The following is a 72,089-nucleotide window of genomic DNA, read 5'->3' on the forward strand; positions in this document are numbered from 1 at the left end:
TCAAACTAATAACAAATTAGAAATACATTATTGTACATTGATACCAGATAGATAATATATAACTTATTAGATTAGACTTAAGAACATGCGTATATATTGCATAAAATAGAAAGACTAAATTTCTTCGTAATCTTATACCCAATTTATCTTTAGTTCAGTAACTGATTTGGTAACTTATTAAAATTAAACAAATATACATGAAGAATTAATAATAGTATTTTGATTCTTAGTACAAAATAGATTCGAAAGAGAACAAATTTGTATATTAATAGGATATATTACATTAACAGAAAAATCTGAGGACTATTAGGATATATTAAACTCTCATACTAACTCAAATGTAGGTTATATCAAATTCCTTAGGCGTAAGGATCAGCAAGAAGAGGGGGAGTCCAATCCATTGACTGAAGGAGAGGGAGGTTTATGATACAATTAAGAGTGCAGATATTCGAGCTAAATTTTTGAAGGACTTAGCATACAGAAAAGAGTACTTCAAATTTCTTCGTTTTCTGTATCAAATTTTTGGTCTTCTACTTCATTAATTCAGGTATTCTAAGGATTTCAACTATTAATTTCAATGATTGGTGGTGATTTTAACTATAGTACTTGTCTGAATACGGTTTTCTGTTGATTTTTTTTTGTCTATTTTGGGTCGATTTCGAGATTATCTATGGAATCTGGATCTGAGATGAACACCAATAATTTTAGTTACTTTTCTTCTAAATCAAATCCGAAGAGAATTGAGAGTGAAATTCCATCCAGTGTACCATCGTGTTATATTCCAGATGAAGATATAGATGACAGTTTGAATGAATGGAAGTTTAGTTTAATTGGGAGACTTGATTTCTTCAGGATGAAATTTTTTTTTGCTAAGAATCTTTGAGGAAACAATGGAAAACTTCAGGTAATTATCAACTGATACCTCTTGGAAAAGGCTTTTTCATCATTAAGTTAGCTAATGAAGTTGATATGAAATATATTTGAAATGGGTTTTGGAAGGTAGAATATCAAATTCTCAAACTGAGGTTTTGGGAACCAAATTTTAACCCAGCTGCTCAAAAGACAACCACTGCTTTTGTTTGGATTAATTTTCCTGGCTTAGGTATTGAATACTGGAAAGAAAAAATTCTTATGTCTTTGGGTGATACATTTGGTAGAGCTATAAATGTGGATGAAACAACTCTTAAAAGATATGTAGGATATTATGCTAGTGTTCTTGTTGACGTTGACTTGACAAATAATATACCTAATCATGTTTTAGTAATATCCAAGTATGGTAGTTTTGAGGAAGAGGTACAGGTACCAAAAACACCAAGTTTTTGTAGTCATTGCAAGGTGGTTGGGCACTTGGTAACTGAATGCAGACTGCAGAGAAAACATAATTCACAAGGTGAGAGGAGAGAGACATACGGGAATGGATGTTATCGCGATCATGCATTAAATTTTTTATTTTCTGTTTTTATTGAACTTCTCTTTTGTAGTTAGCTAAAGACATTTCTTTCTATCTAACTTTATCAATTTCAGAAGATCATTGAACCTGGGGACATATGAAAATTAGTGAATGATCGAGGGTTGATGTTAGGGTGGAAATATTCTAATAGATTTTGTAATAAATTTCTTCAAATTGTAAGAAACTATTTCCTTGGCAAAAAATTGTTTTAAGATGTTTATTCATTAGGATGCTCGAGAGATCTTTAAGGCCCAGTAAAGGAGAAGATAATGCAAAATGGGGCACTCACACTTAGAGGTAAATTGATGATTCTTTATAACTTTCTCCTTTTCTTAGTGATTCTGTTTTCAAGTAGTTATATATTTACAACATCTGCTCTCAGTTTCATACATTGAGCGAGTCAAGTTCTTAACCTGCACTATTTTCATGGTCTTGCAAGTACAAGAAGACACATATAGACTGATGCATTGTTTATCCTAGATTTTGAGCTTCTGGTATCAAATGAAGTTGAGTAAGTTGCATTAGCTTTTAACTGTGACTTATGTTAAAGGAGAATAAGAACCTCTTTTAAGTGTAGCCAGTACATAGTAGGATCAAAGCCTCTTTTTGGTCGAACATGCTCATTGATAATTTTGGCAACTACTTCGTTTGTACTGTGTCTACCTACCTATATGATTTATATTGGTTGTTTAAATCTAACTAGCTGAGATATTCTACCACACCACCATTGTGACATGTTCTTTAAGATATAGCAGCACAATGAAGTGGTCTGAGTCCTGAAACATGACTTTTAACGAAAATGCTCTGAATCCATTTCTTATCTCATCTTTGTTTCCCATTAAATATGTATAATATGCTTTATCAACACAAGGTTGAGCATAGCTAATTCGGTAGCTGAGTGATTGGATTTAGGCATGGGATGTGACCAACATTTAAAAATGTTGGTGATTTTCATTTGATCTATGATTCTATGCTAATGTCAATTACAGTGTCATCGTTGTAGGTAGTTTTTGTGCTTAATCAACTGCAGTCTATGCAAATGAATCCATATACATTTCCTAGGGCCTCCATGTTGGGGATTCATATCTAAAAATGTCTTCCAGGGAAATACTAACTCATTATAAAAACTGTAAGCGTTGACAAGTAACGGGTGGACTGCTGATAACTCCAAGGATATGAAAATAATGTAAGCAATAACTCAGATTTATAGCATCAGTTATGGAAGAAGAATCCGCCACAACCGGTAATACTGTAGGCGGCACTGACTTTACTGGTGCATCTGATCATGGCGCTTCAGTTATGGAATCAACAACTCTATAAAATGGTGATGCGAATCCACAAAATATATTTGAGGAAGGTCCATTGGTATATTGGTTAGGTAAAACTGGTACCGAGGATCACAGATCCGCTACATTTTCACATTGATAACGAAGATATTAGGTATTTTTTTCTCTAAAAGGAAGGTCCACTTGAAACTCTCAACTCGTATTCCATTGTTTTTCATATCATAAAGCACGAATATGTAGTTGGTCGCATCATACTGGACTTCTGATTCATTTCTGCTTTATAAGGTAAAAATGATTATCATGGTTCATTACTGATGGTATGGTAAATATCTGGTAAGGTGCACAGTACACTACCGTTTTCATCACTATGTACGTACACTATAGACTCGGAATTATACTGTTGGGTTGATATGTGTGCCTCAAGCTGTCTTAGCTCAAATTGAAAAGCACATGGTTCTAGACCATGAAGATGGCATAGTTATTTTACTAGGATAAAACTTATATGCTTCGGATAGCAATATTAGCCATGCATTACGTAGACTTAAAAGTGACATGATTTGTGGCTCCAATTAACTGAAGAGCATATCTTTTGTCCAGATTTAGAGTACCAGGGGGTTAAAAGGAAGTCAACTGAAGGACAGTGGGAAGAAGTCTTAAGCTCTCGAAATCATTGACAATTCAACGGGTGTCGTGTTGGGTGACTCATCTAAGACACTCTTCTTTGTTGGTTCTAGCACATGGTGCGCATAAATAAAATACATTTTTTCTACATAAACATAATTATGTTGGTTTCTTATATTTATAGTTTGTTGTTCATGATTGAGTAGATTTTCATAATACCTTAAGGCTTAACTATGAAGTTGTTAATGGTTTAGCTGCTAAGAGTAGCAGACGCTTCGTTCATGACTTCCTGCCAACGTTTCCATGACATGTTGTTCATGGTTTAACTTACTAAGTTTTGGTGTTTGCATATTCATTTTAGATTCAAGGTACTGATCAAAGGTTTCTCGATGTGACTTCCTTTTACCAGTATGGTGTTTTTATACTATTTCTTCTGTTTGGAGAATATTAACCGACAAGTATGTTGCTCACTTCACCAAACATACAAATTAATCCATCGATTAGCATGGAAGACGTGAGAAAATGATTTTATTGATTAAATATCCATAATTTATGTAGCATTAAGGCTCTTTAATATTCAATCCTACTTTAGTTTGCGTTATCTATGGTGCAATACTGTAATTTCTAAACCCTCTTATTATTCAATGCTATTTAAATATCTTGGCTTACGTTTGATGCAGGCTTTCTTCTTCTTCAAATGAATCATGCTACATTCAAAATAAAAGTACACCTAAACGAACAGATAACCCAGATTTCACACGTAAAGAGACGGGTGATCAAGCTGGAAACGATCATTTCTAAGTCAATAAATAATCAAGAAAAAAAGAGAAAACAGTCTACATGTCTTTTAAGAGTATCAAGTCCAAACATGACCTAAACATGTGTTTACTATTAAGTTGTTTATTATCTTCTGCCAAGGGTTGTATTTTCGTTTATGTACGATTAACCAACTCAAGAAATCAATCTGCATGAGTATATATAGGTTAAGTAATTTGATCCCGTGCAACGCACGGGCAAGACACTAGTATCTCTTATAACAACAAGAATACTAGCTGGGAAAAATTTAGTTAAAAATAAAGGTATGAGAGGTCCCGAATCTTCTCACAATTCTTATACCCAATGTGAGTGTTATTCTGGAATATCAGAGGCCTTAAAAGAATTAGGGGCAAAGATAAACTCAGATCTTTAATAAACCAATTTAGTCTTTCTTTGATTTGGATAGCTGAGCCTAAAGTAAGAGTAAGAAGTAATTTTGTTAAGAATTTGAGGTTACCTGGAATGAGTCACATGTTAATTCATAATTCTAGTGACACTGAGAAAGGAAATATCTGGTTATTATCACGTTCATCTTTATCAACTCCATCAGTAATTTCATGTATCAAGCAAGCTACAACTGTTAGAATTGGGGATGTTCTTGTTACTGGTATTCATGCTGCATGCATAACAGTGGATAGGAGAGAACTTTGGGAAGAATTAAGGAGAATTAGTTAATTGAACTGTCCATGGTTGATAATTGGATATTTTAATACAATTTTGAATTGTAATGAGAAAGTAGGAGGTAGAATATTTTGTAAATCCGGTATTAATTGTGTGACTATTTTGTAGATTTTTCTTTATATTTTATGATAATTTTTCTTGGCATAAACATAAGGTGGTTGTTAAAAGTTATGAGAAAGTTTTGTACGTGGCTGGTATTTGTGGTATACAAATATTCTGTTAGATTTATGTAGGATTCTCTTATTGACATTTAGGTGTCTGATTCCGAGTTTGAGAGAGTTTCAGAGACTCAAAAGTTTAGCTGTCTACTGGCCGTGTTTGATATCCCCAAGTAATTTTAGTCTCATTCTTATATTTTATTTTTTAAATTACTTCAATGAGTGGTTAACGATCGTTACGAGGTCATAGATGATATTTTTTTTGATGGGTAGTACAGTGGTTAGTTGTGGTCCCTAAATACTACTATTTCCAATTACAAGGTCCAGGGTTCGAATCCTTACCTCCTCCAAAGGAGGGAGCATGAGAACCATCAGACCACTTGATGGTTCTCCATAGATGGATTCAATAATAATAAAAAAAATAAAAATTATGAACCCACATTTGGGAATACCACCACAAATTAGGTGATACTCCAAGTTTAATAGGGTTGAATTTTGGCTAAACTGGTAGTTTTTAGGAATGAAAAGACCGTACTATCCTTCAATATAGTAAAAATAAAAAAGAACTAAAATCTAAATCATTTTGTATCCTCCGTACTCTCTTCTTCTCCATAGTGTGGACTATTCCCATTCTTAATTTTTTCCATTAATCGTTGATTCCAAAATTTATTCGTTAGTTAATACTTTCGATTAAAAATGAAACCGAGAAGAAAATCTTGGAGTTCGAATTTCAGCTTCAGGGTCTCTATCAGGATGTCCTCATGATGAATTCAATGCGGACCGTTGCTCGGTCAAGTTTGAAATCAATGATGACAAAATTCGGTTATGGAACGCCTTAAAAGTGTTTCTTGCCTCCATTTTCGCATTGTCCCTATACCTACATAAATTCTCCATCTGGTATGCTAACCGCATAATCGTTAAGCTCCTGTTAGAGTAGGTTTTTGATCTCTTATTAGACCGATAAAAAACAAGAAAAAGAAAAAAAAGTCTTAATAAAGATATAAATAACAAAGATGAGGTAGCGAATTGAGTTTGGCTGCCAATTGTTTCTTCTGTAACCATAAACTCCAGTTTACTAGAAAAAATAAACCAGTCTTGAATTGAATTCGTGCTTCATTAGACATTGGACTAGTCCCCAAGGTATAAATTCGAGGTTCGGTTTTACATAGTTCACAAACCTAGTTTAGTAATAGGCCTCTTCCAAACTCCATTAAAGGTGCGTTTGACACAAATGGAATTGAGGGTGGAGTTCAGTCAACGGATGGAGTTGAACTCATGGAGTGAGTTCCAATTCTAGGTAGTTGAAACTCCATTATAGGGTTGGTTTTCAACTCCACCATGGAATTTCAAACTTCACCCTTTCAACTCCATTGGTTGACCATATTGACATTTGATTTTCTTATTTCTTTTTATTTTTTTAATTTCAATAGTCATTGATTTCTTACAATTATATTATTTTTATAATTAATATATTTTATTTTTTAGTATTACCTTAATAATACTCCCTCCGTCCCTAATTAGATGACATATACCATAAATAAGTGGAGTGATAAATTAGTATTATTATAAGAAATATGTAAAATTTGATAGCCATATTTATGTTCATTAGATAAGTGTTTTAAAATGTTTCCCGACGATATAAAGTTTACGAAAATCCGTTGTATAGTTTGAGAGATAAATCATTTTTAAATTTACTAGTAAATTTTAACTAGGTCATCTAATTAGGGACGGAAGTAGTATTATTTTAAATAAAATTAACATTATTATTACTAATATATCATTTTATAATTAAAAAGTACTGTTTTATTTTTATATTAAAATATATCAAATAATGAGAGTCATTACATGGAGGTGGTAGGCAACCGAGCGACAAGCTGGGCGCGGACATCTTTTTGAATAATGATTCCTAGTCTATGAAATAAAGAGCCCCTAGTTTGTGATTGGCATCTTGGCTAATAAAGCAGTTCGTTAATCTCTTCAGAAATGCGATTTTGTTTTTTTTTGGTACAGAGAAATGAAAAAAGGACCATTAGAAGGTCACAATACCGACACTGGAAACAACATTTCCAGGAATTTGATTTGAAGGCCACTTAGATTGGATGTTATTAGATAGCGCATAGGCAGCAAGAGAGTGAGCCGTGTTGTTTGCGCCCTTTTAGGTACGAAATTGAACTCCACCTTGTTATTGACCTGCCTCGTGCCTTGATGCTATCAATGAATCTCCAAATTGTCCAGGGGGAAGAGTACATTTCTCCTCGCAAGACTTTCGTCACCACTTGACAGTCCCCTTCTATGATAATTAAATATCAATTATTTCTTTTCATTAAAATTGTATTAAATTAAAATATAATTAAATATATTACAATATATAAATTATATTTTGTCTCATATTTAAAAGGAAAAGGAATATTTTTAATTAATAAATACAATTATTATTAGTTAATTATTATTTCATATTAAAATATCAAATAAAAATCTTTATAATTACTTATTTAATTTTAAATAAGTAATTATATTGTACAATATTATTTTATATTATTAATTATAATTCAATTTTTTACTTTCCTGAAATATCAAATTGACAAATTAATATTATTATTTGAATATTTTATTATCAAATCTATTTTTAAAATATATAAGTTTTATAATAAAATCTATTCTTAAATCTATTTGGATATAAATTATATTTTGTCTCATATTTAAAAGGAAAGGAATATTTTTAATTAATAAATATAATTAGTATTAATTAACTATTATCTAAAATATCAAATAAAAATCCTTTATAATTACTTATTTAAAATTAAATGAGTAATTATATTATGATATATTATAAATTATTATTCAATTTTATACTTACTTAAAATTTCAAGTAGACAAATATTATTATTTGAATATTTTATTATAAAACCTATTTTTAAAATATATAAATTTAACTTTAAATCATTTAAAAATAAAAATAACTTTTTACTAATGAATACTAGTGTCAATAATACAAAATATGTATTTTCATTGACATTATCCAATTAAAAATATTAATTTAATCATAAAAATTAAATTATTTTAATATTATTTTGATTTTTTGAATCATTACTTTAGTTTAATAGTATTTTATATCATTTTTGGTAAGTACTTTTATTTTACTAATATAAAGGACACCACCGAAGGCTTATATTAGAAAAAACAAGAATATTTACACATCAATGGTTGGAAGTCGGGCAACAATTTACGCTCCAACACCTTTTTGAATAATAATACCTAATCTATGGAAAAGGTATTAAAATTTATTAATACCTTTTTACTAATTAAAATTTATTTTATTAATTACTTAAAGTTAATAAATTTTGGAGTAAGAATGAGAAAGAGAGAAAAGAGAGAGAGTAACTTTTCATTAACTAGAGAAGGGAAAGAACCCCATTACGTAGGTAAGTATTCTATTTATACAAGAGTAGAGGATTAAACCCTAGTCTACCAATGGACCGCACATCCATGGGCCATAGGCCCTATAACACTCCCCCTTGTGCGGTTCAAAAGCGGAACTTCAAATGTATTGCCTCATTAAAACCTTGACGAAGGGAAAAGAGTACAACGTGTTGATAAAGCTGGCCACTTCTCTTCAGAAAAACCTAAAATATAAAAACCCTGTGGGAAAAAGATAATTTCAATCGGAGAGTCATAAACCTAGTTTTGTTGTCTCATTATAATGTCGACATCATATCATTAGATACTCCCCCTGATGTCGCCGTCTCCCCTGATTGCAATCAAGGGAGTTCAGACAATTTCCTTAGTCCAATACTCTTTACGTGCTTTTCAAATAAGGACATAGGAAGTGACTTAGTAAATAAGTCTGCCACATTCTCATCAGACGGTACTTTGCTGACTTGAATGTTTAAGAGGCACTGTTGTTGCTGATTGTAAAAGAACTTTGGTGAAATATGTTTCGTATTATCACCCTTGATATATCCTTGCTTCATCTGTTCGATACAAGCTGCATTATCTTCATAAATGCATGTTGGCTCTTCAGTGGTGGAATTTAAACCACTCGTCCCTCGAATATGTGTAATGATAGACCTTAACCATATACACTCACGAACCGCTTCATGTAGGGCAATGATCTCTGAGTGGTTCGTGGAGGTATCTACAAGAGTTTGCTTGGTCGATCTCCAGGATATCGATGTGTTCCATATGGTGAATACATAACCAGTTTGGGATAGAGCTTTATGTGGGTCAGAGAGGTACCCAGCATCAGCAAAACCAACCAAAACATTATTTGGGGTTTCAGTGTAGGGGGTTGATTTAGCAATCCTCCTTTCGTCCTTATAGGGATAAAATAGACCCATGTCAATGGTTCCTTTAAGGTATCTGAATACATTCTTTATACCATTCCAATGACGCTGCGTTGGCGCTGAGCTATATCTAGATAACAAGTTTACTGAGAATGATATATCAGGTCGAGTACCTTGTGCTAAGTACAATAATGCGCCTATTGCACTTAGGTAGGGAATTTCAGCTCTCAATACCTCTTCGCCATCTTCCTTTGGACGAAATGTATCCTTTTGTACATCTAAACTTCGACCAATCATGGGAGTTCTAGCAGGATGCACCTTGTCCATATTGAATTGCCTGAGTATCTTATGGACATATGCAGACTGGTGGATTAGTATTCCACAGGTTCGGTGTTCTAGCTCAAGTCTTAGACAAAACCGAGTTTTCCCAAGATCTTTCATCTTGAATTCAGATTTCAAGTAGCTTGCGGTTTCTCTTATTTCATCAAGAGTACCTATTATGTTCATATGATCAACATAAACCGCTATAATTGCAAATCCGGAACTCGTTTTCTTTATAAATACGCAGGGGCATAACTCATTATTTGTATATCCCTTCCCAATCAAATAATCACTTAGACGGGTATACCACATCCGCCCGGATTGCTTTAATCCGTAAAGTGAGCGTCTCAACTTAATCGAAAACGCACTCCGTGGTTTAGAGTTACTTGATTCAGGCAATGGAAGGCCATCAAGCACTTTCATGTATATCTCTGAATCTAGATCCCCATATATGCTGTAACCACATCCATAAGCTGCATTTCAAGTCCTTCTGAAACTACCAAGCTAACTAAGTAGCGGAACGTTATGACGTCCATTACGGGAGAGTATGTTTCCTCATAATCAATTCCAGGGCGTTGTGAGAAACCTTCCGCCACAAGGCGAGCCTTATACCTCAAGACTTCATTCTTCTCATTACGCTTTCTGACAAATACCCACTTATGTCCTAGGGGCTTTACACCTAGTGGGGTTAGCACTACCGCACAAAATACCCGTCTCTTTGCCCGGTGAATTTAATTCTTCCTGGATTGCAACTTCCCAGTTAGGCCAGTCTGCTCTTTTTTGACATTCTGCAATAGAGCGTGGTTCGATGTCATCGTGCTCAATGATCTCTTGAGCAACGGTGTATGAAAATGCATCATTAATCTGCGTGGAGGATCTTTCCATCAACACACATGCACTCTCATAATCCATAGAGATTTCTTTATTCTCTGGAATCATTTGAAACATCGATCGGAGCGTCCTACAGTATTGATTCATGGACATAACTGTAATCAGAGACAATTTCATGAGAGGGATTATCTGTATTGATGATAAATGGATTGGATTGTGCCTTACTCTCTCTTTTCTTCCTTGGGTGAGTATCCATCGAACCAGGTGGTCTTCCCCTCTTCCTTTGGGGGGCCACGGCCTCAGCCACACTTCCACCAAGTGTAGGTTTGACATCTCTATATAAGGTGCATTTTCCCGTATTAGGGATTTCTAACCTTGCAGGCACGTTTGCAGCTGGTATGTGTGATCTCGTCACTTTAGCAATATCAGTGAATGCATCAGGCATCGAGTTTGCCACATTCTTAAGATCAATAATTCTTTGCACTTCACTTTCATATTGTGAGGTGCGGGCATCAAGATGAGACAAAGTGGGGACACACCATGACAATTCCTGTCGTTCCCTTATGAAATCCCTTTCCATACCTCCCCCTAACGACGGGAAGGTTGTCTCATCAAAATGACAGTCCGCAAATCTAGCGGTAAAGAGATCGCCTGTCAAAGGTTCCAAATAGCGGATAATTGTTGGGGATTCATATCCAACATAAGTACTTAATCGTCTTTGGGGACCCATCTTAGTACGTTGTGGGGGCGTAATAGGCACGTATACAGCACAATCAAAAATGCGTAAATGTGAAATATCATGCTCATATCCAGTTACCAACTGGTACGCAGAAAATGGTTGGCTAATAGTGGGTCTAAAGCGAATAAGTAATGATGCATGCAATATGGCGTACCCCCAGGAAGTAATAGGTAGGTTGGAACGCATAACCAATGCCCTAGCTATCATCTGTATCCTTTTGATAGTATCTTCTGCGAGACCATTTTGAGTGTTTACGTGGGGTACAGGGTTCTCTACGTCAATTCCGATAGACATACAAAAATCATCAAATCCTTTAGAAGTAAATTCTCCAGCATTATCAAGTCTGATAGACTTGATTGGATAATCGGGGTGGTGAGCCCTCAAACGTATAATTTGTGATAGGAGCTTTGCAAAGGCAGCATATCTTGTGGACAATAATGCAACATGTGACCAACGGGTTGAAGCATCTACCAGAACCATAAAATACATGAATGGTCCGCACTCTGGATGTATAGATCCACAAATATCACCTTGTATTCTTTGTAAAAATGGAATGTTTTTTTTGTATCTTTAGTATAGGATGGTCTCGCTCCTGTCTTTGCTAAAAAAAGATTTGCAAAATGAGTGGTGTGCTTTTGACAAAGTCCACGAAGTAGAATGAGAGAGATGTTGCACATCAGTTTCTTTAGATGGCAGTGACTGGCAGACGTTGTTACTTTGCATTGTAACTGTCTTTTTCTCATTTTACTTTTCTCTCGAAAGAAAGGATGTCAGTGTGAGTTCTTTAAAACACAGATCATCATATCACGACCTGGGTGCCCCAAGCGGTCATGCCAAAGCTTGTATAAGTCACTGTTCAACAGTTCATCGTTGGTAACAACATGTGATTCGATAATCCGAATAGTAGTAGTGTACAAACCACTAAAGTGACTCATTAATTTCTCTAAAATGTGTGTTCTTCTACATGTATTAGAGATAATATTTATATATTCAATTCCATTTTCACAGTGAGTTTCCAAGTGATAACCATTTGCACAGATATCTTTGAATCTCAACAAGGTACGGTTAGCTCTTGGTGCATATAGAGCTTCTGTGACTTTAATCATTGTGCCATTTGGCAACAAAAATTGAGCATTACCTCGCCCAATGATCACTTGTGATGATCCAATCATCGTAGTCACCGAGGATTTATAAGGAATTAAGTCAACAAATAATTGCCTATTTCTTAAAATAGTGTGTGTGGTGCTACTATTAGCTAGGCACTCAATCTCTTCTGAGGATGACATTCCTACAAGTAAATGGTACTTCAGAGAATTCGGTCACATAATTCAATCATGCAATAGATTATTACAGTAAAAATTAAATCCAAAGCATAATATGTACCCATAAATATTAGATCCATCAACAAAAAAACTACAATTTAAGGCTACCTAACATAGTTTAAGTCATCAAAAGAAATATTTAAACCAAAGTCTGCTAAACCACAAAGTAAGAAAATAAACAAGTTTTTAGGTTCAAAGGATAACTAAAACCAAATAAATAAAAATAACAATCAATCAAAGTCAGGTGTTTCCATAAGGGCATGGTTCTTGTTTCCCTGGAAGTCTGAAATGGTGAAGTTGACATCTGAGGCATGATCATGTTCTTCCACACAATTAGCTTCTTGATCTATAGATTCCCGGTACTTTTTATAGCTGGCTGCTACTTTGGCACTAGCTTTGCATTGCTGGTACCAATGTCCGGAGATTCCACACCTGTAACAAGGTGCATTCTCATTCTCGACCTTCTTAGACATGGAGTTCTTATGTGTTTTTTCAACAGTATTGCCCCTACCACTAGGTCCAGAAGTAACATCTTTAGACCAGGTATTTGAATGGCCTCCACGTCCATGGCCTCCACACCCATGGCCCTCATGCCCATGGCCCCTTCCACGATGACCCCTTTGTCCTCTTCCACGTGGGTTATTATCCCCACATGAGTATGGAACATGAGAATATGAATCAACATTTTTAACCCTCTTTTCTTTGGGGTATTTTCCCTTGTTATCCTTTTCATAGTTAGTCTCGGGAATTTTCTTCTTCCCGGGGGCTCTAGCATTGTTGTTTCCTAGAACTTCATTATGCATTTCGGCCACCCGCAATGAGTTGATCAACTTGTTGAAAGTTTTTATTCTCTTGTTATCAACTTCTATGCGCTATTGGTTGGCTAGAATAACAAATGACAAAGGGAATGTAGACAATGTCTTTTGAATCATATCTTTATCTGTAAGTTTTATCCCACAGAAATTGAGGTGTGCCTGTAGCTTAAGCATATCTCTTTGGAAATCACCTACCTTCACATAATCAAGAAACCGAATGTCATTCCACTGTTCATTCAACCGTGGGAGAAGGAAATCCTCAATGCTCCCAAAACGGCTTGCTAGTGCATCCCATAGTTCTTTAAGACACATTATGTGTTGGTATCCCCAAAGGAGATTAGGGTCAATATGTGCCTTCAAATATCGGAGGGCTTCAGCCTTTTGTTTTTCAGTTGTTGGGGAAGAATCTTTCTCAGTAGAGGGTGTGATGGTGTGGGTGCATTCTTTTGCTACAAAAGCGATCTTCACATCATCCATCCATAGGTGATACTCAAGTCCATCTATATCCAACAGTCCAAACTCTGGTCGGATATATTCCGTCTTGCTCATCTTTTCGATTGATTGAAAGAGGAAGAAGATAAAATAGAAGTACTAAAATCCCTGATTATAATGGAGCTTTCTTAAACAGAGATTTTTCTTCTTTTTAGTGGGTTAGCTTCGATTGAGAAGTATAAGACCGATCGTAGGTTTGTTCGATTGTTCAATGAAATTTAGAAAAAAATCTTGACTCAGGGAAGAGCTCGTTACTGATGACGTTTTGGAGTAAGAATGAGAAAGAGAGAAAAAAGAGAGAGAGGAACTTTTGATTAACCAGAGAAGGGAAATAACCCCATTACATAGGTAAGTATTCTATTTATACAAGAGTAAAGAATTAAACCCTAGTCTACCAATGGACCGCACAACCATGGGCCATAGGTCCTATAACAATAAAAGATTATTTAAAAAAAAACTCAACGATTTTCGAAATAAACTTACTATGAATCAAATTGAAACAAATAAATATCAAAATAATAGAAATATAATCAATTTCATTCGTAAACACGCCAAACACAAAACTTTAAAAGGATAGAATTTATTTTGTAGGTATTTGGAACTTCCTAGAATTCAAACTCCATCCATGCCAAACAGACCCTAATAAAGTTGACAGTGTCGGCACTGTCGTGTGGCATTTCATATATACCGACTGTAAAAATTGTGAATTTCTATTTTCATCGCAAGTATTTAACCAAATTTTACACTAGTCATTCAGTCGTAAAATTATGGATACCAACTTATAGTCGTTCTTATTTTTGTTCGGTGCAGCATATTTTTTTTTTTTCTTTTTTCTTTTGTTGGATAAGCTAAAGTCGGATCCATGCTCCTACCCAAATCCGGATAGCTGGACTAGCCCCAAAATATTTGATTAGGTGAAAAAATTAAGGAGAGTGAGGGAACACACTTGTGCATGGTTGATTATCAATACTAGGATGGTTGAGATGTTGGAGAAAACTTTTAGCTCCAAAATCTATGTAACTGCATGATACATTGATATTTTCTAAATTTCTTGTCACAAGCACAAGAGTTTTGTTACAAGTTACGAGAAAGCTTATTACGCGGTTACTAGTTGTGGTATACAACTATGCTGTTAGTTTTAAGTACGATTTTCTTATTTGACATTGAAGTGTTTGATTTTGGCACTGACAAACTAATCAAAAGTTTAGCTGTCTACTGGCTGTGTTTGATTTCTCGAAGTAATTTTAACCCAACCCTCATATTTATTTTTTAATTTACTTTAGTGAATGGTTAATCATCCTTGAGAGATTATGGATGCATTCAATAGTAATCTTATTATTATCTTTGTTTCGAAAAATTAGGCTAGTTTCATGTACAAACAAGCAATGTTTTTTTTTAATAGAAAAAGGTAAAATTTTATTGATGATACTGAAAAGAAAAAAAAGAAAACAACTATTAAAAATTAACGTAATTGTTGAATGGTCACTAGAGTTATTGGAGACACTTAGGAAAATGTCTTTAACATGGTCATCGAACCATGCAATTTCTCGTGCAAATACTTTTTTGATTCATCTCAATTGTGATTGCGTTGGTTTTGTTTTAAAAAGTATATGTAGTGCGAAGTTTTAATGACTCACTGTTGTCGTACTCATTGATTGTACCACAAGTATTTCACCTTTCTAGCTCCCGTGCTACATATATAAATCAAACATCTTCCTCCTCGTGGAGTTACTATTTTCATTAAGCAAATTACAATACATTTATCTCACAGCGTACCACTTGCCTATCTGTATTCATTTTCTTGAGAGGTTGGAGAAAACTGAGACATTAGGCATAAACTTTAGTAAACCAAATTAACCCCAAAAGAAATGTCGAGTTAATGGTCTTGTCAAGATTATACGGATAACTTGGAAACATTTCGGGGCACACTACACAACAGGGGAAATTTGAAGGATAAAACATACAAACGTAAGATGCAGCTAACAAAAATAAAAGGCTAGAATAATAGATATACTATTATAGGAACATGAAGCTGCATCTCTATACTCTTATTTAAAATTAAATTTCTGTAATCTAATTTTTTTTTAAGAAAATTCAAATAATATTTTTCTATATACCTTATAGGTCCATACACTCCTATTCCAATTCCAAATCCAAAAACGGAAATGATGAATGTACCGGAATTATCCATACTCATATATGACTGTGAGATCCACCGCCAAACCATGTTAATCCTTATGGGCGGCGGGGTCCAAAATCTATGTGTCGGGAAAATTTTCGGAATATTTCTATCGGTATGTGTATCAGTATCCAATCCAAAAAAAAAAGACTTGGACTTTTTAATATGAAATAAACGAAATAACAACGTAAACTAATACAAGCGACGCTCAGTCGAACCATAAAATTTCAGCATAGTTCTTATTTCCAAGGTTCATTTAGCTGAGCTAATCTCTCAATATAGACCTATTGATCTTTGTATCTTCATTTATAAAATTTTATCTAAGACGTTTATCTAATAGACTTAAACCTTTTATGAACAACCTTATTTCCCAAAATCAAAGTGATGTTGTCCGTAAGAGAAGCATCTCTGATAACATCCTTCTTGCTAATGAGGCAATTTATGCGGTAAATCATTATAAGAGTATTGATGGTATTGCAGCTATTAAACTTGACATATCTAAAGTTTGTGATAAACATGAGTGGTCTTTTCTTGAATAAGTTTTACAAAAAATGGGTTTATCTGACCATTGGGTTAAGCTTATAAATCAATGCTTGTCGTCTGTTTCCTATTCTGTCCTTCTGAATGGTAATCCTACTAGTCTTATAAAACCTGAGAGAGGTCTGAGACAAGGAGACCCCACATCCCCTTACATGTATATCATATACTCTGACGCATTGTCTGCCTATATTGATGCTCTTTCTAGAAGAGGTCTAGTTGAAGGCATTAAATTGCGTAAAGACGCCCCCTCCTATTTGCTGATGATTCTTTGCTTTTCTCTAAAGCCACTATAAAAGATTTTGAAACCATTAAGGATTATCTTCAAAAATATTGCTTAGCCTCTGATCAGGAGATTAATTTCGACAAGTCAGCTATTCTATTTAGTAAAAAAATCATGAATCTGTAAAATGTCGCATGTCTAACATTCTTGATATTCATAATAGAGACTTAGGTGAAAAGTACTTGGGTACCCCTACTATTTTTCAATCTTCTAAAATTCAAACTCATATGAGTATTTTACATGTTGTTGATGCTAGAATTTCTATTTGGTTTTTTAAACTTTTATCTCAGGCTTTGATTTTTTTTTCATTTTACATTTTATTCTTGCATTTAATCTTTATTTAGTACATTAATTAAGAAATAATAATAAACTTTTGTAAACGCAATTTAGATTCAAGCTAAAAAAGAAGGAAATTAAGTTTTTAAGATTTTTTTCATAGTTTTCTTAATATCCAATGGGTACCCAAAACCGACGGGTACCCGGGTCTTTAAATGGGTCAGGTTCTGGGTCCACAAATTTAGGAACCGGACCCGGACCCATTGACAACCCTATTCAATACTAGAAAGCATATGAACGTTGTTAACTGTACTGGATGATGTCACCCAAATGAATTTGTTATGCATGATTTGGTTTTATGTCTTTTTCTAGTCTTGTTTGGTTATTCTCTTCTCTGTGTGTTAATACTCATGCCTTTAGTAATAAAATTTTCACTGATTGGTTGATGTTCTGGTTAATTGACCTCGGTTCTAAGTTTCCTGATGAATCTCAATGTTTGTTTGTTACTATTCTTTGGTCTCTATGAAGTAGCAGAAACAATTTAGTCTTTCAAAACACTAAGGAATCCCATATAGCAGTACTGAATAGAGCCAGAGCCATGCTTTTGACTAGGAAACCAAAACTGCACACTCTTGGTTGGATAAAATGCAGTACTGATGGTGCCTTTGATGATTCTTCCTTGGACAATGGAGCAGGCTACGTGATGAGAGACTTTACAAATAAAGCTTCTTTTTGTGCTGTAATGGTTTTTGAAGTTCAGACTATTGTTGAAGCTGAAGCTAGAGTAATTTGGGCGGTGTTAAAGAAAGCAGTACTGGAGAATAAACTTACTCACATCATTAAAGAAAGTGATCCACCTGATCTTATCAAATTTTTTTCCTCTGACAATTTGGTGGTGATACTAGAACGAATGCTATTTTTAAAGATATTCAATTATTTTCTTCCAAGTTATAAGCTTGTATGTTTACTTTTTAACCAAGATTATGTATTTGTGTTGCTCATGAGCTTGCTCAATGGGCTAAAAAACATAAGTTTAATATGTACTGATCCGTGCCTCCAATTTGGCTCATGCCAGTTATTGAGGGATCATTAGCCTTGTTGAAGGCCTTCGTTTATAAAATAAATAAATAATAATAATCTCATGAGCGGCAAAAACTGTAGGTAAGATTCATCTTAAAATCTTTATTGAATTTATATTTGTTATTTTTGATTTGAAGTTATGTTGTATTATTATTTTCCTTATCGATAAAAAGAAAACGGTTCTCATAAAGAAACTCAAATAACAAATCTACGAGCAGGCTAGGAATTTAAGAGAGAACCCATCCTTGTTGTTTTAGCCTTCCTAGTATAGGTGTAAAACGTGTCGGCCCAGGACAGTCCAACCCACAAAATCACGTGTTTAGTGTGCTGTGTGCCGTATTGTGATGTGCCGGAGATTAAGGCGTATTGTGCGGTGTCGTGCTAGATGACGTGTTGAGTTGTGCCGGAAAAATAAACGTGTTGTGCCATGCCGCGCTGGGTCGGGCACATTTATTTCATGTTTTTCAAAGTAAATATTTTCCAGATCTGTAGGTATTCTATGAGTTTTCATAAAAATAAGTTAATATAACGACGATCAAATGTCAAAAATTGGCTAAAATAAAGAGTATTTTATGAAATATCCGCAAAATGTGATGTATTTTGTAGCAATTTATACATATTTTGACGTATTTTCTTAACGTGTCGTGTTGTGCTGTGCCACGTGCTTCTCCATGCTGCGTGCTGTGCCGTATTGTGTCAATGTGCCAATTAGACTAACCCAGCATAGCCCATGAAATTAATGTACTGGACCGTGCCGGGCTAAGTCACGTGATGGGCTGAGCTGTGCTCAAATTTTAACGTGCTGGGATGGACTGTGGTCGTGCTGGCACTGCCCAATTTACACCTCCACTTCCTAGGATTTGATTCGTGCTTCCCTAGCTAATGCTAACCAAGCTTGCGTCCTGTGCGGCAAAAGTCTTTTGTCCCATATATTGCTACAAAACCGTATATGATGCACAAACGAAGAAAAGGAGAGACTCGCAACTAACATCATTCTAGCTCTATGACTCTCCACGTCCTTACTCTATCTGCTTAAGCTCCTTACACGTAACTGCATGCACCACCCTATCCATTTAAAAGATCAAACATAACAAATCTTCTCATTCTCATTTATATTATCAAAAGAATCAAAACAGGGATAACGGCCATTTAGAGATGGATTCATCAAAAGAAGAAGATTATAGAAAAAGAATTCGAGTTCTAATGTTTCCATGGTTAGCTCATGGACATATATCTCCATTCTTAGAACTAGCTAAAAGACTTTCTTCAAAGAACTTCTACATTTATTTTTGTTCTACACCCATAAATCTATCTTCCATAGAACACCAACTCATCGATCGTGACCGCAATCAAACAAGGTCGATCGAAATAGTAGAACTTAGTCTTCCTTCACTTCCAAATTTTCCACCTCATTACCATACAACAAAATCACTCCCACACCATCTGATGTCAACTTTGAAAAAAGCCTTAGATTTATCATCACCATCTTTCAATAACCTTCTTTGTACCATCCAACCGGACATACTTATATACGACTTCATACAACCATGGGCTCCAACTCAAGCTTCTCACTTAAACATCCCGGCAATTCAGTTGTTAACAACTGGTGCAGCTTTTACTTCTTTCTTTGCTCACCTCGTTAAGAAACACCCAGACACCAAGTTCCCATTTCCTTCGATTTTTCTCTATGATCACGAAGAACGTAAAGTTACCAAGGAAAGTTCTTTTTCCGACGACAGTGAAGATAGAGAACGCGTCTTTCAATGTATCGACAGATCAACTGACATAGTTTTGATCAATACTTTTAAAGAGATTGAAGAAAAATATTTGGATTATCTCTCGTCTACAATAGGAAAAGAGTTGGTACCAGTAGGACCTCTTCTTCAAAACCCTACTAATAGTACTGGTTGCGATCATGAGCAAGAAAACAAGTATAGAGAATTGCTTGTTAACAAAGAGAATTCTTCAGTGGTATTTGTTTCATTTGGTACGGAGTATTTCATGTCAAAAGCAGAGATACAAGAAGTTGCTTATGGGTTAGAGCTCAGCGAAGTGAACTTCATATGGGTTATCAGGTTTCCTGGTGATCATAAGGAACGGGATGGTATAGGTCAAGCCTTGCCAAAAGGATTTATGGAGAGGATTGCTGAGAAAGGATTAGTTGTAGAAAATTGGGCGCCTCAAGAAAAATTATTAGGGAGTGGTAAAATTGGTGGATTTGTCAGTCATTGTGGATGGAATTCGGTGTTGGAGAGTATGAAATATGGTGTTCCAATAATAGCCATGCCACTGCATCTTGATCAACCAATAAATGCAAGATTGGTGGTGGAGATTGGCTTAGGAGTTGAGGTTAAGAGGGATGCAGATGGGAAGTTGGATAGAAGAGAGATTGGAGAAGTGATTAGAAAGGTAGTGATGGGAAAAGAAGGACAGGAAGTACAAGGGAAAGCCAAAGAAATGAGTCACAAAATGAGATGCAAGGGAGATGAAGATATTGATGTGTTGGCGGAGAAATTAAGGCTTTGTAACAAAGAAAGAATACCAAAACAACAGTGAAGTACGAATTACGAATGTAAAAAAAAATTCGTGTACGTAATCATTTAATTTGATATAAATGGTCAAGCTGAGTAATGTACCTGTGATTCAAATGGCAAAGCAAAAACTCGGCAGGCTGCCTATATGTAACTACTGGAAATCCAGTAGTACACTAAAAGGAAAGTAATCGAGATCTAGGACATATAAAGCAATATAAACTAGAAAATCTTTATCGATGAATCAAAGAAACAAATATAAGTTCTTGAATACAAGGAAACCCTAATCTCACTCTCTAAGCTAAGTTCTTCCCTCTCACCAAAATATCGCTCCCCTATGCCTTGTCCAAAGACCTCTATTTATAGGCCAATCAACCCTAATGGAGTACAACTCATTTTACTTCGCCAAGTATTATCGGGAGCGCTTTATACTTCGCTCAGGCCATTTTCCATAAAGTTTTTCCCCTTCTTTAGCTATCTTCACATGGGTTTGTCGGGTCACCTGTCTCTTTTCTTGCTCCCCAATATATTTACTTCGCGATCTATCTTTTTAACCAAGTTACCGTACTTCGTCCTTTCGGTTTCGTTGTTGATATCTTGTTGGGTACTCTAGCTTGGTCTTTCGTAACTTAGATCCTTCGTGTAAGTCTCTTCGCTCCTGTACGATACTTTGCGGGGTTGATCGGTGACGAGGTAATTCTGACATTCGAATTGACAAGTCCCTGACTGAGATCTTTAAGTGATATTTCTATTCATATGCCTTCCTTTTATGTTCGACACGTGGCAAGTCTATTTCGTATACCCACATTTTGCCCTTTCTTATTCTATTCGAGCCACACGAGAATGGAATAAGAACCGCTTTGGATTCCCTGTCCGCCGCGTTCTCCACTTTCGTGCCTCCACGTGACCACGTTCTTTGAGTAACCACCTATTGTCAGTTAATATACCTCGGACGTGTCGTCAACCCACTAAGCCAGTCATCTTTTATGCGTTATTTATATCCGACTTGACTTAGGTCTGAGGTTTGTTTTCCTCTTCTTCCTCTATTTGCTATGTGTTTATCTGGTTTCTGCGCTTTCTTTCTTCTGCCATCGTTGCTACCCTTTTCAACCCTCGATTTTTCTTTTGTTATCATGGCTCCCAAGAAGGTGTCCGAAAATGCCTCACTGAAATCCTTTGAGGAATTCCAAGCTGATTTTCAAAAAATGGGTTTAACCCTAACTTATGTTGTTGATTCTTATGTGAGTCCGCCTGTTATCGCTACTCAAGACATGGAACTGAACTATAGGTGGATTCAGTCGGACGCTTGGACTGCCGACAAGATGATCGTCACTATGGGCCAATTGAGGGCTGGATTATCTTTCCCGCTTTACGACCCTTCTAACCCCATCTTTCTCGAGATTTTGGGTAAGCTGTAGTGTGGGGTTTTTCAGCTTTGTGGTAACGCAATCCAAATTTCCAACGAGTTTATGATTCGTTCAGGTAATGGTACTTCGCAAGTCCCATCAGCAGCTGAAGAATTTGATTCTCGCGACTTCAATGTGGACTCTTTCGTGGCCAACTACTCAGTCAAATTCACCAGCATGAGAGAGTATCAGGAGTGGGGCATTGTCCTTGTTCGAAATGTTATCGTGGATCCGATCAAAGCTCTTCTATTGGATGTGTATTCCCAAGTCGCCTCTCTTGCAATGATGATTGGGAGAAGTTTCCCCTGATAGTTGGCGCCCCTTTCGTTTGGGGTTTTGACGAAAAGGGCGTTCCTCGCCAAGGCCCTCTTCCTAAACATTGCTACCTCGCTGGTTGTGATCCCTGGAGATTTCGGTGGTCTGTTCCAGCCGAGGTATGACTTCCTTCCTTATGATTCACCTTGTCTCGGGGTCCGATTTGTTCTCATGTTCCTCTTTTCTTTCAGTTCGTGATGCCTGCCGCTGGTTTTCTCAAGACGTGCAAGGAAAAGGTTGTTACTACCAAGTCTTCAACTCCTAAACAGGTATTCACCTCTCCTATTATTTTCCTCTCGTGATATCCTTAAAATCTAACCTTTTATTCTTCATAGGATGACACTCTCCTCGCTAAGCAGCCTGCTTTTGAGTCAACTAAGGGGCGAAAAAGGCGTGATCCTCCTGTTCCACCTCCTCCTTCTTCACGGGTATCTTTACTTCGTCATTATTGTCACCTCGCATATTCTAACCTTTTAGCCATATTTTGTGCTGAACTTGCTATTTCGCAGACTGGTGTCCCCCCTTCTGGCGGGTCCAAAAGGCAACGAAAGGTCTTGGATCTGGCTGCTTTGACCGCAGTTCTGAGTTCTGTCATTCTTACAAGTGTCTCTACTCCTCCCAAGCTTCAACCTTCTCAGTCTCGCACAACTACTTCTCCCAAAGTAGCGGATCATCTTGTTCATCCCAAGGATGAGTTCCCGAAGAAGTTCACAGAAGCTTCCTCTGCCGGCGAGAAGGAGAAACAGGAAGCTCCGTCGGTGCTGTCTAATCCTCTCTATGACCCGGACATGAAGTTTCTCCAAGAGTCTACGACAAAGATCGCGAAGACCCAGCCATGAGGTCTCGTGCCTTAGACTCTCTGGTGACTTTTAGTGCTGATGACTTCCTTTCTCAAGAATCATCCGTACTGCTAAATGCCTCCATGAACTTGTATCTTCAACAACATTCAGCTTGTATGAACCAGGTGAGACTTTTATGCTTTTCCCGTTATGCCTTCTTCCTGTCCCGAGATTTATTTCTTGAATTTCAATTCTACAACCCGCAGGAGGTCAACCGTCACATGGCCAGCCTCGTGGAAATTAGACTTGTTCGCGAGAAAGCAAAAAAGGACGAGGCTCAAATAAAATTTTTGACGAATGAGCTTCAAGAGGAAAAGGAGCATTCCATCAAGCAGAGTCAGAAGATGGAGAATCTTCTAAGTAAGTTCTCTCCCCTCCTAGATTCGTTCTTTGTCTTTACTTCTATTTTTGTTATTTTCTTATTTCATATCTCGTCAAGCTCGATGCATGCAACGCCAAGCAAATGCCTCCGAAGCATCCGCCTCGCTAGAAGATATTCGTGCTGAGAATCTGAACTTCGTGACCCAGAATGATTGTTATGTTTCTGAGAACCAGATTTTGAATGAGAAGGTCGAGACTCTCTTTTCGCAAGTGGACCGCCTGTCTATCGATTGCTCTCGTAACGAGGAACTAAATTATCATCTTCACGACGAGAATGGGCGCCTTAAGCTTGAATTTCAACGGGTCAGCAATTCCCTCACTAATTCGAGGAATCTTCATTCCTCGTCATTAGTTGCCTATAGGAGACTGAAAGAAGATAACGAGCGCGTGATCAATAGTAAAGATAAAATTGTGGCTGATCTTCGCAAATCTCGTAACAAGGTAACTGGTTTAAACGAAGAGATTCACTATCTGAAGAAGAAAGTGGAACTTCTTCAAGCTCAGCTAGATAACTCATCTCGTCCGAGGTCTATCAAATCTTCCTCTCAAGCCCAATCCGCAGATTCTCGCAAAAACAAGGGTGCTCTTGTCATTCATCCTGACAAAGATACCTCGAATTCCGATCATGGTAAAGGTTGGGACAATGCATGCCACGATTTATGTGTCTAACTTCAAGAGTCGGATCTAACGATCTCCCGGCTGGATGATTTGCATACTCACATCCAAGAAACCTTAAATACCACTATCTTGCAAATGGAAGGTAACTTTAGGTGCAGTGTGAAATATTATTGATTATGTCATACTTCTAGTTTCTGATGAAGTTTTGTTTGGTTTTTGCATAATCCGAAGAGCGCCATAAGAGCCAAGTCCTTCGCCTTTCCCAGGAAAGAGATGAGTTTCGCACAGAGGTTTCTCGCCTCAAAAATGAAGTCAGTGATTTGAACACTGATATGGATGAGATGATTGAAACTTCTGCGAAGGTAGCGAAGTTAGCTCGCAAGAACACTCACAACTATCTGGTTTCCCTTTTTCGTAATTTATGCGATGAGCATGGCCTTCCTCATCCTTGTTTTCCTCTAGAGGTGTTCTCTGATGACGAGCAAACCAAAGGATGATAGGATCATCTCTTGCGAAGAAGAGGGGATCAACGAAGATGAAGAGGAGCGGAAGATCGACGAAGCGAAGGTCGAGGAGGAGGATTCCAAGGGTGCCTCTGCTAGTAATGGTGTTGGCCTTAGTGGAGCGGGTGATGTTATTTCTGAAGACGTACCTCTTCAGCAACAACCTTAGTTTTTCTTCTTTCATGTTTCAGTTTCATGCTCAACTAATTTGGAAACAGTTTATCTTCTGGGCGCTCCAAAGCTTGGGGGCAAAACATCTTAATTTTTTTTGGTAATATTTCGATCGAATTTTATGTCAATATTATGATTTTCTATCTCGTAAAGTATATACTTACTGAGGAAATACTCAAAAGAATAATGAAATTTAAAGTATATACTTGTCTCTTATTCTTTTGTGTATTTCCTAGGTAGGGCGTAAAGTTAATCAATACCTCCCCAGCTGTGCCTCTATAAGCTTTGAACCTTGCGAGATTTTTCCTTCCCTTAGGGTTCACGAGGCATCTCGCCGCATCTTATATTGAATTTCAACTGCGCTTCTCACGTTGTCCCCCTCCTCAACTTTCTTATTTCACTTGCTCTTGCCTTTGCCTTTCTCGACGGGGTGTCTTATTTTGGTGGAACGCTGAGTCTTGTGAGGATAATGCTAAAGAAGAACATAAAATGTAAAAGTATATACTTGCCTCTTGTTCTTCTTGAGCATTAGCCGATCAAGGCGAGGTCGTACAAGTCAAGATATCACTTTCCCTTGGTTGCTTTACCTTTATTGCGGCTTCACAAACTTTGAATCTCGCTAGATTTTTATTTGCTTTCTTTTCTTTTTGGAATCCATCAGGCGTCTCGCTGTAGTTACTCACTTTCTGATTGTTATATGTTACTTTATACAAGGTCTTACTGCGCCTCCTAATTAAGGTCTTATTGTGCCCAATCCTTCCTTAAGGATTTTAATTCGGCGAAGTCTTAGGCACTTATTACTCTTTAGAATAATAATCCATAAACCTCGCCTTAACATTTATTTTTCCCCATCTCGCGACAATGTGACAAGTCTAGCCATTCCCATGAATGTTAGTCCCATGACATTGCCGTCTTTTTTGGTCACACAACTCCCTAATATGGATGGTGACATCCCTTTATATTCCCCCTGATTGCCCCTTCAAGGAGGTTAACCCTAACATGCATGTTGGTCTCCTCCCATCCAGTTAATACGACATTCAGTTGTTTACATGACTCCTTATTACCTTCGCTGATGTGTCTTGGGGTTAGAAGTCACAACCTAAGTGAGGTTTCTTTGGGATCGAGTGCATCGTATCCAAGACTTTCCATACAGACATGGACTGTAACGCTCCAAACATCCCAGGCACCCGCAGCTCAACCGAATACGTCGACGTCTTGGTCATATTTTTGCACCCCTTACCGAAGGCCATCATAAAAGGGACCCTCGGCGGATAGGTCTTATCATTGCCCCTAGCTTTCTCTCTGAGAGTTGTTCACGACATGTGTTACGTCTTGCCTCTTGCATTTTCATGTGAACTAGGGTGCATGTCGTGGATTCTCAGCCTTCCTAGGCGAAGGTTTTAAGTTTCCCTAGATACTGTTTACTTCGTGAATTTTATTTTCCTCCTAATGCGAGGTCTTATTTTTCTTTAGTTATCTTGTAAGTTTGAAAATTAATATTCATGATACTATTCATCAAAACTTTGTTGCTATCCTTTTGAAAATTTTGATACATTATCAATTGATGGATTAAAATAAGTACACTCATCTTGTTCCTACGACCTTTCCTCGTTTATCAGTGTTCTTCTTCCATGCGAATGTGCTCAGATTGATATCTTTTCAACTCATTCATCTTCACTTCGTTCCTGATCTTGAACAGAGTCGCGAATAAAGGTTGTCTAGTTGACAACACATAGATGAACGAGCGCACTAAATCTAGTTCCCCACAAATCGCATCTCATCTCGCTACCAGACTTCGCAAGCTTTCATTTTCCCTTTGCTTTAACGAGAACAGTGCTTCTATTTCTGGCTTGCATGGTTCATTTTTTGCGCATTTGTTCATCATTTCAGGCTGCAATCCGGTTGTCTTTTTTGTCACTGGGATACTGCTCCTTTTCCCACCGGACATCATCGACTGTTGCATTAGATACTCTCTTTATCTGAATTCCCCCTGTTATTCTTTATGGCTCTTTTTAGGTCTTCCCGTTCATTTTGTTCCCCTCGCCCCTTGTTTCCTCGCCGGTATTCGTGACGTCCTTCAGCTGCTAATGCCCTTTCCGGGGCATATTTTCCTCTTTGTGAATTGCTCTCCACTTGCTTTCTTTTCAGATGATTGTTCTTGATTACAAGCTTCTAATTTTGTTCTTCCAACCTTATGCGCTCCCTCACCAAGTCTCCCTTTCTTCGTCTTTCTTGGTAGAGTTCCTTATTCAATCGTTCCATCTCTTCTTCTTCGCAAGCCTTTCTTATTTTATCTAGAGAATCATGTAATTCAACGCTTTCCTCAACCTCTTGTATCGATACTTTCTTGCGCTTAGAGGTATTTGTCTTTGCCCCTCCTCGCGGGGTTCGTTTTTCCTTGATCGCAGGGGTTTCTTTCTCATTTCTCATTGCCTCACTTCCTTCAGCCGTTTTTCCCTTCTTCGCCTTTCCGCTTTGTTTTGTTTCAGCTTGGCTTCCCTTTTCCGGAGTCATCTCGCGTTCTTTCTCACCATCAATCGTCGTTTTTTTCGACTCTTCTATATCTTTCTTTGTTGCAATTAGCTCTTCACTTATCCCGATCGTGAATACCATCAACTGCTCTTCTCTTCTTCGCATGCCTTATTTCTTTGTTCTATTTTCTTCCTAATTTTCTCCTCACAATTATGGACATCCTTTTTAATACAATCTTGCGCGTCTTTGAGATCTCCCTTTATCTCGCCAATTGCACCTGGCATAGAAAACCGTATGGCCTGATGATATATAGATGCAATCCCTTTTATCCCGTGTATCCATGGTCTCCCTATAAGAGCATTGTAAGGTGAATCTATGTCTATCACGCAGACTGTGACTTTCGTTTCCAGCTCTCCTGCGAAAACCTTTACAACTAATTCTCCCTTTGGCTTAGATGCAACCACGTTGAACCCATATATGTTGTACTTCGACGGTACGAGATCCGAGTCCTTGTATCCCATGGTTCTAAAGGTATGATAGAATAGTATATCAACCGAGCTCCCTGTATCCACTAAGATCCTGTCAATTTTCCAGATTTTTCCTTTCTCGACTTAATCTCCTTCCCACCTTGATTATTTCCCAAAATTCAGGGTTATAACCAAAGGGTTGGTATGCGAATTTCCTCCCTCGGGTGCATCCTTCGCCGAGAACGTTATTTCTCTTTTATGCCATTCCTCTAATGGTTCCTTCGTATTGACGATGAATATTTCGTTTCCTTCGAAGTCCCTCTTATGTACTCTCTTGAGTATTTTGTCATGGAAATTTTGGATGCTCTTCACTGCATGTACTGTCGTATTACAATTTGGTATTTAAGTTCCCCGATCTATCTCAATTCAGTATATCGGTTGATTGTCACGAGGTGGCGGTGGCGGCATATAATCTTCTAGGAAATGTGCAAGTTTTCCCTGCTCTATCAGACGAAGTATAATTTGTCGAATGTTTAGACAATCATTTGTGTGATGCCCATGCAAGCGATGATATCTGCAGAACTCGTGACTCCTTGTCCCCGGAGGTGACTCTCTTCCAAAATTGGGTGGTGGTGGGATCTTCTCTGTTAATACTATTGCCTCCCATACCTTTTCCACAGTTGTGTTAAGTCTAGGGAGCTTCACTTCTTCGAAGGCTGGTGCATTTGGTCTCCGCTCTCCAAATCTGGGCCCTTGATTGTTTCTTTGTTGATACCCAGTTTTATAGTTGTGTGGCTCATAATTCATTCATCTTGACTCTTCATACCTTTGTTGATCGATCCATTCTCGATCCCCACTTGACACAGCTACAAGTTTCGCTGGAGTTGATGGCTCTCCTTTTTCATATTTTGGATCATTTTCCACGACATGTACTGCCCTTGGTAATAGTCTTGAATTCCTTTCCTTTGTTGGAATCGGTGCTGCTTCGCTGACTTGCCTCTGCTTTTCCTCCAACGCTATGTACTCCTCTTGGTACTCTCTTAATTCATTCATTGTCAAAGAGTTTCGAATAATGAATATTTGAGTGTATAGCAGGTCAGTTGGGATTAACGCGTTTACGAAAGCTAAGATGAAATTTTTCTCGTCAACCCTCCCCGCAAGATTGCTGCATACCGTCCTCCACCTCGTTACCAATCCTCGCAGGCTTTCCGTAGGTCTCCTTCTTAAATTAAATAGAGTCTCAATTCCCGGCCTCAGCATGTTGTTAGTTATGTAAGTGGTCAGGAATATTCTTTGTAAGTCTTTGAATGACGAAATCGATCTTTCTGGTAGCCCGTCAAACCAAGCCAATGCTTCCCCGGCTAAGCTCGTGGGGAAATATCGACAAAGTACCGCATCATTTCGTCCCAATTGCATCAACTAAAGAGTGTATTGTTTCAAGTGTTGCACAACACTTTCATATCCGCCGAATATGCTCGGGAGCGTCGGGAGCACACATTTCTCTGGGATGTACGCGTACATTATCTCATAGGTAAATGGAGATTTATCGGCCTCTTCTATTGCCTCCTCCAGCTGCACTCTGCCTCCTCTTCGCGAATTGTTTATTAGAGTCCTCATATCTCGCAGCTCAGCCAAGACTTCTTGGTTCAGGTTCTCTCCGTTTTCTTCCTGACGGCCACCTCTCGTCACGCTGAGCCTTCCTTCATCATGTTTCCTTTCTTCCTAATTCCTTAAGTTGAACTCGCGTTGTCTTTCATCTTCTTTCCTCCTCTCATTTTCCTCATATCTCTGCTCTTCTTCGTACCTTCATCTTCGATATTCCCAACTTGATATTTCCGATGCCCTTCTCAGTCTCTTTCTTCACTACTTTCTCTTTGTCGCCTCCTTCTTCGCTCTCATCCGTCGTCCTCGCGGGTGTATCTTCTTCGTCGTAGCTCTTCTTCTCCTAATGATATCATGTCCATCTCTGAATCCGTGGCGTCAGCTGCAGCTTCCTCGTTCAATTGGCGATTTTGCAGCACCAACCTGGCGTTTCGCCTCGTCAATCGGGCATGCTTCTCCGCTAGGTGCCTGTCTCGTTCCCTTTCAAGGCGGAGTGTTTCCCTCAGCTGATCCAACATCATGTCTTCTTCACCGATATTCTCCTCCATTTCTTCAAGAGTCATCCCTTTTCCTGCAATGGTGTCCGTGTCGGAAGTGTGTACAGAACCCTCTCTAAATTTATCTTCGTTGGCCTCCTCAGTCTGTTGTTGGTTCACGCCTTGTCTTTCTCCCACATCCGATGTTCCTCCTCTTTCCATTCTTCCTCCTATTTTATCCTCCAATCGCTTGCTTCTCCTCGTCGCTATCATGTGTGCCGCTCGATCTGGTGTTCTAGTCATCAACTTGTCCTAGTTTCAGTATCGGTTATCATTTAAACCCTAATCTTAAAAGGGACGTCTCGCTAAGATCTCTCACTCGTACAATTTCAGCTTCCCTCCACTCCTTATATGAGGATAAATCCCCAATCTAAGTTCCCTGTTTCTGGACGCCAAAATGTAACTACTGGAAATCCAGTAGTACACCAAAAGGAAAGTAACCAAGATCTAGTACATATTAAGTAATATAAACTAGAAAATATTTATTGATGAATCAAAGAAACAAATACAAGTTCTTGAATACAAGGAAACTCTAATCTCACTCTCTAAGCTAAGCTCTTCCCTCTCACCAAAATCTCGCTCCCCTATGCCTTTCCCAAGGACCTCTATTTATAGGCCAATCAACCCTAATTGAGTACAGCTCATTTTACTTCGCCAAGTCTTATCGGGAGCGCTTTATACTTCGCTCATGCCATTTTACATAAAGTTTTTCCCCTTTTTTCGCTAACTTCACATGGGTTTGTCGGGTCACCTGTCTATTTTCTTGCTCCCCAATATATTTACTTCGCGATCTATCTTTTCAACCATGTACATCTCTTTTCAAATATTTACTTAGCGATCTATCTTTTCAAATATTTCTTCCAAGAAACAATACCACCGGTTTGATTGTATGAGCACCATGTATCAGACATGTATCAATTAGGCTGAGAGAGATAGCCATATGAAGAGGTAGAAACTAGACAGGTAGTAGGATGATGAAGGCCACGGTTGATGTGAATGATGACTGTAGAGAGAAAAGAAGGCTGATCTGAAGGACATTTTAACTGAGATCATGTGTTGAACACGTGTTCCCTTTAGTAGAGGGTTCGACTAATGACGTGTCGGGCTGCCAACACATCCATGCGTTTCATTTTTACATAATTGCACACTTTTTTTTCATTGGAAAATTAACTGCAAGTGTATCTAATGTATTTTAAATTACTCATATAGGTTCTGGAACGGTATGATAGGAGTATTGTGTGGCGTCCTTGCTAATGGTTTGCATCGACAACATAATCAGAATATTGTTTAGGCGTGTAAAAATATTTAAAACTATAATATATCAGATCATACTTCATACGTAACAAAGTTTTGACAAATGGTTTAGTTGCCAATAGATATTTTTGATTGAAAGTGAAAATTTTCTGAAAAAACAAAACAAAAATGATTAACCCACCGAGGAAAAAAACCGTGGAATGCACCGTGTGAGGGGGTGGTGGGACCCACTTCAGCCCTCCCTTATCTCGATGCTAAGAATGTTCAATTGGGACCGTTCATCCCTTCTCGGTGCATTCCACGGTTTTTTTGTTCAGTGTGTAGCAAAGCTGGAAAGAAAATCGTACAGAACCACAATGCGAATACCTATTTAAGATCTGAGAAACACTTTAGTTCCGGGGAGATATTTTAGAAGTAGAATGATAAATTTTGAAAAAAGATGGAGTTGTAATAAAGAGGCAGGCACATCGCGTGTGCATCTAGATGATATAAATTATATGGTAAAATAATTCCTAATGTACACTATAACTTATATCAAACTAACCAGTTAAAATTTTATTTTGATTTCAAGTCACTTTTCACGCTTTGGAAGAAAGCAGCATTCGCATTGGGTGTCTAATTGATTATAAGAGATAGAATTGTGAAACTATAATTTTTATTTTCAAAAACGGATTTTTCCGCCTAAGTGTTTTAGTTGTTACTCCATATGTTTCATAACGGAACGACAAATCGGAAGACGCATCGCGCATGCGTGTTATAGTAGTGATTCATAAATAAATTATTCATTTACGATTATTACTATATATATAATGTTTTAAGATTGTTGGGTGCAACAATCAAAAACAAAGAAAATAATATATAAAAAGTTATTGATACTTAGCTCATTTGTAATAGAAGTGGTCGATTTGGAAAACTGGATGAGCTCCCCAGATCTCCGCAACAACAACACAACAAAACTTTGGAAAAACAAAGTGATCACGTGTTCAACATGTTGCCCTTAATACATTAGCGCACGACTACATTCAAGAGTGATGTTATATTCCTTACAGGACGGATGCCTACAAGATAAAACACCCTATTACACTTACTACTAGCATATGTAATAGATGCTCAACTTGAGCTTGGAGACTCAGAATAAAACCACAAGAAAAATCACGAAAGCACAAAAGCTTAAGAAAAAAATAAAAAAAGATTGTTCTTTTTGGACTCTCTAAAGATAAAGAGAAACCTCTTTTCCATGGATTAAATAAAGTATGAGAAAATCTTGTTTATATAATCAAATAATATAACTTTAGAAGTGGAACTCTCCTATGTGGGACTAAAATATTTATATATGGTTTGTTTGGGAGCTTGAAAATGGGATAACATAACCTAGGATAGTATTTTGATGAGTTTCGATATTGTTTGTCTAAAATTCTATCCCGTCATGGATTAATTCAACTTGTGTTTGTTTGACATTCAATCCAACAGTAGACTAATCTTGAGATTTATCAATTTAATACAACCTGTGCAAGTATATCAGGCATCACAAATATGAGAAAATAAAAAAAAATTAGTAAGTGGAGTTTGTGGTTCTATCCCAGGTTGGGAAACATGAAGAGCAGGTTTTTAGGAGAATACCATAAACCTAATTTTTTAACCTCCGAAAACCAAGAATGGATTAGTTATCGTTATCCCAGTTTGGAATAAAATGAAAACAAACACTTTTTAACCGTTTTTTTGGTGATGACCTAACCTGGGTTGGGATGTCCCAGTTCCCAAACACGACCATAATCTCTTAAAACTGCGTAACATGAGGGAACTCCCTGGTGTTGGAGTGATAAGTTATTCATTCACAAGCCACCATAATAAGTTATTTACTTTCTTAAAATCTTTAAAATTCATTTTAGTTGTTGTATTCCAATATCTTCTATCCAGATGCAAACCAAAACTTTAAGCCTTAGCTTCTGCTACAGTTTAAGAGAAGGTATCAAAGTAGATAGCCCCACTTCCCAGGTGGATGCCATAGGAATACATTGTTATTGCTTCCACAACACTTCTTCCATTGTGAAAATCCGCGTCGACATTTATCTTTATAAAGAAAGGAGGTTGCCATTCCGAAAGAGAAGCTTTGTTTTGGTTGATCATTTAGTTCTGTTATCTCTTTCTTATCAAATTTTTCTATCTGTAAAAAAACATTTGTTCTTGATCCATACAAAAGTTTTCAATTGCCCATGCATCAGGGAAAAATTTAATGTGGTAACTTCCCTTCACCGTTAAAATAAAAAGGTAATGTTAGAAGGATCCTGAGTTCCAATTTCCATAAACACATATTTCCATGACATTTGGTCACTATGTGCTCATATTTTTTTTTCAAAAGTCCAATGTTCTCAAAATGTTTCATTAAAAATACGCTCTAATAAACAATGGGGTAATTATAATCTCGGCTCAAATTCAAATTACGCCTTAACCAATATCTTAAAAATTTGTACCGTGCCAAATTAGTTTTCAGGGCACAATTTCCTATCAAAAGATAACAATCCCATGCAATGGTTTTTTTTTTGTTGTTGATGGGTAAAGCCATGCGATGGTTATGATGTTTGCATACACTTTTCATGAGTTCCAAATAAAAGACTTGCGAGTCTAACTCCGCCGGGTATGTATGAATAAATATTAAGACAAACCATTCCCATCAAGTGATTCAGTTTTAAAAATTGTAGATCAGTGAGCATTCATTAGTTGTATTTTTTAGTATATCAGTATATGAGAAGTTGGAGAAAACAAAAGTTCTTTATATCAATACGGCCAGCTGTCACGCCTTCAAATGCTGTAAGCAATTTTTCGCAAATATAACCCGAAAATACAATGGTTCAGTGATCTCTTATCACCCACTTGTATTTCAACCTTATAAGATTGTACCAATACAATCAGCCAACTCTACCAAGAGTATGCAACGGAAGTCTTACTCATATTTTCTCTACCAACCAATATAGCCCATACTACAAAGAGGTTCTTGCCATATTTATGCTTCACATAATTGGGGGAGTATAATGATGAGTGCTAAAAAGTGCATATTTCTATATATTTTTCTTGGCATTTAACTCATCTTTTGTGCATTAATTCTATATTTTATCCCATATTCTGTGTTTTCGTTGTTTTCAAGAATAAATACTTTTCTTAATTAATTTTGCATTTTTAGGTACTAAATAAAGCCTGGTTATCTCACGGAGCGAAAAGAGCAAAGGAACGGCAAAGACTCCCGCTAGGAGGAAGCGAAGAATGATGTTTGCAAGAGCCGGATCAATTAGAAGTGGGCTTGAAGAGGAAGAATTGTTCTTACAGAAGATATGGGCTTGGCATACCCAAGGCCCAAAAACCTTACCCAAATCCATTTCCATTATCCATACCCATTTCCATGAGAGCCGTCAGATTGGATCCATCTCATCATCCAACGGTCGCCTCATCATTGTGCATCAAAATCCGAAGATCCTGTCAAACACTATAGTACCTAACTCCATCTGAAGTCGTCAGTTTTGTTGTATCTCATCATCCAACGGTCGCTTCAAGCTTCATCCCATCGTGTCGTTCAATTACATCCAAAACTGATCATCCAGCGTCGTTCGTTCGCTGTGCATCAGACTCCGATGTACCGCTCAACACCGAATCATCAAATATCTTCTACACCAGTCGAGCCAAACTCTCCCTTTCTCCCAAAACTATTTTCTCCCCGACCAGAGCTCTGCAACTCCATCTCTTCACCCCTCACCCTCTGCGCCACCATCTCCATACCCTGTCCATCACCAAAAACCCCATAAACCCATTCCCTAGTTGCCTCTCTTTCTCGTTCTTAGCACCCACACACCCTAGGTGCTACAATCAAGAGAGAGATGAAACTAGGGTTTCATCACAGTTGAAGAGGAGACCCAAATCGAGGAGTTGATCGAGCAGACAATAGCAGAAGAAAGATGGGTTCGACAGAGAAGACAAATTCAGAGCATGGGTTGGCGTCAATTTGCAGAGGGGACAACAATTCAGAGAAGTATGGTGAGATTGTTTTGACCTAAATTTCCAAAACCCTAATTCTGAAATTAGGGATTTCCTTGAGATAAATTGTAACTATAAGTAGCTTGATGTGGGTGTGTGCAGAATTATGCCTGGATTAGCCAGAGCACCACCAAGAGGCCTGGAATAGCCAGGACCTCAACTGTTAATTTTGTTTTCAATATAAGTTCATTTTAATCTTCAGTTGTTTCATCAAATTCATCATGTTCTAGTTTATTTGCTAAGGGGGAGATGAAATCATGATGCTTCTGCTAATTTAATCCAAGCTAGATATTGTGCTTGTTGTGCTGAAATGTTTAGGATAGTCTTAATCAAAGCACTTTAGTTGTGATTAGAACATCCTTTAGGTTGTTAAAACACCTAAGTGGCTTCTCTGTAGGTAGTTGCAGTGTGAGATCCCCAACTACTACTAGGATTAGAATTATCTTAGTGCCTTTAGCTTCCTTTCTAACCCAACCCTTTGATGAGTAGCAGGCATAGAACCTCCACTGCCATCTAGTTAGTCAGTTGAGCCAAGAAGCTCATTGATAACTTTAAAAGGGACAAGAGCAGTATTGAACTGAGATTAACTTTGTCTAGGTGAAATAGTGGAATATAATCCCTAGTCTTCACCCAAAATCCCTCTTTCCTTTACTGTTTCTTGTTTTTATTTGATTCCCTTTACTTCTTTGCTATCACTTCACTGCCTTAGGCTCATTGCCTTTGTTTCATTAGCTCACTGCCACTGCTACACTTAGAGATCTAGCTTAGCTAGGAAACATTCAATCACACACACCAAGTCTCTGTGGATCGACCCTGACTTGCACACATCTACTACAACAGACCCTGTGCACTTGCAGGTATAACAAGTAGGCTTCTTTCTTGCTTTTATTTTACACTCTTAAAAGCCTACCAAGTTTTTGGCGCCGCTGCCGGGGACTCGGTTGAGGCGCATATGTTGTTTTTCTTTCCTTGCTCATTTGCTTGTTGTTGCTCTTAGCTTGCAGCTGCACTTGCATCATTTGATGTTTACAGTGCATTCTTGCTGTTTGCATCTTCATCTATGTGTTTGCTTGCTGTTCTTGCACAGCATCAGAGCATCTTCTTGCCTGTTGCTTTAGTGCACTGCTGTGAACTGCTTAGCCCATTTGCACCTTTGTTGCTGGTTGTGCCTTGAACCTGGTGCTGCTGCTGCTTGCACTGCCTCTGCTGTTGCTGGTGAACTGGTGGAACTGAGGCTATTACTTTCCCTGTTGCTGCATGCTGCTGCTTTCTGCACCTGTTTCTGTGTGACCCAAAGCCTGCTGTTGTGCTGTTGCTGCTGCTGCTGCTCTGCTCAGGCTACTGCTAGGCCTGAAGTGGTGCTGCTGCCATTCATAAGCCAAGCCCAACTGGGCTTCAACAAAAGCTTAGGATGATCCAAAGCCCAACTGGGATTTTGTAACCAAACTGAACAGCTGGGCTGTGCTTAAGCAAGTAAGCCTAAACCCATTAAGAGAACCCAAACTGTGGGCTTCCATTTTTCTTGTGGGCTTGTAATATTAAACCCAACATTTGGGCTTATATTTTCTTTGGGCTTGTAATCTTAATTACTTGTGGGCTTGTTTGTTTAATTTCTTGTAGGCTTGTGGTGTTAGATTGATTTGGGCCTGTAGTTTTAAATTAGAAAAACTGAACTTTTAAAAGCCCAACTGGGCCTCAGACCAAACAAGCAACAGTTGGGCTATTTCAAAAGCTACATTGGGCTTCAGTTTGCATACACATTGTGGGCTTAGTTCACCTTCCCTTGGCAAAGCAATTTCTCCCACCAATGTGGGCTTGCTCCCAACACTGAAACCAAAATTCTTGCTCTCAATACTAAAACCAAAATTTTTGCTCCCAATTAAAAACCAAATTTTTCTACCTCTTTAAAACCAAATGTTACCCATAAAAACCAAATTTTTCCCAAAAATCCAAACCCATTAAAAACCAAATTTTGGGCTTTGTAACATAGTTACTTAGCTTTTGAGACAAATCATGTCTAGATCTTGGTCTACAGTTGGGGAATACAACAAATCCCTTAGAGAACTTGCGTATGGACATACTCCACGTTATGAACCTCCCATAGACCATGATGTCAATAGTTATAAGAATTATTATGGACATTTTCAAAGTCCCGAGCCTCAATACATGAACCCTAATAACTATTCACACATGCATCATTCACCACAACGTGAAAATAAACATTTTGCTAGTGCCTCACTCACACAATCATCACTGATCGATCAATTAGAAGCTCGAATCACAGCTTTAGAAATGCAATCACATGAGGAATCTGTCACATCTAATTTTCTTAGGAAACCTGAAATCTATGCATGTCCCGCATGTGGTAGTTTAGACCACCCTGTTGAGAATTGTCATATTTTGCATAATTTTAGGCAATCTAGAGAAAATCCAAGGTATGAAATGCCCATAAATTGTGAGAATGGTAGTCATTGGGACCATAATCAATCCTTTGAGGGTTGCGATCAATATTTTGTAAACCCTAATGACCATGCACACATGTATCATTCACCACAATTTGAACATGAAGAATTTTGTACTCCCATGAATTTAGACTCCACCACAGAAGCTTTCAGACTCAGTAAGCAAAACTTTGATAGATCTACATCACGAATTCAGGCATATTTGGATCAGATTTTGCTTCACCTACAAAAGGAGGAAATTCATGAGGAAATGTATGTTGTCCCTAATGAAGTGTCTAGTCCCATTCATGTAAATGATGTTGAATATGAACCTACTTTAGAGGAGCATGAATCGACTAATGACACCATCACTGTTAATGAGGACCAATATGCATGCTACCATGATGATGATTATGATGATTATGATGATATGTTAGAAGAACATGAAAATATTGTGGAACCTGTTGGTTCAATAACATATGGCTTCTCGCCCTCGACCTTCATGAATGTTGTTTTTTCTAATACTCATTGTAATTCATATGATTTTGATATTGACATGGGATTCGTACAATTATTCTGTGAAGATGAGCATGACATAGGAATAGTTGAATCTTCTTAGATACTAATGTTATTATGCATGAAAATATAATTGATATGTCTGATTCTCTATCTAGGTCACATTGTGATATTTCTCCTGATTTGCCGATGCATGAGAATAAATTTGTTGATGATGTTGATGACTCTGATTGTGATCTTGCCAATTTGTTTGATGATTGTGAGCATGTTGTGACACGTGTATAAGACTTAGGAGATGTTGATGTGATTAATAATGATGTGCCCATCTTCCTTCATAAGTCACAATCTGATGGCCTTCCACCCAACCTAGATTTGGTTTGTACCCATATTGTCAAACCGACTTTTCTGAGAGTCCCTAATCTAGGTTTGGAACTGTGTGCTTCCCAAGTCCTCTTGGACTATTTTGCTTCTAAGTATAATACATTTGAGGAACCACAGTTGAAATTAACATGTTTGCCCGTCCCTAGCACAGTTCACTTTGAGTTAGACCTTGTACATGATGAGCCCCCAAAACTGCGAGATTTTGTTTCCAAAATTTTATCCGTTGAAAAATCCAGGTTTGAGGGTAGCTCATTTTGTTTCACAGTTTCACTTGCGTTTATTTCCTGTTATATTTGTGTGAAGCTGTTGAAACCTCTACACTTTGTCTTTTGGGTTGATCCTCAACTCTTTAGATTGTTAGTGTATGGTGAATTTTTTGTATATAATCCAGTAGATAAAAGTTCTTAAAACCCTTATGTTCCTTTTGTATATATTTTTCTAATCCAATATGATCTCGGCTGACATATGTTGGATTCTTTCCTTGAATAACGGAGTTCTAATATTGCTTTCGCCGAAATCGGGTATTCCATTTCCTTTTTCTCTACTCAACATGATCCTCTTCATATGTTGTATTATAATTTTGTTCATATTTTGAAACATTGAGGACAATGTTTAGTTTAGGTTTGGGGGTGAAAAGTAGATACTTTGATAATATGCCATAATTGAAAACAAGAACTCCTTCTTTTTGAAAAAAAAAATTAAAAAAAAAATTAAAAAACAAAATTAAAAATTGAAAAAAACATAAAAATGGAGCTCATTTACCTTGAAATGTTGACTCTTGTGCAAATATGTAATTTTTAGGAGTCTTAGTCTAGATATTTAGGCACCCTGATTCTAGCACAATTCACATAGTGATAAGAAATTTGCACGCGCACGATCTACCAATACATGTATAGCGTCATCCTTGAGGTGTTCTATCGGAAGTTTTAGTTGCCAATCAATTTAGAATACTGAACGAAACTTGACTAGCTTGTTCTTTGGTTGGTTGGGATAGAAGGTGGAGGTTACATTAAGAAAACAACCATCGAATTTAACTGGGTGCATCAAAAAGGCTACCTCTTGCTAAGAGTCATGTAATTTTTTTGTTTCCTTTTGTTATGTATCAAAAGTTTCCTTTTAAAAAAAAAAAAAAAAAAAATGATGTATATATCAGAAAAAAAAAAAAAAAAAAAAAAGTCAAAAAAAAAAAAAAAAAGAATGAAAAAAATGAAAAAATCAATCAAGTATTTATCAATTCCATTCTCTCTTGTTCCAAAAATAAAAGAGAGTAGTCAATGTAAATAAGAGTCATGTAAAGAGTCATCTTTTGTGTTTTATTGTAATAAGCAAGGAAGGGTGTATGCCATTGATGTACAACGCGAGTAATTGTGAAATACCTCCAACTCATTCACAGTTCTCGTAAAGTCCGGACAGCTAGCTAGATTTCGACCTCGGTTCTTAGCCTGAGAAACTATCTCTTGGTGATTAGTAGTCATAACATCCGATCTTTCTTTACGCATGTGTAGATACACTTTACACTCTTATCACATGTCTTTATTTGTTATCAGTGCTAGGATTGTGCCTTAGATAGCTAGATTGACATCTCCATTTTGCTGTGAGCTTAAACTGTCTTGCACATGTCACATTTGATAGAATATGAGCTTATATTTTGTCCTAGAACTTTGTAGGTACGTTCTAAGCAAACCTTCACGAGACTTCACTCGTCCACTAGGGACACTTAGTGGTTTAAAAGGCTTATTGCATTCGCTAAATGCAATCGAGAGACCAACGACAGTGGTATAGGTAGGATTTCCTTAGTTTTGTTTTACTTGAGGACAAGTAAAATTCAGGTTTGGGGGTATTTTATGAGTGCTAAAAAGTGCATATTTCTATATATTTTTCTTGGCATTTAACTCATATTTTATGCATTAATTCTATATTTTATCCCATATTCTGTGTTTTCGTTGTTTTCAAGAATAAATACTTTTCTTAATTAATTTTGCATTTTTAGGTACTAAATAAAGCCTGGTTATCTCACGGAGCGAAAAGAGCAAAGGAACGGCAAAGACTCCCGCTAGGAGGAAGCGAAGAATGATGTTTGCAAGAGCCGGATCAATTAGAAGTGGGCTTGAAGAGGAAGAATTGTTCTTACAGAAGATATGGTCTTGGCATACCCAAGGCCCAAAACCCTTACCCAAATCCATTTCCATTATCCATACCCATTTCCATGAGAGCCGTCAGATTGGATCCATCTCATCATCCAACGGTCGCCTCATCATTGTGCATCAAAAACCGAAGATCCTGTCAAACACTATAGTACCTAACTCCATCTGAAGTCGTCAGTTTTGTTGTATCTCATCATCCAACGGTCGCTTCAAGCTTCATCCCATCGTGCCGTTTAATTACATCCAAAACTGATCATCCAGCGTCGTTCGTTCGCTGTGCATCAGACTCCGATGTACCGCTCAACACCGAATCATCAAATATCTTCTACACCAGTCGAGCCAAACTCTCCCTTTCTCCCAAAACTATTTTCTCCCCGACCAGAGCTCTGCAACTCCATCTCTTCACCCCTCACCCTCTGCGCCACCATCTCCATACCCTGTCCATCACCAAAAACCCCATAAACCCATTCCCTAGTTGCCTCTCTTTCTCGTTCTTAGCACCCACACACCCTAGGTGCTACAATCAAGAGAGAGATGAAACTAGGGTTTCATCACAGTTAAAGAGGAGACCCAAATCGAGGAGTTGATCGAGCAGACAATAGCAGAAGAGAGATGGGTTCGACAGAGGAGACAAATTCAGAGCATGGGTTGGCGTCAATTTTCATAGGGGACAACAATTCAGAGAAGTATGGTGAGATTGTTTTGACCTAAATTTCCAAAACCCTAATTCTGAAATTAGGGATTTCCTTGAGATAAATTGTAATTATAAGTAGCTTGATGTGGGTGTGTGCAGAATTATGCCTGGATTAGCCAGAGCACCACCAAGAGGCCTGGAATAGCCAGGACCTCAACTGTTAATTTTGTTTTCAATATAAGTTCATTTTAATCTTCAGTTGTTTCATCAAATTCATCATGTTCTAGTTTATTTGCTAAGGGGGAGATGAAATCATGATGCTTCTGCTAATTTAATCCAAGCTAGATATTGTGCTTGTTGTGCTGAAATGTTTAGGATAGTCTTAATCAAAGCACTTTAGTTGTGATTAGAACATCCTTTAGGTTGTTAAAACACCTAAGTGGCTTCTCTGTGGGTAGTTGCAGTGTGAGAGCCCCAACTACTACTAGGATTAGAATTATCTTAGTGCCTTTAGCTTCCTTTCTAACCCAACCCTTTGATGAGCAGCAGGCATAGAACCTCCACTGCCATCTAGTTAGTCAGTTGAGCCAAGAAGCTCATTGATAACTTTAAAAGGGACAAGAGCAGTATTGAACTGAGATTAACTTTGTCTAGGTGAAATGGTGGAATCTAATCCCTAGTCTTCACCCAAAATCCCTCTTTCCTTTACTGTTTCTTGTTTTTATTTGATTCCCTTTACTTCTTTGCTGTCACTTCACTGCCTTAGGCTCATTTCCTTTGTTTCATTAGCTCACTGCCACTGCTACACTTAGAGATCTAGCTTAGCTAGGAAACATTCAATCACACACACCAAGTCTCTGTGGATCGACCCTGACTTGCACACATCTACTACAACAGACCTTGTGCACTTGCAGGTATAACAAGTAGGCTTCTTTCTTGCTTTTATTTTACACTCTTAAAAGCCTACCAAATAATGAAATCCACAGAGAACCAAAGCCAAACATATAAGACAACAATTCACTTTTATTAGCTTAAGGGGAAGATACAAAAACGTCCAACCAATGGACTTACAAGCTTATTCTCTAAGCCTACTACAAACTCACTCTCTACTGCAAATGGTTCCTCAACACTCGAACTATTGAACAATTTGATTTGTGTAGCTCCTCTGGCTATTTATAATGCCAATAAGCCAGGGACAATCCGTATGCAACTCTGTTGCACGCCCCATGAACAACCATCTGCCTATGGGCAGTTCCCTAACCGCCAGTTCCACCTTTTTAACTTCTAGCTTTAGTGTTGTCTTGCACAATGGCGCCACACCTGTCTTCAAAGGTTAGGATATACCAAACACGGTTATAAAGCACTTTATAACCGCCTCTAACTCCCTCTCTTGCTCTGGCATGTGTGTGATGCACACACACTCGCAACTGACAGCTTGAACTCAAGTCCGACAATCATTATGCGTCACTGAACTTTGGCCCTGCCAATGTTCGATAATGATTGTGCATCACTCCCTCTTGTCCTACGCCAAATGCCCGGAAATGATTACACTTCATGCAACTTGCACTTCTGCCAACCTTCAACAATACTACTATTATGGCTTGCGTTGCACTATTATGGCTTGCATTGCACTATTATGGCTTGCATTTCGCACTTAGCTCATTTGGATGTCAACATCAAAATATCGTGCCAACTGAGTCTTGACTTGCTTAATTCAACTTCATGCTTCATATGCATCACTCGCATCTTTTTTGGCGAACAGTTATCACCAATGGCGTTTGGCCCCGCCATTGTTGCACATGCATAGTCCAATCCTTGGCCAAATCTTAGGACCATGCCAAAGTCATTCTATGACTTTGCATATCATCCTTTATTCCTTCCTTGAGCTAGGCTAACTCTGAATAAGGATATGCAACACTATCGCATAATGTTGCATGTGCCAAGTAACATTTCTTGTCTCAGCCATGTTGGCGCTACATCGTTGGATTGTGCAGCTCCATCTACCAGGTTACAAATTCTGTGACGCACGATGATTGTGCACCACTATGCGGACCGGTCATACCAGCTCAAGTGGGTTGAAAATTCTAGCTAACATTAATTTTTCAACTTAGGATGCAGTTTGACAATTGGCAAAGTTTAAAGGGTTGGTTTTATCTATAATTGCATATCAGAATTAAAGAAGAAAGAATGTTCTAAGTTGATAAATAATAAGAGAGGCCTAGTCTTGTAAGTTATTATATGCATAACATTGATTGGTCTTGTATGTTATTATTCATTATCAAGGCTTCATACATCTTAATCCTTTTTTGAGATTAAAGTTGGGTATCATGTTTTCAGTTATTTTTCCCAATTTATTTTGATATTTGATTGTGTTATTTTATGATTTCCACACCTAATAAATTAGCTCATGGATGATTTTTCTATCTGAATGACATTGTTTCTTCCAAATTTTATGGTTTTATCTGCTTTATTAGTTTATTACGGTGCCATTTAAATGGAATGATCAATAGAATTATACATATGCCCTCATCTAAGAATAAATCTTGTGCGCTTTATTGATGTATGGCATCAATTTTTTATTTATTGAAATGAATTCCCTCTAGCATCAAATCAAATGCTTTTCTTTTCTTTGTGCAGGTTTAGGCATCAAATCAATTCCTTTAGAGTAAAAATAATTAACGAGTTTATCACCGTATATGCAGCGGCGGACCCAGGATTTAAATGTTGTAGGAGTCAATAGAAATCAACTCATCAAAATTAATATATTTGAAGAAAAAAAATCAAACTAAGAACAAAGAATTTGATTGTCTAGGATTACCGAAAAAACATAATAAAATAAATAAATGCTATTATCAAAATTAAGAAGGAGAAAATGGCATCCCCGCGGGTATTTGATCTGGGTAATTAACATATAACAGAATAAAACTTGCCGCTCTCTTAAGTCTCGGAAATCATCCATAATCTAATCCAAGATAAATGTTTCCGCTATTTTTTTTTTTCAATGTACACAAGCAAAGAGTCATTTAGAAAATCGACATCCATTTTGTTGGAAAGCCAGGTCTTGACGATACGCATAATATAAAATGATCTTTCTGTTGTTGCAATAGAAAATGGAAGTGTAAGCACAATAACGAGTACTCTATAAGTAAGCGGATACGTTTCCAAATGCCTAGTCTTTACCAACCAATGACATAAATCTTTGAACGTAGGATGCTTAAGAGCACTTTGCTCAGAGCGTTGAAGTTCTGAAAAAGCGGGGGTCTAACAACACCACCCAATATTTCGCATAGCAATATGTATGGACAAACTCCAATATACTTTTTATGAGAATCAACTAGAAAGTTAGACTCAATCAATAAAAAGATATATCAAAGAGTTTATATCTCAATCTCTCGATTTGATCTTTACTCAAAAAAATGGAAATCTGCGAGTCTTTATCAAAGATAAATAACTTGGACGGTACCAAAGACCAATGTCCAAGGATCAATCAATATCAATCAACAACCAAAGGTTGGATTTCCAATTCATGATCTTTAACGCACAACTTGTATTATTTCAATTATATAAAAAATATAATGCGGAAAAGAAATAACACACAGACACCAGAAGTTTTGTTAACGAGGAAACCGCAAATGAAGAAATACCCCGGGACCTAGTCCAGATTGAATACACATTGTATTAAGCCGCTACAGACACTAGCCTACTACAAGCTAACTTCGGACTGGACTATAGTTGAACCCCAATCAGTCTCCCACTAATTCAAGGTACATTTGTACTCCTACGCCTCTGATCCCAGCAGGATACTGCACACCTGATTCCCTTAGCTGATCTCACCCACAACTAAGAGTTGCTGCAACCCAAAATCGCAGACTTGATAATAAACAAATCTGTCTCACACAGAAAAGTCTATCAAAGGATAAATCTGTCTCCCACAGAAAAACCCTAGGTTTTTGTTCCGTCTTAAGATATAAAATCAAGGTGAACAGGAACCTATTGATAATCCGGTCTTATATTCCAGAAGAACAACCTAGATTAATCAATCACCTCTCAACAATCCTTCTTGACTACACAAGTGGTTTGTCGAGGAATCACAAACAGTAAGACGAAGATGTTTATGACTTATTTATCTTGCCTATCGGAGAACTCTCACGATCTCAAGGCAATCAATAGATTATACTCGTACGATAGAACATGCAAGATCAGATCACACAACTACGATAAAAGTAGTATCGGTCTGGCTTCACAATTCCAATGAAATATTTAAGTCGTTAACCTGGTTTTAGAGAAGAAAACCAAAGGTTAAAGGAGAATCGACTCTAGCAAGCGCACTAGTATAACACATACATGTGGGGATTATTTTTGCACAATGCTAGATGTCACCTTTATATAGCCTTCTAATCAGGGTTTTTCCTTAGTTACAAAGAAATCCATATTCACCGTTAGATGAAAACCTGATTTAGATTCAAGCTAATATTTCTCAACCGTTAGATCGAAAACTTAGCTTGTCACACACACTTAGGTAGACATTTACTGGGTTTGTGAAAACCATTCCCAAACGTGTATGTGTATGTTGGTTCAACATAGTAACCTAAAAGGTTAACCATATGAGTATTTCATATTAACCTAGTTCTTCTTCACCATAACTAGTTCAATTGACTGAAATGAACTGGTTAGAGAGTTGTTCAATTGCTATGAGATCTTATGTAACTACACAAGACACAATTGAAACAAAGATGATTCGATTCGATTCGATTGAATCGGCTCATGAAATTTATAGCCACGGTTTGCATAAAGCATTCCTTAGTAATTTAAGTTTCATGTTCAGAGCGCATCTTTAGATCATAGCCACTTAAGCTCACAAACAAGTTCGCGTACTTAAGGCAACCGGCAGAGTTTTTCAAACTCAGCAGAAAATCTCGGCAAAGAGACTTCCGCCAGTTCGCAGCCTAGGTTCGCGGACTGAGTTCGCGAACTAAACACGCAAACGAGTTTTTGGAAAATCCCAGCAGAAATTCTCGGCAAGAGAACTTCCGTCAGTTCGCGGACTGAGTTCGCAAACTGAGTTCGCGGACTGAGTTCGCGGACTTGGAAAATCTTATTCCTCCGGTTTCTCTCAATCAACAAAGTTCTAAAACTTCGGATTAAGGAATACATGGTTATGTAATCTAAACTCTCATTCCAATCATTGAGACATTTTCAGAGGACGTTATATAGCCGTTATTTACAGACCGTTTCACGTCAGAGCAATTCTCAATGTAATTGAAACTTTTCATGACTTTCGTCACTAGGTGAAGATAAACTTGATCAAGGAGAAACGCTTTACTAACACACGATTTCGAGAAAAAGATAAGTAGTGAATACTCAGCTCGAAATGTCAAATGTGTATGATCCAGTCTATATAGCATATGACTTTTTGTCTCATAAGAAGTAGGAGATAGAATAGACAGACTTTTGAGTGATAGATAAGCTCAAGTCTCCACATACCTTTTTGTTGATGAAGTTCCACGGTTCCTTGAGTAGATCTTCGTCGTTGTATGATGAATCGCCATGAATTCCTTGAGCTCAACTACACTTTTCTATCCTAGTCCGAGACTTAGCTATAATAGACTAGAAATCAAGACTCATAGTTTCGATCACTAACATTGACAAACATGCTTGATATAGGAACGCATGCGAGGTCGACCGAGCTATGCTCTAACAATCTCCCCCTTTGTCAATTTTAGTGACAAAACTATTAATACATATGGAATACAAAAAATATAAACTTTAGTGGCTCCTATTCCATAGTCTAATCTTCAACGTTCCTTGAAATCTTCGTCCTTCCAAGTACTCCAATGATCCCAAAGGTTGTAAGATCCGTAGTTATAACAATGAGAGAAATCGAGATTCTCGATCATTATTATACAGTGTCATAGTATCATTATGTAACATCAAAGTCCAATTGCATCACGACTTTAACAACAATACTATGGTGATATATATCACTCCCTCTTAGTCAATACTTCATTTCGATCATGGAAACCACTCCCCCTTACACAATGATCCGAAAACCATATGTATTTGTAGTGTGAACTACATTATTTCTACCCCTTTCAGTCAATAAAATTGGCAAAGGTAAAAGAACGGGATCATAATGAAATTTCCACAAGAGACATTTCATAGACTAAAAGAAAAAACTACATACCAACTTAATTTAGATGCAATCATAAAGCCGAAGCTAAATACTCGCTAGTTGATATCATTGTATATAGCTTATTTTTAATTTTTGTAAATAATTTATTTTTATTGTTCTTTTAGTTCTTTTTACGCAGTTTGTTTGATTTTTTTTTAGGTACTTTAGTCTGAAGTGCGGGCGAAAAGAATGTATTCACTCGCAAGATATTTGCAAGAGCCACTTGGGAGATCCATTAGAGGTTTGCTTAGCTCATTTTGGGTATGATTTTGATGACGATAGTGTTATTTTTGAAGTCAATGCCTTGTTAGACTCCACACCGCTGTTAGACACTAATAAATGGAAATCCAAACTAGAACCTCTAGTTTTGTTCGAGTCTCGACTAGTTCCATCAGTCGAGAAAGTTTCGACCATGACCTTTAAGCCATTAAGTTCAAAATTTTTTTGTCTTGATGATATTAATAATGAAACCGTTTTAGATGATAACGTCTATGAGTCATGATATTATTGTTCCATTTGAGCCAACATATGTTCGTGTGACCTATTTTTCTCAACTGGAACCAATATCAGTCATAAAAGTTATTTCCGCTGATTTAGAACCTGATTTAGAACGTGCACCTCAACTAGAAGCTATTGAAAAATTCATACCTCTTTGTGTGAATGATTTACATATCCTGACAATGCATGGATTGATTACTAAGGATTGTTATTTATGGGGAATGGATTCACATATATCTTTGGATGATTATAGTTTTTGCAGGTGCATATTTTCAGCTGACCGGATTGGTTGGGTTGATCCCCAACTTTTCAGACTCTATATATATGATTGGCAGCTTACTTTGGGGTATCAACCTCATTTTGTTTGAGATTATGTGCTATTGAAAGCAGGGAAACAATACATTCGCTTCGTGGGATTCAACCCATCAGATTTGTTCCCTTTTCTCTATCTTTTATTTTTATTTGTTTATTTTTTTTTGCAATTTATAATTTCCCATCTTGATTTTTACATTGGATGACTCAATTACATTGAGGACAATGTAATATTTAAGTGTGGGGGAGTGGCACTTTGGTTAGGATTTAAAAAAAAATAAAAAAAAATTACGACCAGCTGTGTAGCGTGTCTAAAAAAATGATCAGCTGTGTCGCGGGTCTTAGTGGCACTTTGGTTAGGATTTAAAAAAAAAAAAAAAAAAAATTACGACCAGCTGTGTAGAGGGTCTAAAAAAAAAAGATCAGCTGTGTAGCGGGTCTTAAAAAAATATATTATTATCGTTATGGTTTTTAGGCTCATGACCAGCTGTGTAGCGGGTCTTTTGTATGGTATTTTCTATGATCAGCTGTGTAGCGGGTCTCTCTCTCTTTATCTTATTATTTGACCAGCTGTGTAGTGGGTCTAAAAGAAAAAGAAAAAGAAAAAATGATATGACCAGCTGTGTAGTGGGTCAGTTCTTTGTTTTGCTCGAGGACTAGCAAAATATAAGTGTGGGGGTGTTGATAAGCACGAAAGTGCTACATTTTATGCCCATATTTATATTAGTTAGGACTCGATATTTTGGCTAATAATATTGTTTTAAGGCTTTTGCAGGAATTACAAACAAATCAAATCACCTGAAAAATAAGTGGTTAAATAAACAACAAATGACATTTGCGACTAAAATGGGTAAATGTGGCTGGCCTGGTATTCCTATGTATCAGCAGCACTGCGCGGCACCAAACATAAACGGAGCCTTATGAACTTGCAAGGAAAAATGAGTACATGATTAAGTTCACGATTCCTATAGACGTGGGCAGAATTAAAATTCAGTTGCTAGTGTCACTGGCTTGGCACTCACGAGTTCACAACGGGCGGAAAATTCTTAATCTCCATTAATGCATGGTGAAGCGAGCCGATGTCAGCACAGTAATGCCACCTAAGATTGGTCAAGAGTGACTTTATTATTGTTAGCATAAGAATGGAAGAATATCACCTCCAAGACCACGTGCAAATGAAGAAAAAGGAAAGATTAATATATCTTTTCCTTACATAAGTTCTCTTGCTATATTTATATAAAGAATCTGAAGGAATATTTGAAGCCAAATGACGTCATTTTGCAAATACAGTTAAGGTGGGACCCGGCACATGCAAGAAAATATCATGCTTTCTAAATGAAATTCATATACTATGGAAAGTGGAGATTAGGTGATACTTTACAATGTCTCGTCATATTATGACACGCGACACAACATCATTGGGTGAATTTATATTTTCATGACATGTGGCACACTTCTATTGGGAGGTGACGTGGCGACGAAGAAGAAAAACGTGAATTCATTTGTGAGCTATATTTATGTTTTGGTTCAAAATATACCAGAGGGGGCGCCCGGCCACAGAGCTGGAAGAGAAACAGGAGAAGGATTTTGGAGTTTTTCTTCTCCATTTTTGCTTAGCTATTTGATTTTAATCTTTTTATGGTTTTTTTGTGAAAGCCATGGCTAGCTAAAGCTATGTTAGGGTCTAGGTAGAACCCAATTTTATTATGAAAACTCTATATTTATATGCTTAATAATGAGTTGATTGATTAGTAGTTTTTCTTCATTTGGCTTGGTATTCTATTGTTGATGTGATTTTCTAGATTATTTATGCTTTTGAATTGATACTGCGTGCTTCGGTTAAATCCCTAGACGTGGTATGCAAGGATAGATAGGTAATGCTTTAGAATCACTACTCATGAAGCGAAGACAACTATAGCGGAGAAACAGTATTTGAAAAAGCATGGAATATACTTTTAAAGATTAGTAGAGTTTGCATAATTAATTGGTGGAAACCAAAAATCCTAATAACCCACACTCATTTTGTTTATCTTTAAATTAGTCATCATTTCATTTTGTTCCGAATTTCTAAAAATTCTTAAAACATTATCTTGTTGATTATTTAATTTTTGGTATTAGTAGGTAGAGTATTTCATACTCCATGTGGGAACGAACCGCATTTGCTATCTATATTACTATTGACCTGTGCTCTTGCGGATATAACTGGGTTTCATTTAATCATTAATTTTGGTTATCTAAAATCTACATCACTCTCCCCCATTTGATGTCATTCCCGAAAGAACAACAAGAGCGACCTTAATTTCGAAAGAAAAGAAGGATTTTTTAATTGGACACCAAAAACCATGGAAATGATTTTCTATATCCAAAACTCAATCAAATTAATTACAAGTAAACCCATGATTAATTTTATTGAAATACGCAACTAAATCAAACCACAAAAGTGATCAATTTAATTGATTGTGCTCAACATAATAAAACTCACGGAGCTACGACTAAGATAACCACACGGAGATGACTACCTTAATCGTTCAAATACTCAACATAAGGAAAACCTTACGGAATATACGACTACATCAACCAATAGAACATGATTAGTATAGCCGTTCATATACTCAACACAAGAGCTTGTGGAATATATGAAAAACTCAACTAGATTAATTACAAGAGAACCTATAATTAATCTAATTGGAATACACAACCAAAATAATCACTGAAGCAATCAATTTAATTGTCAAAAGATTTTGCTCGACAAAAGAAGAGTTTCGCAGAAAATAACTAAATAACCAATCAAGATGATTAATTTAGTTCAAGAATGCTCAACATATAGCATCTCATGGAACAACCAACAAGGCCAATATTAATCGACATAGTTGTAAGGTGCTCAACATAAGATACACAATGGAGCCTTCACGGTAAAACATAACCAAATGAATCAATGAATATCAATACCATGGATAACATACAAGGATCTATTCTATTTTCCATCACTATTTGCATAACTACATAATAGACTTTATCCTTGTCAAACAAAAGATTTTATCCTATTTTCCATCAAATAAATGATTGCATAGGCATAACTTTTGTAATTGTCAAAAGTCTATTCGTCCTTTCATCAATACGAATATCAATTTATGAACGACTTTACTTTTGACACAATATGGGACCTTCAAGTTCACGGACGCAAACAATACATATCCCATAAAAATATTGCAATACTTCAAAACAGACTAATATTGCAATAATATCATCCTCCAAATATTTTTAGAATTTAAAAATCAATAAACCTAAAAAAAAAAATAACATAAGAAGATGAAAACAAAAATAGCTATGTGTAATTTCATACCTCAGTTATTAATTTCATTATTCTTCGCTATTCAAAGCACTAGTTATTCTTCCAACTCAAAAGAAGACATAATAGGTATCTGAAAATATCCTCAGTTTTCCTTGATAATTTCATACCTCTGAAATGGTCCATCAAAGTATGAGTCACTGATATCCTTGATCTTGTTGACTGTAGACACACCATGTTCATAAGTCTGAACATTAACTTTCTGATCAACAGTGCGAGCATAATGACGAGCCTTTGCACAATCAAGGATAAATTTCTTCTGATTTCTGATCAAGATATTCTGAGTACCAAGGATTTTCGTCTGTCCATCAATAAGCTAGTTTATATGCGACTGAAGGTTAGCCAGTTCGTTCTTAACTTCATTCTGAACACGAATCAGATCCTTGACAGATTCTCCAATCCAAGAGTTATACTCTTTTCTTTCAAGCATCTTCTTCAGTATAAACTCTTGACCAAAATCACATCCTTTGAGATCATCCTCAACTATAGGGTTAACTTCTTCTTTGAGAACAGATTCCATAGGGCTCCTTTCTGAAGAAAAATGAAACACATATAAGAGTTATATATGTTTGTGAATTCCCTGGCTAGAAACCCTAGAGTTCCTTGAGGAGATGCGGACGTTCGTGGGCCGACCAAAAGACAAATGGCCCTAAGAGGAAATATTGCACACTGTGCAGCTTTCAAAGATTCTCTATCCCAAAAGTTCATAGTGACAAAATAAAAGGAAACTAGAGAAGAGCATTACATCAAAAGATATACAAGCTAGAGAAAAATAGCACAATACTTGAGCATCTCTCAAATCCTTATCCTTGTATCTCTCAAGTTAGACACAAGAATAAAACATTTTGTTGTTAGGTAGCAGAGGGAGACATAGTCTCACCATAGGTTCTGAGAGAGTAGCTGTAATTTCCTCCAAGATATCTTACCTCAGCATTTCTTGTCCTTTCACTGCAGCTTCCAGGGAAAAGGGTGCGTCTCGCAGTCCTTATAGGAATCACTGGTGAGAAACCTTTCTGATAACAAAGTCTAGGACCTCTAGAAATAGGTTCTAGGGGATTTTCCGAAATTGGTCTCCACACACTAGACTTAGATTTACCAGATTTGTTCTTATAAGCACATGACATGATTTCATTGGTAGCCCGAGAGTTTACAAATATCCTGTAATGATTTCTAGGAGAGAGATCATTTTTATAAGATGCCTGGTTTCCTGTGAAAGAGACCTTCACTATAGCATTCGTCCGACTATTTACTCCATTGACAATAGAAAGAAGCAATTTGTGAAGTTCAGAAACACGTTTCTTTCTGGCAAAACAATGGATAGCATAGTGATTTCCTTTTCCATAGAAGGTACATATTCGTGGAGGAGAAGCAATAACTGGTACTTATTTAAACTTCATAGCCATCGAAGAAGATTGTAAGTTATGAAAACTTTTCTTGACACAATCTTCATCTGGAGAAAAGTTCATTTTGTACAGTAACTCATGAGAATTAGTTTGTGCAGAAGAATTTTTCTTTAAAACAAAGTTTTCCTTTTCCAAGGAATTGAACTGTCCATGGGCTATGACAAGTGATGCTTCAAGTTTATTTTTCTCAACACGAACTCTGTCAAGATTAGATGAATGTGTCTTGATCAAACATTTTTCTCTAATTGAGCCTTCTTTAACCAGCTTTTCAAGATCACAAATCTTTTCACGCTGTATATTGTTTTCTTGAAGAAGTTTCTCAATTTCCTTAGAGAATGACCCTATAATGTTATAGAGTACATGTTCACGATCAATAGACTTTTCAAATTCATCAATGAGCTGTACATGATCCTTGAGATCAATGAACTTTGTAGAATTTTTTGAAATTCTGGTGAGCTCCTTTTCAGCCTTTGCCATTATGTCCAATGTCTCATTGGAGGAAGAATGACCAACACATGATGGAACAATCCTTACCTCGGGATTCGGAAGAATCATCTAAGGAGTGACCCTTTGAGGTATTTCCGAGACACTTGACAAAGTTGACAGCTTTAGGAGGCATTTTTGGTATGCGTATGAGATTCTATCCACAGACTCAGATTGCCACAAACACAGACCTATAAGGTCTTTAACGTGTTTTCCTGCTCTGATACCAATTGAAAAAGCGGAGGTCTAACAACACCACCCATATTTCTCTTAGCAATCTGTATGGACAAACTCCAATATACTTTTTATGAGAATCAACTAGACAGTTAGACTCAATCAATGAAAAGATATATCAAAGAGTTTATATCTCAATCTCTCGATTTGATCTTTACTCAAACAAATGGAAATATGCTAGTCTTTATCAAAGAGAGATAACTTGGACGGTACCAAAGACCAATGTCCAAGGATCAATCAATATCAATCAACAACCAAAGGTTGGATTTCCAATTCATGATCTTTAACGCACAACCTGTATTATTTCAATTATATAAAAAATATAATGCGGAAAAGAAATAATACACGGACGCCTGAAGTTTTGTTAACGAGGAAACCGCAAATGCAAAAAAAACCCGGGACCTAGTCCAGATTGAATACACATTGTATTAATCCACTACAGACACTAGCCTACTACAAGCTAACTTCGGACTGGACTATAGTTGAACCCAAATCAGTCTCCCACTAATTCAAGGTACAGTTGTACTCCTACGCCTCTGATCCCAGCAGGATACTGCGCACTTGATTCCCTTAGCTGATCTCACCCGCAACTAAGAGTTATTGCAACCCAAAATCGCAGACTTGATAATAAACAAATCTGCCTCACACAGAAAAGTCTATCAAAGGATAAATATGTCTCCCACAGAAAAACCCTCGGTTTTTGTTCCGTCTTAAGATATAAAATCAAGGTGAACAGGAACCAATTGATAATCCGGTCTTATATTCCCGAAGAACAGCCTAGATTAATCAATCACCTCTCAACAATCCTTCTTGACTACACAAGCGGTTTGTCGAGGAATCACAAACAGCGAGACGAAGATGTTTGTGACTTCTTTATCTTGCCTATAGGAGAACTCTCACGATCTCAAGCCAATCAATAGATTGTACTCGTACGATAGAACATGCAAGATCAGATCACACAACTACGATAAAAGTAGTATCGGTCTAGATTCACAATCCCAATGAAGTCTTTAAGTCGTTAACCTGGTTTTAGAGAAGAAAACCAAAGGTTAAAGGAGAATCGACTCTAGCGAGCGCTCAAGTATCACACAGACGTGTGGGGATTAGTTTTGCACAATGCGAGATGTCTCCTTTATATATCCTTCAAATCAGGGTTTTGCCTTAGTTACAAAGCAATCCATATTCACCGTTAGATGAAAACCTGATTTAGATTCAAGCTAATATTTCTCAACCGTTAGATCGAAAACTTAGCTTGTCACACAAAATTGGGTAGACGTTTACTGGGTTTGCGAAAACCATTCCCAAACGTGTACGTGTATGTTGGTTCAACACAGTAACCCAAAAGGTTAACCATATGAGTATTTCATATTAACCTAGTTCTTCTTCACCATAACTAGTTCAATTGAATCAAATGAACTAGTTAGAGAGTTGTTCAACTGCTATGAGATCTTATGTAACTACACAAGACACAATTGAAACAAAGATGATTCAATTGGATTGAATCGACTCATGAACTTTATAGCCACGGTTTGCATAAAGCATTCCTTAGTAATTTAAGTTTCATGTGTAGAGCACATCTTTAGATCATAACCACTTAAGCTCACAAACAAGTTCGCGGACTTAAGGAAACCGCCAGAGTTTTCCAAACTCAACAGAAAATCTTGGCAAAGAGACTTCCGCCAGTTTGCGGACTAGGTTCGCGGACTGAGTTCGCGGACTAAACACGCAAACGAGTTTTTGGAAAATCCCAGCAGAAATTCTCGGCAAGAGAACTTCCGTCAGTTCGCGGACTGAGTTCACAAACTGAGTTCGTAGACTTGGCAAAGCCAATTCCTCCGGTTTCTCTCAATCAACAAAGTTCGAAAACTTCGGATTAAGGAATACATGGTTATGTAATCTAAACTCTCATTCCAATCATTGAAACATTCTCAGAGGACGTTATATAACCGTTATTCACAGACTGTTTCACGTCAGAGTAATTCTCAAAGTAATTGAAACTTTTCATGACTTTCGTCACTAGGTGAAGATAAACTTGATCAAGGCGAAACGCTTTACCAACACACGATTTCGAGAAAAAGATAAGTAGTGAATACTCAGCTCGAAATGTCAAATGTGTATGATCCAGTCTATATAGCATACGACTTTTTGTCTCATAAGAAGTAGGAGATCAAATAGATAGACTTTTGAGTGATAGATAAGTTCAAGTCTCCACATACCTTTTTGTTGATGAAGTTCCACGGTTCCTTGAGTAGATCTTCGTCGTTGTATGATGAATCGCCATGAATTCCTTGAGCTCAACTACACTTTTCTATCCTAATCCGAGACTTAGCTATAATAGAGTAGAAATCAAGACTCATAGTTTTGATCAGTAACATTGACAAATTTAGTCTATCAACGCATGCGAGGTCAACCGAGCTATGCTCTAACAAGTTCTAATCTCAAATTTAGTCTATCATAGTTTGTAAAATCTTCAGGGTAAAATTTTCAACCAACTGACAAATGTTATCAATTTTGAGAGATTCACGCGCCTCACGAGGATCCAAAGATGAACTAAGAATAAGTAGCTTCATTGAATTCTCAGTAAATTGACTGTCTATTTCCATCATCTGAGAATCTAGTGCAGCATTAAACATATCAGCTCGATAATATTATTCCGATATTATATCATTCCGCTGGTTTAGAGCTCTTCCTCTTCTTGCAACATAAGAAGCATTCATGACTAACACATCTATGGATCGTGCTTCACAAAATAATTTCATTGTATTAATCAAACCATCCAATCCATTGTCCCTCAAATCTTGGATCAATTCTTTAGTAAACGACACACTTTGCATGGCATTCAAAATATATTGAGATTGATTTTGTAGAGTCTGGCGAAGAAAATCAGTTTTCCCCATAATCGATTTCATGAGATGTAAAGTGAAAACAAAATCAAAACTAAAACAGGTCCTCGAATCATAAGACGCATATGCCTCTCCTCGCTGCACATACGTTGCTCCATCTTCAATGATGTTAATCAAAACTTCACATGTATGACTAAACATACTGATTAGGCTTGTAACTGACTTGAAGTGAGAACTCCAACGGGTATCCCCAACACGTTTTACTGTTCCAACTTGATTAAATTTCTTACCAGTTTCCAACTCATAAATAGAGATCAAATGTTCAATTTCAGCAGATTTAGCTTTCCTATTATTACTTTTGCAAGAAGTTTCAACATTATTAACAATAGAAACTAACTTATTAAAAAGATTATGAATTGGAATTATCTCTCTTGATGCTGCGACTAATGCCAATTGTAGACGATGAGCTAAACAATGGATATATTAAGCATATAGACAGTCTTTTGAAACTAGAGCTTGTAATCCATTCCACTCGCCCTGCATATTACTGGCACCATTGTAGCCTTGACCACAAATATTTTGAACATCTATATTTTGACTACACAACATATTGTATATTGTGTTTTTTAATTTCAATGTTGTAGTGTCAGGTACATGAACAACACCGAAAAATCGTTCTTTCACAAGGCCATGTTTGTCGATGAATCTTAAAACGACAAACATCTGCTCCCTTTTTGACTCATCACGGGATTCATCTACAGTTACACAGAACTTTGCATCTCATATTTCTTCACGGATAGCCTTCTTCACTTTAGTAGATAAAACATGCAATATTTCTTTTTGAATTTGTGGCGACATATAAGTGGCATTCCTTGGAGCATTGGCTAGTACTTGTGCAATCTTTTCATTATTATTTCTCGACAATTCTACCATTTCGGGGAAATTTCCACGATTATTTGAACTTTGTCTTTCATCGTGGCCTCTAAATGTACAACCTTACAAAGAAAGCCAACGAACAGATTGAACTGAAGTTTTTAAGTCGTACGCGGTTGTCTATAATTTGTTGAGAAGTGTACTTATTGAGTGTATGTTCAATATGTTGAGATTGCTTCATTAAGTTGGAACATGATTTCTCAGCATTTCGGTGGGATGAGTTAGGACCCGTCCCAATATGCTTCATAAAGGAAAATTCACTTCCAACTTTAACTTCCTTCCAACTTCGAAAAGAAGCATTCTGGCCCAAACGATTAGATGGCTTCTGAAAGAGAAAACATGGGAGATAATAAGCTGCATCTTTTGCAAGAGAATACTCTAACCATCTAGGAAACGATTCGAACATCAAGTAGTAAAACCCACGTTTATGAACTCCCTCACCAGACTTTGGATATTCTGTTTTCTTAGGTTGGTATGGACCAGCAGTAATATATGCGTGTCTAACTTCAGCTTGCAAATCAACACGATAGTCTTGAATTTGTGGGCGTAGTTGTGGATCATGTTCCAACTTGGAAATATCAAATTCATTAATTTGTACTCTTGGAGATTTTACTGACTTATCTTTAGAACTTGAGGCCTTAGGATTAACGGGTGGCCTTACTAGCGTATCATTGTCTAAGCTATTATCAGCATTTTGCCTCTTAAAAAGAATCCAGATATTTTAGGTTTGGTTCTTCGTCTGCAAATAATCCCACATTCAAATTGAAATTGAAGTAATTTACTGAAGCATTCTATTATATATTGATAGCGACTTGACTAGAATTATAAAAAGAGATAAAGAATAGAGAACTCATATGTTGGTGGGGAATTTTTTTTAACTAGAATTATAAGAACATAGAACTAATGGAGCATTACAATTGCGCTTTGCATACCTTATAATACCAAGGCTATTATTGGGGCGTCACATTCCATTAGAGGGACGTCACCTAATAGGACAAAAAAGGGTCATCCAGAAGTAATATCAAAAATCCCTTATCTCAAATAATTTTGTAATGACCGAATAACCCTTTAGTTAATTTTAATTTTATTTAATTTAATTAGATAATAATTAATTTCTACGTTGGAATCGATCCAAACCTGGACGTAAAACCAATTTCTACTGTTGAAATCAATCAAAACCTGGACGTAAAATCAATTTCCACGGTTGGAATTAAAAGGAACCTGGACGTAAAATTGAAACTTACGGTTAGGTTGACGAAAGGAAAATTTAGTAAACTAAACCTAGACGTAAAATTGAAAATTACGGTTGGAATTCAACTAAACCTAGACGTGGAATTGAAAATTACGGTTGGAATTCAACTAAACCTGGACGTAAATCACTTCTATGGTTGGAATTAAAAGAAAACTGGACGTAAAATCGGATTTTACGGTTGGAACTAAAAGAAACCTGGACGTAAAATGAGCTTCTATGGTTGGAAACTAATCCAAACCTGGACGTTAAACTACATGCAAATAAAATTTTACGGTTGGAATTAATCCTAACCTGGACGTAAAATCACTTCTACGGTTTTTAAGTTTTATTTTAGTTAAAGGGTAAGCTAGACATTTTGTATATGTGTTAGGATATCCCATAACTACTTTTTTGAACATTAAGAATCCAAGTGAAGCCCCTCTATTGGAGTGTGACGCCCCAATAATAACCTTCTATAATACAGTAAGCGTGTTATGTTTCTTTCGAATTTCAGGCGAAAAAACTCTGCAACCTCTCGTTACAATTTTTTTGTTTCTGTTGTTGTATGATAGGCAAACAAATAAATTTTTCTATATTTATAGGTTTGGTTTAGTTATATTTTTTCTTAATCGTTATCCAATAATATAATATTTTTTTCTTAATCGGTTTTGAATTAGAATTTTATTTATTGGTCTTTAATGTTTAAAAGGATCAAGGGACCGACCTAATGCTCAATCATAGTCCTTTCCTTAATTAACAGACGTAAGAATTTAAATTGATTTGAAAAGTTAAATAAGAAGGCTCCGGATCGTCTACACCAAAATTCCTTTACACCTCTGCACCCGCCAATAAATAACTGCCACGTGTTCGCTTTTAACATATCAAAATCAGATTTTTAGTATATTAAAAGCGAACACGTGCCAACTACTTATTGACGGGTGTAAAGGTGTATAGGAATTTTGGGTAGACGATCCGGAGCCTCTTAAGGCGGCTCCGGCCGTCTTTCGCACGAAAACATGGATATACATGTGTTATTTTCCATTTATCCAGGAAATCTCTGAGAGGTGTCATGCAAAAATTTAGGATACACATTTATCACGTCAGGTAAAACTGTCGGACACTTTGGTCGCTGCACATACATTATGGTTGTCTCACGAGTTTTAAGTGACTATTTTAACTAATATATAAATCAATCATTTTGTCCCAGAACATGGCCTTCATTTAAGTTGCACATAATACATAAATGCTTAATATTGACATCTCCACCGAGTACACTTTCCGGAGAGGTTGGAGAAAATTGAAGAGTCTTGTTAATACGAGGAAAAGAATGGATTCGAGGAAATAGCCATTAAGGGGAGGGAATTTAAATTCTGAAAAAGGGATTAACTTTTTAAAAGAGTGCTGATGTGCATGTAATATGGTTAAATTTGACAATAATCAAGGGGAATAAAAACTCATAAATTCATCTTCTTCCCCTACTATCAACCTAACCTAAAATTAAACAAAACCCTAGTTTCTTTCCTTCACCCTAAATCTTGTTGTTTTTTATTGAAATTAGATATTCTCTAACATGGGCGAAGATTAAACATACATTTAATCCTTTAAGATTGAGTTGGAGGATCAAAATTAACTTCAAGATCTACCTATATGCTATCTTACTAAAAGTGAAAAATTATGATTTTATATAATCTCAGAAATGGTTAAATACTGATTGCTGGTGTTAGATCAGGGCACCAACTGTTAGCAAAACTGTAAACCAAACTAAATCCTATACGAGAAATTGGGTCAATTGCCCAAATATTTTTAAAACATGGTTCTAATGGACGAGTAAAAATTAGTATGGATAAAATGGACACAAAAAAATAGCAATGATGAATCTGGATTCATCCTGGCTTAAACTTAAAAAATAGCAAGGATGAAACTGGATGCATCCTGATGTAAATTAAAAATAAAAAAAATATTTGAAAATGGATAAGATGAAACTATTTACATCCTGCCTATTTTTACATTCTCGTCCATTTAAACAGTATCGAATTTTACATGTCTTTTTCACCCCAGGAATTATCGTTATTGGGTTAATTGACCAATTTTGTGAATCTATAAGCTATAGAAAATAGACTTTATCGTCAGGAGCACGGCTTCTAAAGGTTAACAAAAAAGTATGAGCCAACCAAATCGTGATGATTAAATAATAAATAACATGAATGCATTAATCTTGTAAAATTACGGTTCAACATTCAAAGGAAATCTCTACGTCCTTTTTATCCTTGATTAAGATTATACGGTCAAACTAGTGAGGGTAGTTTAATAAAGCTTGCTTGACTTTGATCTCTCGTTGATAATTTGGCCAATTTTCTTGCCTCCTTAAACCAAATCCCCCTTTTCCCTCTAATTAACAGAACTCAAATTGAATAAGCTAAGAAAATCTCCCCTTTTAATGACAATAAGGAATTACAAGACTCAAGTAAATATAGTCGTCCTATCTCCAAATTTTAAAATTCCACCGTTGGATCTCACAAATAGATATTCATGTGAACTATTGTTATTAGCTGGTAGATCATCAGATTTCCATTTTTTATTAGCCATTAGATTTTAAAGAAGTGGTGTAACGATTGTTTACAAGGATTTAAGTGTAAATTGATTAAAAATCAGTATTTACGGAACTGCATTTTTATAAGAAAAAAAAAAGATAAATATTTTAAAACATTCGAGTCTTTCGAACTTCAGGTCGGATTTTCATGAATTTTATATATTCCGAAAGCTCTTTGAATTATCTAAGCAACGAGCATAAATAGCACTATTAAATTTTAATTTTTCAATTTTTTCTACATTTCTCCAAATTTTGTGTATGTTTCCCTTAAAAGTTAGATATTGATTATGGATTAAACATAATTTATGAACAAATTTTAAAAATGTACAAGAAAAGTTGATAGACTCATAAGTATATAACAAATATGTTAAGGATCGAGCAAGAGAGAGGAGAGCATAAACACGGAAGCATAAAAGACTACATTGATAATAATTCTTGATGTGTCAACTTTCATGGCTCAACAGCCTATTTATATTGTTCACAAACTTGACGACCACTCAAGGTACTTTCCTAACTAAGATCAAACTCTAAACATAGACACTTTCCTAATATAACTCTCACAACTTAATGTGCATATCTCCTAAATATAGACTCTCATATATTATTTCCTAATACCCTCCCTCAAGATGGAGCATGTAGATCACGAATGCCCATCTTGGACCAAAGAAATTTAACTTCGGTTTTCTTTTTTTTCTTTTCTTTTCAACGCTTTTGCGAAAAAAAAATAATCTCCGGATCATAGTTTAAGGACGTTTCGGTCCTCTTCGTAGTTTAAGGACATTTCGGTCCCCTTCGTAGTTTAAGGACATTACGGTCCCATCTTCGTAGTTTAAGGACATTACGGTCTCATCTTCGTAGTTTAAGGACATTTCGGTCCTCTTCGTAGTTTAAGGACATTTCGGTCCCAATGCAAGTTTAAGGACATTGCGGTCCCATCTTTGTAGTTTAAGGACATTGCGGTCCCATCTTCGTAGTTTTAGAACATTTAGGTTCCATCTTCGTAGTTTAAGGACGTTTCGGTCCTCTCTTCGTAGTTTAAGGACATTGCGGTCCCATCTTCGTAGTTTTAGAACATTTCGGTTCCCTTCGTAGAATACTTCTTGTACTCTTGGTTTTTTGGTTTCTTCGATAGAATACTTTTTGTACTCTCTCGACAACTCATAGGGTTTCAACCTATTATTGTTGTTCTTTTTCTCATCACCTCTTGGTGATTGTTTTCTTCTTTTTTTTTTTTTTTTTTTTTTTTTTCTTCACAACATGAACGCCAGTTTTCACCAGATTTTAGGGTTGTGAATCCCAAATCTCCAACGTCGTCAAATCTCCAGCATGTCACACTTCGCAGCTGCTCCTTTTATCATCTTAGCTCCAGAAGTCCAACAGTCCTCCCCAGCTGCAGAAGTCCATCGGTCCTTTCTAGCCGTTAACAACAACCAACCAACATTAAGAACTCAAACTTCCATCTCATCTCGTGCTCACGGTTCACCTGCGATGGACCTGGCAGACTCAAAATCTGATTCGGACCAATCAACCCCATCACCAGCAAACCAATAGAGACATCAATCACCAACCCAAAGCTCAATTCGAACTGGAGAATAACTCCCATCAGTAATAACTACCACTGTGATCGAACGCCATCAGTTCTTCCTCCATCTCAATCATCAATGGTAGTCATCACTGAGCATCATCATCACTTCCATGTTTCTTTCCCAACATCAGCGCACAACAGCACTTCTCTCCTCAACTTGGTACCTGATCATCAGCAGCTCGATCTTTGCCAAAAAAATCTATCCAACAAATCTTGAACAACAACATTAAAGTTCAACTCCGTCACAGACAGCAACATCACCGATAATATTGAGTTCTAAGACAACCCAAACTTACACGAGTTTTTTTTTTTTTTTTAGGTCGTGAAACCCTAACTGCTTCTTTGTCCATCATTATTTATCAGTTTCAATCACCAAAGACAGAAACTCCTCTGCCTAGCTCGCTCCTCTTTCAGTTACTGCCAATTCTTCTCGGCATAAATAACATGCTAGAATCACCTCTTCTTACTTGTTCTTCTTGATCTCGCCAGAATCAAACCACAACAACAATAAGTTCCCAACGTTGTTGCTATCAATACCACCAGCTTCATCATCACCTTGCTCACTAGTCAACAACAGCAGCTCAACTCCATACTTCCTGTCATGACAATGTAAACCAACCTTCTTCGAACCCATGACCAGAATCTAGGGCAAATCAGATTCTCCAGCAAACTAACGACAACAGCAACCAGCATCGCCTCTTCACAAACATGTTGTGTCTGCTTTACCGTTAATCCTCATCTTCTAACAGCGACCAAACCTTGCCTCCAATCCAACAAGTCACGAATAGTAACCTTGCAACAATTTTCTTTCTCTTTAAAACAACAACGATTCTTTTGACAGGCCTTCGAACAATTTTTTTTTTTTTTTTTTTCTTAAACCCTAAAAACATGGAAAAAACTTCTCTAACTCTTTCTCCTTCTCCTTCTCCTCTCTCTTCCTCTCACCTGGCTCTGATACCATGTTAAGGATCGAGCAAGAGAGAGGAGAGCATAAACACGGAAGCATAAAAGACTACATTGATAATAATTCTTGATGTGTCAACTTTCATGGCTCAACAGCCTATTTATATTGTTCACAAACTTGACGACCACTCAAGGTACTTTCCTAACTAAGATCAAACTCTAAACATAGACACTTTCCTAATATAACTCTCACAACTTAATGTGCATATCTCCTAAATATAGACTCTCATATATTATTTCCTAATAAAATAACAAAAAACAATGATTAATTTTCGGATACTATATCCGTTTTAGAAAAAGTGATACTTTTATTTTTCGGCAAAAATCAAAAAAGTTGAAGTATCACTTTTTTTTTAAAATGTCACTGAATTATACGACGTGCAACGCTCACTACTTGTATGTATAATGGAGCGTATAATATTATTTCGTGACATCAAACTCACTGAACTCAAATTGCCACCATATACACTTCTACATTATAATTAAGCAAGTTTGTTCACTGAAATCATAATTAAGTAAGTTTGTTGGCTTTCGTTATTTAGTATTGATGTTTCACACATCATTATTAGTCTTCTTTTGAGATTTAAGTTTGGTTACCATCATTAGTCTTCTAGAGGGGACGGTACACTACTAAAATGCCAACGAAATTTTCTTGATGGACGAGGAGTTTGTTGCAATAAAATGGCCAAAGTAATAGTAGTGTCATGAAGTAACTTAGCCTACTTAGGATTGGAAAAAGGATTACAATCCTGCAAAATTTTCAAAATCAAGAGATAAATGAACCATAATTTTAAGGGGTGGTCAGGTCTACCAATCAATCAAAAAACTCGTGTCACACAAAAGTTAGCTACATATTTCCCCTTTGCACTTTATTTAGGAAAGTCTTAGAGATCGTATCACGTAAAATTTAGGATACACGTACATCACATTTGGTGAAATTATTGTGATTGGCATTGAGAATAATCAGTAAATGCCTTTAAGCCACAAATTTTGACATCAGCCCGATTTCTTAGAGCATCTCCAACAAAGGGTGAATTTTTTTTATTTTTCATGACACGTAGGATTTTAGACCCCAATTAACATAAATCCATCTCTAATGGTGATCCTACAAACTAGGAGGGATGAGAAAGTAAATATGAAGGTGTCAAAAAAAAAGTCTTATTTACACCTTCACTTGCACCTCCACGTCATATTTTCAATTATTTTATTTTTTAAGAAATTAGTTAAAATAAAGATAAACGGTTAAGATTTTATCATATAAAATATTCTAAAGATTAAACCTTCCACTGTTGGAGATAACTTTCTAACTATGAAGTCCTATATTTACTGTATGTGTAAAATCTCCTAAATAAAAGTTTTAATTAGACTTCCACGTAAGATTTTTTACACCAACAGTTGGAGATGCTTTTATAATCTGTCCTCTAGAGCCATCATCTTTGACTTTCTAGGGAATAATGGATATATCTTGTGCATGATTCAATTTTGATTTTAGTCATGGATGAAATTTGGAGGCAGGTTTATTATGATTCACGCTTATCACACATTTTAGCTTCTCCGCGAGTATTTACCCAACTATATCGACTAATATAAGATTGTAAGATCGACCTTTTATCCCACAGCTTGGCCTTCAATGAAATTGCACAGAGCTATTCCCTATATCGAGCGCTCAAGTATCTATAGAGGTTGGAGAAAATTGAGAAACTGCACTTGTCTTTAATTATGTCCACCAAAGTAATCACGATGTGGAAACCAACCCAGAACTGGGTTGGCCAGCCAAAGTGACGTTGTTTAAAGTTATCGAGCTAAATGTGAATCCAAATCTATAGATTCCTTCCAACCCAGATAGGATTTGTTTTTTTAGCTTAGACACAAGTTAACAATTACGCATTGATAAGTGTACTTATAAATAAATTAAGAATAAATATAACAATATCAATAATTAATGATTGATAAACAATCTTAACACAACTTGTTTTAAACTTAATAGAAAAAATATTAAATCCATCCCTTATGTTAAATTTTGATAATTGATAGGGAAAACTACTTTATGATCAAGACAAGCAAACAACAAAGAAACAACATCAGGTGTCATCGTGAAGAATCATTTTAATTTCGGAAAATGGATCATCTGTCCAAATATTTTTAAAACACGGTTCAAATGGACAAGTAATAATTAGTTTGGGTGAAATGGACACAAAAAAATGGCAAGGATGAAACTGGATTCATCCTGACATAAACTTAAAAAATAGTAAGGATGAAACTGGATGCATCCTGTGTAAATTAAAAATAAAAAAAAATATTTGAAAATGGGCAGGATGAAACTGATTACATCCAGGCTATTTTTATATTTTTATCCATTTAAACAGTATCAAAATCTAACTGTCCTTTTCACCCAGGAATTGTTGATTTTGGTCTTTTTAACCAATTTTGTGTTTTAATTTCTCAATAAAATGAGTCCAAATCTTCTTTGCAAAGGTGCAAAGAGTAAAAAGATGATTTGATGTTTCATCTTCAAAATAAGACGAGCAAGTTTGTGGCACCTCAATCCCTCTTCTTCTAAGCATATCTATTGTAGGAAGTTTTGAATGCGCTAAAGTCCACGGAAAAAATCCAATTTTTGGAGGTACCTTTAATTACCAAAGTAACTTGAAGATATTTTGATTAGGAAGCATCACCTCCACATTGGTAAGCTTGTTATAAGTTGATCTAATAGAAAATACCTTCTTACTTGAAAGATTTCATTCCATTGTCGTTCTCATTCAAATTCAGAGTAACCTTGTTCAGCTCATTCTGTAATCAACTCATTTCAGTTCTGAGATTATAGTTCAATCTTCTGGGAAGCCCTAAATTCCAAACCACACCATTTTCATTTTGAACAAAGCAATCTGAAACAAAAGAATTTTTCTTTCTGGAAGCATTATACAGATTCGGAAAAACATAAGAAACAGAGTAATTGAGAAGCCAATTATCCAGCCAGAATCATACTCTGGTACCATTATTAGTCTTGAATCTGATGTTACTAGAGAAAATATTCCCGCACCTCATGATTCCATTCCATATAACTCTACTAAAAGAAGAATTAGGAAATTTAGACAGCCAACCAACAACATAAGTTTCATATTTTTCCACAGAACATCATCCTCATTGGAAAATATCCAGAGCCATTTAGTCAACAATGCTTGATTCATAAGTTTCAAATTTTTTATACCCAGGCCTCCAAATTTTTTCCTCCTTTTTAGAATTGTCCACTTCACAAGATGCATTTTCTTTCTGCCTCCATTGTGATCATCCTACAAAAGATTCCTCATAAGTGTCTCCAACTTCTTTACAACTGAAGTTGGCATTTCAAAAAGTGACATATATGAAGCTAGCAAGAACACTATTTATTAGAGTTATTTTGTCATCTCTCAATGACTTTTTCCAACCAGCCAACTTACAAATAAATTTGTCTATCACTTTATCCCACTTTGTATGCCTTTGTACTTATCTTCCATAGGAAAACCTAAATAAGAAGTGGGTATACTTTCACTGTAACAACCCAACAAATTGAGGATTGATTCAAATCTCCATCATACCCAACACCATAAGTTTGATTATTTCAAAGAATATATAAAACTATTGGTTGCTCCTCAAGTATTTTTACCTAATTATTTCATCATTGTTATCTCAAAACATGCCACTTATTGCACTTCCATGAAAGGCACGAGAAAATCGAAAAACTTAATAAACTATATTGAATGAGGCTCAAATTATCTTCTGTTTGGTATCTGATAAATTTTATTTTCTACTGATATGTATAATACCTTGCTCTTTGTATTTCAATTAGGGTCCGGATCATGGGACTCCTTATTTTCTACTGATTTTAGTAAGGTGGCATCTTTTTTTAGGCATAAAAACATTCTATGGCTTGAATCCAAGACGAGCCTTCAACCATCATTCTCTCTCTCTTTTACTTTGGTTGTGCTTCAAAATTGTTCCTAAGATTGAGTTTGTTCTGAATTCGTACTAATATATGCCCGTGTATGATCTTTCTTAATCCAAACCTTAGCTACAAGTGTTTCTTGTTTCTTCTTATTGAAAAAAATATCATTTAGCATGAAAAATTGTTAGCTTGTCCTAAAAATTATTGATTTTATTTATTTTATCACATGTGGTATGATGAAGGCTAATGTGGTGTTCTTTTGTTCATGGAATTTCTGTTTCTTTATTTTCTTTTCTTTTTTCGGTTTTATGTGGTTCATGTTTGGTAAGTTAATGTAGAAATTAGGTTCCCTAATTATAGTAGCTAAGGTTACTTCATCAGGTTTTATGCCAATTTTTTTTCATTTCTTTGAAAAGTTCTAATGCCCCCGTCTGACAGTAATCCCTAATCATGGATGTCCAACAAACTAACTCCGATCTGATTGAAGAGTTCTTGTAGCATCTCAAATAGTATGCCATCGTAGAAATTTTTGATGTGATATCTAATGATAATCATAAGAAAGAAACAGAAAATAATCGTAAGCAAGAAAGGGAAAACTTTTTTATGATGGAGAAACAAAGAAGAAGCTTGAGAATGATTTTCCTAAAAATAAAATTTAGAATCAAGAAAAAAAATAAAGAAGAAGAAGACGTGGTAGGTAAATTTGGGAAGATTTCCCTTTCCTGTACCTTTGAATATCAGCTGCTCAAATTTAACGGTTGAAATTAAGATTGGTAGATAGTGAGGTTTGCTATCTCGAATTACGTTCATTTTTTTTGTGAGAATGTAGACTCTTATAAGAGGAATATATCTTCAAAATATTACACTTAATTTCATTGTCGTTTGAGTTTTACGGAGAAAATGGCGCAAATCTTATCTGACCTTGTCTATCTAGGAGTGTTCATGAATCCTACCTCATTAACTAAATAGCGTTGTAGCATTTTAACAATAAGTCTTGATTTATTTTGTTAAAGTTATTGAACTAACAACACTAATAAGTCTAGAATAATGTAGAAAATATTGATCATTAAGAAGGATGTTCCTCTTAATCTTGCAAAATATTGATCTTGCAAAATGCTGGCACAATGGCTTTCATGCAGAAAACAATATAGTTTGGAGTTTAATCCCAGCAGCCGTGGTTTGGTCTTACGGATAGAAAGAAATGCTCGCATTTTCAAAAGAAAACATACTTTCAAAACAAACGACGATCTTTCTTTAGATGCTAAATGTTTAGTAATAATTTGGGCAGCTTCTTTTGGGCATCATTTTTTAGTTTAACTCACAATTGGGAGATGGCTTTTTGTTGATGTAATCTTTTTGAATTTTCTGTTCTTTTGTTTTACTACTTCTTGTAGCCATTTTCTAAATTCTTCGTATCTCAATATATCTCTCTTTCAATTAAAAAAAAAAAGAAGGATGTTCCTCTCCCTATGGCAAGAAGAAAATGTAAAAAAATTCTGTTAAAAAAAGAATCTCATTACCTCTTATTTTCAAATTTTCAGCAGAAGCCATAAACACAAACTATCCGTCACTGTCTCTTCATTTCCTTCCCAAATATCTGGAGAACGAATATTCTTTTCAAGGAAGAATTTGTATGAAACGGATTTTATTTTATGGTGGGTTTGGATGTAGAATTTTAAAGGTGGAATTTATGGATCCAGGGGATTTGGTAGAATTACGTTTTCCTTTATATGTTTGGTTGCCCGAATCTTTGGAAACACGTTTCCTATGGGATTCAGTTTTCCAGCAAATCCTTCATATGGAGTCCGACCCCTCCCCCCTAAGATTTGTTGGGAAACTTATCAAGAGATTTATGAACCCACTTTTTTTAAACTCTAATCCCATATATATATATATATGCAATTTTAAGATTTAGGGTAATGCCAAACGGTACAAAGACTTTAATACAAGAAAACTCTATAAATCCTAGAAATTTTAATAGAGTTACCAAACACACAAGGAATTTACATGAATCCCAGAATTTATAATCCCATGAAATTATAAATTCCTGGAAACGTGAATTCTGCAAACAATCCCACCATTAGTTATTTTATCATTTTAGAATCCCAAATCAAAAATGTTTGATGTGAGTGTCTTTGATACACCCAACAAATGTAAACAAACGGTTTAGATTTATCAACAAGTATACATATCCATCCTAACTTAATTGGGGGCCACGCATTAGAGGACAAAAAAGGTCACCAGAACTTAATTTGGGTCCCCCCTTATAAAAATATTTTTTAAATGGCTAAATGCCCCTAAATGATTAGTGTTAATATTTAATTAATTAGTGATAATCTTAATTAATTAGTGATAATTTTACTTAATTAGAGTTTAATTATTTTTTTCCAGATTTTTTGTCTGCAATTTTTTCTTTTCCCAGATAGTATGAAAAATCGTCAAGGTATTAAAAATTTTCATTGACGACCCTCAACAGTCGTTAATGTTTAGACTGTTTAAGTGACGACTCTAAATTGTCGAAGATTCATTAATGGCGTAAATGTACGACAATTTTGGGTCATCATAAAAATGATCAATTCCCTGACGACCCTTTGGAAGGATCGTTACTGTTTTGGTTACGCATTTGACGACTTAAACAGTCGTTAATGTTTTAGAAATGTCGTTATAGACTATCGTTAATCTCTAAACAGAGTCGTTAGTGTATGACATTTTAGAGTCGTTATTGTTTTGATCATGATGTATATGACGATCCTAAACTGTCGTTAATGTCGGTGAAGGGTCGTTAATGAGGTCGTTACTTGGAAAAAAAAATATTAATCAAGGATAAAATAGTATATTCATCTTCCGATTTTTACACCCCTGAAAAATTTGGGGGAAAACAAAATTCCATGGCCCCAATTAGAAGTTATGGCCCCCAATTAAACTAGGATATCCATCCCTACGTGTAGTGTGTCACTTTAATGCCCCTGCAGTGCAATTTGGAGTATGAATAGGTTTTCAAGTAACAAAGATGTGATTAATTACAAACAATTACAATCTCCGTTTGTGGAAAAAGTTACTATTATTTTTTTAATTTGACCTATTCTTATATTAAAATGAAAATGCGGTGGTAATTTTCCCCTAAAAATCGGAGGGAGTGTGTGCTTAGTTTACACATTTATTCGGTTGCTTCATGGATATTTGTTTTCAAATTTGTTAATCTCATCAGGTAATAAAAGTTCACTGGTTTCATATTATAAGTGTGCAAATTCCCACCACGATTATGAAGATCCACTTTATGCTCATCTTTGAGCTTAATTTATATATCATGTGTTATGTTTGGTTCATTTAATAATCTCTATATAACTTACCTGTCATCGTTTTCTCAAAGATACACAGAAAAAGTGAAATCATATTCTTCAAGAAGCATATACGATATAGAAAGATTGGTGGAACTAATTTTAGTCTAAGAAATTGGAGAAAACTGAAAATCTATATATATATATCCATGAGAAGAGTAGAACACTCAAATTAGTGGAATGAACTAGTGCGGGCCAGGACCATGTTTTATGGTTAGTTGAGAAGCTGTTTCGCTGAACCATTAAACCACCCATCATGGGATGGCATGTACTACATGTCATGTAGAATAGCTGGTACCATACATCACCTGTTCCAGATAATCGTGAAGTCGTTTTTAACAACATTCTCAATCTGGTAATATTAATGTAAACAACTCGTCTCTTATTATCTAATAAGATAATATTGAATTTTAAACAAGAGTAATTTATACTTGAGTATCTATAAGGTCCATGATATCGTTAATCTCATAAAATTGACACAATCAATTACAATATCCATCTGAAATTAATTTCTCCCGCTGTTAGCATGAAAGGTAACGGTTTATTTCTCGGTTGCCATTGTCTATCGTTTTCTTTTCTAGGGGATGATAGAAGTGTCTGCTAAAAGGTACCAGTTTGTTTGGGGCGCCAAAATTCATACACGGAAAAACACCCCTCACTTGTGGATTGGTGTCCGCCATCAGCAGCATCATGATTTTACCTTCCATTTTAATCATGAGTATATATTATGGATGCAAGTTGTTCATTATTCACTGTTTTCGTACATTTTGGTTGTTGCACGAGTATTATCTGACTGTTTCAACTAATGAATAAACCGATCCTTCCGTCC

At 36.4% G+C, this 72,089-nt stretch overlaps 4 protein-coding genes across 4 annotated transcripts; 2 read left to right on the forward strand and 2 right to left on the reverse strand.

Moving 5' to 3' along the window:
• Positions 1 to 12,738: 12,738 nt before the first annotated feature.
• Positions 12,739 to 13,311, reverse strand: LOC113337541. Its single transcript, XM_026583203.1, has one exon. It carries the CDS (start codon positions 13,309 to 13,311, stop codon positions 12,739 to 12,741), a length of 573 nt encoding a protein of 190 aa, XP_026438988.1.
• Positions 13,312 to 13,380: 69 nt separating this feature from the next.
• On the reverse strand, positions 13,381 to 13,872 carry LOC113337542. Its single transcript, XM_026583204.1, has one exon. The coding sequence runs from the start codon at positions 13,870 to 13,872 to the stop codon at positions 13,381 to 13,383; it is 492 nt and encodes a 163-aa protein (XP_026438989.1).
• Positions 13,873 to 19,325: 5,453 nt separating this feature from the next.
• On the forward strand, positions 19,326 to 20,726 carry LOC113337543 (beta-D-glucosyl crocetin beta-1,6-glucosyltransferase-like). The gene has a single exon (XM_026583205.1). The coding sequence runs from the start codon at positions 19,326 to 19,328 to the stop codon at positions 20,724 to 20,726; it is 1,401 nt and encodes a 466-aa protein (XP_026438990.1).
• A 2,531-nt stretch (positions 20,727 to 23,257) lies between these two features.
• Positions 23,258 to 24,932, forward strand: LOC113337544 (centrosomal protein of 55 kDa-like). The gene is made up of 5 exons (XM_026583206.1): positions 23,258 to 23,386; positions 23,468 to 23,621; positions 23,701 to 24,270; positions 24,492 to 24,622; positions 24,723 to 24,932. The coding sequence occupies exons 1-5, from the start codon at positions 23,258 to 23,260 to the stop codon at positions 24,930 to 24,932; spliced, it is 1,194 nt and encodes a 397-aa protein (XP_026438991.1).
• The last annotated feature ends 47,157 nt before the right edge of the window (positions 24,933 to 72,089 follow it).

The sequence above is a fragment of the Papaver somniferum genome, unplaced genomic scaffold (assembly GCF_003573695.1).
Source record: "Papaver somniferum cultivar HN1 unplaced genomic scaffold, ASM357369v1 unplaced-scaffold_160, whole genome shotgun sequence".
Taxonomy (NCBI): Eukaryota; Viridiplantae; Streptophyta; class Magnoliopsida; order Ranunculales; family Papaveraceae; genus Papaver; species Papaver somniferum.

Excerpts from the sequence above, each read along its gene's own strand:
- LOC113337543 (XM_026583205.1), top strand. The coding sequence starts at position 19,326 with ATGGATTCATCAAAAGAAGAAGATTATAGAAAAAGAATTCGAGTTCTA.
- LOC113337541 (XM_026583203.1), bottom strand. The coding sequence starts at position 13,311 with ATGCATAATGAAGTTCTAGGAAACAACAATGCTAGAGCCCCCGGGAAG.
- LOC113337542 (XM_026583204.1), bottom strand. The coding sequence starts at position 13,872 with ATGAGCAAGACGGAATATATCCGACCAGAGTTTGGACTGTTGGATATA.
- LOC113337544 (XM_026583206.1), top strand. The coding sequence starts at position 23,258 with ATGAGGTCTCGTGCCTTAGACTCTCTGGTGACTTTTAGTGCTGATGAC. Across the intron at positions 23,622-23,700 it reads GAAGATGGAGAATCTTCTAA|CTCGATGCATGCAACGCCAA; the intron begins GTAAGTTCTCTC and ends TATCTCGTCAAG. Across the intron at positions 24,271-24,491 it reads TACCTCGAATTCCGATCATG|AGCGCCATAAGAGCCAAGTC; the intron begins GTAAAGGTTGGG and ends CATAATCCGAAG.